The 70,636-nt window shown below is 42.5% G+C and overlaps 3 protein-coding genes and 3 non-coding genes across 7 annotated transcripts; 5 read left to right on the top strand and 1 right to left on the bottom strand.

The window, feature by feature from the left end:
- Window positions 1–24,022: 24,022 nt before the first annotated feature.
- LOC138814144 (U3 small nucleolar RNA-associated protein 14 homolog A-like) lies at window positions 24,023–31,558 on the bottom strand. Its single transcript, XM_070003073.1, has 2 exons — window positions 31,464–31,558; window positions 24,023–30,039 (listed from the first exon to the last, which is right to left on the bottom strand). The coding sequence occupies exon 2, from the start codon at window positions 29,747–29,749 to the stop codon at window positions 27,512–27,514; it is 2,238 nt and encodes a 745-aa protein (XP_069859174.1). The 5' UTR covers window positions 29,750–30,039; window positions 31,464–31,558; the 3' UTR covers window positions 24,023–27,511.
- A 202-nt stretch (window positions 31,559–31,760) lies between these two features.
- Window positions 31,761–34,883, top strand: Rpl21 (ribosomal protein L21). Of its 2 annotated transcripts, none has more exons than XM_070003074.1 (6): window positions 31,761–31,860; window positions 33,219–33,297; window positions 33,554–33,615; window positions 33,981–34,093; window positions 34,514–34,664; window positions 34,756–34,883. In XM_070003074.1, the coding sequence occupies exons 2-6, from the start codon at window positions 33,231–33,233 to the stop codon at window positions 34,843–34,845; spliced, it is 483 nt and encodes a 160-aa protein (XP_069859175.1). In that variant the 5' UTR covers window positions 31,761–31,860; window positions 33,219–33,230; the 3' UTR covers window positions 34,846–34,883. The 2 variants fall into 2 exon arrangements, with proteins under 2 accessions (XP_069859175.1, XP_069859176.1); XM_070003075.1 differs by lacking the exon at window positions 31,761–31,860 and adding an exon at window positions 32,018–32,105.
- LOC138814425 (small nucleolar RNA SNORD102) lies at window positions 33,829–33,899 on the top strand. The gene has a single exon (XR_011368001.1). It is a non-coding gene; the product is annotated as a small nucleolar RNA SNORD102 (small nucleolar RNA).
- LOC138814371 (small nucleolar RNA SNORA27) lies at window positions 34,130–34,256 on the top strand. The gene has a single exon (XR_011367956.1). It is a non-coding gene; the product is annotated as a small nucleolar RNA SNORA27 (small nucleolar RNA).
- Window positions 34,884–53,253: 18,370 nt separating the features above from the next.
- Trnak-uuu (transfer RNA lysine (anticodon UUU)) lies at window positions 53,254–53,326 on the top strand. Its single transcript has one exon. It is a non-coding gene; the product is annotated as a tRNA-Lys (tRNA).
- A 1,716-nt stretch (window positions 53,327–55,042) lies between these two features.
- Rasl11a (RAS like family 11 member A) lies at window positions 55,043–58,605 on the top strand. Its single transcript, XM_070001975.1, has 4 exons — window positions 55,043–55,278; window positions 55,677–55,733; window positions 56,065–56,144; window positions 57,604–58,605. Exons 1-4 carry the CDS (start codon window positions 55,155–55,157, stop codon window positions 58,069–58,071), a joined length of 729 nt encoding a protein of 242 aa, XP_069858076.1. The 5' UTR covers window positions 55,043–55,154; the 3' UTR covers window positions 58,072–58,605.
- The last annotated feature ends 12,031 nt before the right edge of the window (window positions 58,606–70,636 follow it).

Here is a 70,636-nt window from a genome sequence, read left to right as displayed (position 1 = left end):
AGGAATCATGTTGAGCGAGGTAAGCCAAGAACAAAGAGACAAACAGTACATGGTCTCCCTGATAAGTGGATGCTAAATCCAAAATGTTAGGTGATATGACAAAACTAACAGGACTTAAGAAACAAAGAACTCTCATTCATCTGGTTGAACCACTACCAAATATCCCCATGCTGCTGATCACATATATGGTATATAACATGTGAGCACCGTTATATATTACAGACTGTGATAGACAATTTGCTCCAGGAAAGTTAGAATGAACTTGTGACTTTAAATGAGCATCATTATTCCACAATACTGTGAATTTCTGGAAATTATGTAATCACTTAATCACAATCAAAAAAAAAAAAAAGAACCTCGGGGAAGGGAGGGAGGGAGGGGATGGTAGGGGGAAAACAATGGAGGGGGTAACAATGTTCAAGAGGAAGTGTACTCATTACCTCACTCATGTAACTGTAACCCTCTGTATAGTATCTTTACAATAAAAAAATTTTAAAAAAAAGAAAAAAAAAAAAAAAGAAAGAGAGACCAGGGACCAGGTGCTGGTGGCTCACACCTAAATCCTAGATACTCAGGAGGCTGAGATCTGAGGATCATAGTTCAAAGCCAGCTGGCTCAGGAAAGTCTCTAAGTTTCTTATCTCCAATTAACCACCAGAAAAACCAGAAGTGGCAGTGTGGCTCAAAGTAGTAGAGTACTAGCCTTGAGCAGAAGAGCTCAGGAACAGTGCCTGGGCCCTGAAATCAAGCCCCAAGATGAATAGAAAAAAAAAGGAGATGAGGATTTGATAGGGGTATATTGTCTGTGTGGATGAAAATATCACAATACATTCTTTCTTGTACAACTAATACATGCTAGTAAAAATTCTTTTAGTCAAATGCTTGCTAGTTCATGCTTATAATCCTAGTTACTCAGCATGCTGAGGTCTGAGGATCAAAGTTTGAAACTATCCTAGGCAGACTAATCTGAAAAATTCTTATCTTCACTTAAGTCAGCCAAAAAGAAAAAAGAAGTGGATGTGTAGCTCAAGTTTAAAATGCCAGCCTCGAGTAGAAAAGCTAAGCAAGAATAGAGGCTCTGAGTTTAAGGGCCAGTACCAGTACACACACACACACACAAACACACACACACACACACACACACACACACACACACACACACACACACACACACACACACACACACCCCTTTTAGAAGAAAAAAAGGAAATTGTAAAAAAGAATTAAATAGGAATCCACACACACACACACACACACACACACACACACACACCTTTTAGAAGAAAAAAAGGAAATTGTAAAAAAGAATTAAATAGGAATCCTTGAATTGAAAAGTATAACTGAAATGAAAAATTGACTATCGGGTTTCAAAAGGAGATTTGAATAGACAGAAGAAAAACAAAACAGTGAACCTAAGATTATCCAAACAAAAGGAACAAAAGAAAAGAAACAGAGCCGAGGGCTTCAGGCATGCTATCAAGTTCATCAAACTAAACATAGTAAGACCTCTAGAGGGGGAGGAGGAAGAGAAAGGGCCAGGAAGAATCACTGAAGATAGGATTTCCAAAATTTCCCAAATTGAATGAAACACATAAATCCATACAGCAAAGCTCAACAAATCCCAAATAATACAAACTCATAGAAACACATCCTGAGCCGGGCGCTGGTGGCTCACGCCTGTAATCCTAGCTACTCAGGAGGCTGAGATCTGAGGATCGCGGTTCAAAGCCAGCCCGGGCAGGAGAGACCGTGAGACTCCTATCTCCAATAAACCACCAGAAAACCGGAAGTGGCGCTGTAGCTCAAGTGGTAGAGCGCTCGCCTTGAGCTGAAGAGCTGAGGGACAGCGCCCAGGCCCAGAGTTCAAGCCCCACGGCCGACAAAAAAAAAAACAAACAAAAACAAAAAAAAAAAAAAAGAAACACATCCTGAAATACCAATAGCCAAGCTGTCAAAAGACAAAACTGAGGAATAAATCTTATTTTTGTTTGTTTGCCAGTGCTGGGGCTTGAGCTCTGGGCCTGGGCATTGTCCTTGAGCTTCTTTTTGCTCAAAGCTAGCACTCTACCACTTGAGCCACAGCCCTACTGCTGGCTTTTTCTGTTTATGTGGTACTAAGGAATCGAACCCAGAGCTTTATGCTTGCTAGGTGAGCACTCTACCACTAAGCCAAATTCCCAGCCTCAGGAATAAATCTTGAGAGCTTCAAGACACAACTCAAGGATTCTAAATAAAGCTAACAAGTGATTTCTCCTAAGAAACTGAGAAAGCCACAAGCTAGGTAACATACTGAAAATACTAAGATACAAAAATTTCCAGGTGTGTTACACAGCTGTAATCTTAGCATTCAGGAAACTGAAGCAGGAAGAGGATTACAAATTGGTGGACAGCCTGGGCTACATAGAGAGACCCTGACTCAATAACAACACAAAAGAAAAACCCAACTAAGAATTCTTTATCATGAGAAGTGAAAGAAATCAAGGTGCTACCAAATAAGCAATAAACGTGGGAATATGTCATTAGTGTACCAAACCTACAATGCTAACAGGAGTCCTTCATGATGAAAGGAAAGGAAAATTGTAACTGAAAACATATGCAGAAAGAGCATCAATCTAGGTAACTACATAGGTACATGTTTAGGGAAATCCAGTGTTATTGTATCTTTGGTTATACCTTTTTTCCTTACTCTATAATTACAAATCAGGCCAGGGGATGGTGGCTCATGTTTGTAATCCTAGCTACTCAGGGAGCTGAGACCTGAGGATAGAGGTTTGAAGTCAGCCCAGGCAGAAAAGTTTGTGAGACTCTTATCTCCAATTAACCATCAGAAAACTGGAAATGGTAATGTGGCTCAAAGTGGTAAAGTGATAACCTTGAGTGAACTGTCCCTGAGCCTTCAGGGACAGTACACAGGCCCTGAGTTCAAGCCCCATGACTGACAAGAAAGAGAGAGAGAGTGAGAGAGATAGAGAGAGAGAGAGAGAGAGAGAGAGAGAGAAACAAAGAAACAAAGAAAGAAACAAAGAAAGAAAAAGAAAGAAAGAAAGAAACAAAGAAAGAAAAAGAAAGAAAGAAAGAAAGAAAGAAAGAAAGAAAGAGAAAGAAAATAAAATAAAAAGAAAAAGTACAAACAGATGGGCACTGGTGGATCACACCTATAATCCTAAACTACTCAGGAGGCTGAGATCTGAGGATTACGGTTCAAAGCCAGATCAGGCAGGAAAAAAACTGTGAGACTCTTATCTTCACTAAACTACCCCCCCCCAAAAAAAAGAGCCAGAAGTGGTTGAGTGGTAGAGCATTAGCTTTGAGCAAAAGAAGCTCAGGGACAGAGCCCAGGTCCTGAGTTCAAGCCCCAAGACCAGCACAAAAAAATAAACAAATAAACAAAATAAATTTAAAAAATAAAAATGGGCAAAGGCCTTGAGTAGTTATTTCTTCAAATAAGATATTCTAATGGCCAATAAACATGTAAAAGATGCTCTATATCATTTGTCCACAAGAAGGTGTCAACCAAAATCACAATGAGCATTAGAGGTGTGGCTTCAGTGGTAGAGCATCAGCTTTGAGAACTAAGCCAAAGAAGTGGAAAACCTTGAGTTCAAGCTCCAGAACCAGAAAAAAAAGAAAACAAAAACACCTCAACAAGACCTTAACAAGAAAACAAATATTGGCAAGAATATAGAAAATTGGAAATCTTATACGTTGCTGGTAAGACTATAAAATAGTGATTCCTCAAAAAGTTAAACATAGAAGGTGGAGGTATGGTTCAAGTAGTTGAGCATTAGTCTTGAGCAAAAAAACTATGAGGGTAAGGTGCTGAGTTCAAGCCCCAGTACCAACATACACACACAAGTTTATGGCCCAACAATTCCACTCACAGGTGCATACCCCAAAGAATTTAAAATAGGAACTCAATAGACACCTATATGCCAACGTTTGCAGCAGCTTTATCCACAATAGCTAAAAAGTGGAAATAATTCAAATTTTCATCAACAGATGAGTGTACCAATATAAGTACATACCTGTTCAGTGTAATATTGTGCAGCCATGAAAGGAATTGAAATTCTACAGCATGGATGGACCCTAAAGATATTTGGCTACATAAACAAGTCAGTTACAGCACACTTACATGAGGTATCTCAGTCAAACTGGTAAGAGACAGTGGAAGAATGGTTGCCAGGGGCTGAGAGAAGGAGAAAGGAGGAGTGACTTGGAATTACAGTTTGGAAAGATGTAAGTGTTCTAGAAAATGATGGTGGTCCATGTAATTGTAACCCCTCTGTACAGTATGTTCACAATAAAAAATAAAAAATAAAAAAAAAGAAAATGATGGCAGTGATAGTTGCACAGCAGTATGAAGGTACGTGATACCATTAAGTGTACTCCAAAAATGATTTAAATGGTAAATACTGTTATGTATATTGGGTATGTGGATGGGACTGTGTGTATGATGGTCCTGAGGCTTGAACTCAGGGTCTAGGTGTTGAGTTTTTTTGCTCAAAACTAACATTCTATCATTTGAGCCACAGCTCCATTTTGGCTTTATTTTTCAAATAGATTTTATGGGAGTTAAGTCTCATGGATTTTCTTTCCTTCCCTGGAGCTAGCTTAATACAGTGATCTTCAGATCTCAGCCTCCTCAATATGTGGGATTATAGCACTCTATCACTTGAGCCACAGCTCTATTTCTGGCTGATTTGGTGCTTAAGTGGAGATAAGAGTCTCACAGACATTCCTTTCCAGTCTGGCCTCGAACCATAATTCTCAGATCTCAGCCTCCTGAGCAGCTAGGATTACAAGCATGAGCCACTAGTACCCAGCTAGCTACAATTTTTGTGTGTGTGCTAGTCATGGAGCTTGAACTTTGGGCCTAGGCTCTCTCCTGAGCTTTTGTGCCCAAGGCTCATGCTCTACCATTTGAGCCATAGCTCCATTTCTGGTTTGGGGGGCATTGATTGGAGATAAGAATCTCATGGACTTTCCTGCCCAGGCTGGCTTGGAACTGCAATGCTCAGATCTCAGCCTCCTGAGGAGCTAGGATTACAAGAGAAAACCACCAGTACCTGGCTAGCTCTAATATTTTCTGTCAAAAATATTTCAAGAAATGGCACTGCAAAGAAGAGTAAGTACAGTCATAGTATTCAGTATACATATGTAAAGTTAGAACCAGGTAACTTGTAGAGATAAATGGGGTTGGGAGAAATGAAGAAGAAAGATAGAAGAGGTGACATTGATCAAGATCCATTATACTAGACTAGTGCTGATGGCTCACACCTATAATCCTAGATACTCAGCAGGTTGAAATATGAAGATCATGATTCCAAACCACCCAGTGTTATTTCTAATTATAAAGCTAGAAATGGAGGAGTGTCTCAAGTAATAGAACATTAAATTTGATGGAAAAAAAGCCAAATGAGAATAACCTCTTAGTTCAATCCCCAATACCAACACACACACACACACACACACACACACACACACACACACACACACACGAGGCCTTGTGCTCATTGATATATTGAATTGAAACATCTTTGTACAATTAATTAAACATAATTAAAAAATAAATGGGGGTTGGGAAGGTGGCTCAGTGGTAGAGCGCTAGCCTTGCATACATGCTTGAGGCCCTGGGTTTGATTCTTCAGCACTACATAAGCAAAAAGAAAAAAGTCAGAAGTGGTGCTGTGGCTCAAGTGGTCACTAGCCTTCAGCTGAAGAGCTGAGGGACAGCATCCAGGCCCAGAATTCAGGCCCCATGACCAGACCCAAAAATAAATAAAATAAAATAAAATAAATGGCACTGCTGTTAAATGTAGAAAACAAAACTTTAAAAAAGTAAACAGGGCTGGTGGCTTATAACTGTAATCCTACTCAGGAGACTGAGATCTGAAGGTCAGTGTTCAAATCCAGCCCAGACAGGAAAGTCTGTGATATTTTAATCTCAAATTAACCAGCAAAAAGCTAGAAATAGAGCTATGGCTCAAGTGATAGAGTCCTAGTCTTGAGTAAAAAAGCTCAGGGACAGTGCACAAGTCCCAGGATTGGCACCAAAAAATAAATAATAAATAAATAAATAAATAAACTGTATATTTAAATATTTGACTTTTGTAAGTTTATTTTTAAACTAATCCAAATAATATATCCCACAATAAATAAAAAGAAGACTGAAATACTGACATATGCTACAATGTGGACAAACTTGGAAAAACTTATACCAAGATGAACACAAAATTCTACATATTGTATGATTCCATTTATGTAAAATATGCAGAACAAGATGGGCATAGGAGTTGTAATCCCAGCACTCAGAAGGCTGAAGAAATAATAGGAAATGAATAAACTCCTTATGGTCCCACAGGTTGGGAAAGAAGAAAGGGCCTTTCCAAACAAGGGCCTTTTTATTGTTTGGAATTTTCTGCAGAGTTCCAGAGTAGTGCAGGGCATATGATGAGAGAGAACAAGCTTGCCAGAGAGAACATGCTTTTATAACAAAAGCACTCTCTTAATAACCCATTAATCCATTAGCCCATGCAGAGATTACTCCATCCATGAGGACAGAGTCCTCCCAAAGCCCCAATTCAAATGCCATTAACATACGACTTTGAGTATTAAATTTCCAATACATGTATCCTTTGGGACATTCAAAGAATTGCAGTATTTTTGTAGTCTACACATTTATCCACCATCAAACAGAACTCTAGTTAGTACTATCTTTATACCGAAAATGCCTAAAGAAGTATAGTATGGAACTGTAACCCCTCTGTATATCACCTTTACAATTAAAAATATATATTTTCAAAAAAGTATACTGTGCTTATTGTTGAGCAGGAAGAAACTTTTTTTTTTTTGGTCGGTCATGGGGCTTGAACTCTAGGCCTGGGTGCTGTCCCTCAGCTCTTCAGCTCAAGGCAAGCACTCTACCACTTGAGCTACAACACCACTTCTGGTTTTCTAGTGGTTTATTGGAGATAGGAGTCTCATGGTCTTTCCTGCCCGGGCTGGCTTTGAACCTTGATCCTCAGATCTCAGCCTCCTGAGTAGCTAGGATTATAGGCGTGCGCCACCAGCGCCCGGCAAAACATTTTCTTTATCTTGCTCTTCTATATTTCATCTGAAATATAATCAAACATACATATATACATACATAAAAGAGGAATCTGCATATATTAAAAATGTGTTTGGGCTGGGTGCCAGTAGCTCATGCCTATAATCCTAGCTACTCAGGAGGCTGAGATCTGAGGATTGTGGAAAAGTCCATGACACCTTATCTCCAATTAAGCACTAAAAAACAAAAGCTAGAAGTGGAGCTGTGGATCAAGTGGTAGAGTGCTGGCTTTAAGCAAAAAAGCCTAGGAACAGTGCCCAAGGCAAACACACACACACACACACACACACACACACACACACACACACACACACACACACACATACACACACACACACACATACACACACACACACACACACACACACACACATTAAAATACCAAAAACAAGATAAAAAGTGATTGATAGACTACAAAATACTTCACAATAAAACTGAAAAAATTACCATTATTGATACAGAAATTTCTTTTGAGAAATCTGCCTGTCTTACAGAAATTTCTGTATCTTGGGCTGGGAAGGTGGCTCAGTGGTAGAGCGCTTGCCTTGCATGCCTGAGGCCCTGGGTTCGATTCCTCAGCACCACATAAGCAAAAAGAAAAAAGCCGGAAGTGGCGCTGTGGCTCAAGTGGTAGAGTGCTAGCCTTGAGCTGAAGAGCTGAGGGTCAGCACCCAGGCCCAGAGTTCAGGCCCCACGACCGGACCCCCCCCCCCAAAAAAAAAGAAATTTCTGTATCTTTTTCCTGAACCATATATCACCAACAAAAGAAAAATAATTTTTTCCTCAGACAAATGAATATTGCTCATAGATACGAATGTAATCATATAAATCAGACAATGATTTAAAATGTGTTGAACTCACATGCTCTGTGCTGTTCTTTGTATCTGTCTCTCTTTCCCTCCTCTTCTTCATCCTCTCTCCCTCTCCCTCTTTCCCTCCCCCCTCTCTCTTTTCTCTCCCTTCCTCCCTCTCTCCCTCTCAGTTGTGCACCTGTTATCTCAGCTTGGTTAGATACTAGGATAAAGGTCTGAGGCTAAACGGGGCAAAAACTAAAGCAAAAAATATAGCTCAAGAGGTAGAATGATTGCTAAAATAAAGGAAGGAAGGGAGGGAGAGAGGGAGGAAAAAGAAGAAAGGGGGAAAAGGAAAGAAAAAGGAAAGGAAGAGGATGAAAGGGGGAGAGGTAGGAAGGAGGGAGGGAGGGAGGGAAGGAAGGAAGGAAGGAAGGAAGGAAGGAAGGAAGGAAGGAAGGAAGGAAGGAAGGAAGGAAGGAAGGAAGGAAGGAAGGGAGGGAGGGAGGGAGGGAAGGACGGAGGGAGGAATGAAGGAGGGAGGGAGGGAAGGAAGGAAAGAAAGAAAGTCATGGCTACCACAGCCTGAGTGCATTTGAAGGGGTATCTTCTCTGCTATTCTTGTTAGAATATTCTAAGTGTTGTTAGCTCTTGTTCATTCGTAGTCTTAAGCATTCTATAGTCTTTCCAATTTTCTGTCTGAGTTTTAGCCATTATTGAGATTAGGGTGTTGAAGTACCCAGCTATTAATTTTGGACTTTCTATTTCTCCTTTCAGTACATTGTTAATTCTTAACATTAACTCCATTAAGTCAACTGAACTTTAACTAAAGGTTGTCAGGTTTTTTTTTTTCAAAACCTTCTAATGTCTTCCCAGCTAAGAGTGAACATTGAGGTTACCTGCAAAGCCAAACCATTCAACAAATTAAGTCCTGCCCACTGCCTCTAATCTAGCCCACCAATTCTTCCATGATTAAATATGGCCGACACAGCATCTTCAGGGTATCTGTATTTGTTCTTTGCCAGCAGGGCTCCCTTCTTCACTCTCTTCAGTCTTTGTTTGAACATTGCTCTTACTGTAGTCTTCTCTAAATTGCAATGTCTCTTCATTTCTACCTTCTTTTTTTATTTATTTTTATTTTTTGGTCCTCCACAGCCCTTGTCTCCATGTCATGATGTAATGTAATATCTGGGTACTAGTGGTTTATACCTATAATCCTAGCTACTCAGGAGGCTGAGATTTGAGGATCACAGCTTGAAGCTAGCCTGGGAAGAAAATTTTATGATACCCATCTCCAATTTGCCAGCAAAAAAGCCAAAAGTAGAGGTGTGGCTCAAATGGCAGAGTGCTATCCTTGAACAAAAAAGCTAAGGGACAGTTCAAGCCCCAGTAACAGCAAACACCCAAAAAATAGTATATTACTATTTGCCATGTGTATTACTATTTATAATCTGTCTTCCCTCACTAGGATGTAAACTTGAAGAGCACAAGGATTTGTTTTATTTCCATGTGTCTCCAGCACTCATTGTCTGTCACACACTAGGTGACCAATCAGTATAAGCTTCATGAATGAATGAATGAATGAATGGCATGAGCACAGCAGTAGGAACCAGTTGGTTGAACAGAAGACTAAACCAGATTCATTGATTCATTTCACGTGGACTCTATGATATTATTTCTGTCTCTATAAGTCTACAACTTCTGAACAATCATTGTCCATAAATTCTACTATTGCTATTAAATTATCTCTTCCAATATTAATTCAGTGGTGACAGTTTATTATTCCATGTCTACATTTCCCTTTCTCATTTTTTCTTGTTGTGCCAGTAAGTACTGGGGCTTCAACTCAGGATCTCACACTCTTGTTGGCTATTTTGCTCAGGCTGGTACTTTAACACTTGAGGTACATCTCCCCTTCTGGCTTTTTGCTGGTTAATTGGAGTTAAGTGTGTCATGGACTTTACTGCCTCAGCTGATTTCTCACCTTGATCCTCAGGTCTCAGCCTCTGAGTATCCAGAAATACAGACATGAGCCACTAGCACCCAGCTTCATTTCCAATATTTATTGACCACTGCCACATGCTTAGCCTTGGACATAAAGTAATAAGTTACAGTTACAGAATCCCTATATTTAGGAAGCTGCTTACAGTATAATTTTTGAAAATTTTACTTTGCAAAAGTAATCAGATCACTGCTCTTGGGAGTTCTCTATCAAGTTCACTCCCATTTCAAGAACCTTCTAGAATGGACTAAAATATAAGTAGAATGTTAATTTAAATTGAATCTTGACAATCTAATGCACATAAAATCTGCTTTCAGGATATTATAAAAATCAAATTTTCAGCTTCACGGATATTTGAAAATTAGTCGGAGGAAAAGATTTGGCAGTGGAACTGCATCTAAGGAATTTAAGAGCATAGTGCAAATTAGCAGCATGAAACCAAAGACTGCTCTTCACATTCCATTTTATGCTTCAGTTACAATTCCCAGTGCTAAAACTTTTAAAAGCCTTTTGTGTCAATTATTTTGCAGAAATATTTTGATGTCATTGTGGTTCATTATAATGGTTAGTATCCATTTTTCAAAAAACAAAGAACCCTATTTGAGTAATTCCTGGCATAGATGAAACTTTAACCAGAGTAATTTTTCTAATGGCTAAAAAGGTTTTTGACTTTTGTCAGAAAGTATTATAGTCAAAATATTTCTACCACAAATGCTTATTCTGTCAGAGTACAGCCAAGTACCTGAGTATCAGCTTAGAGGCAGAGACAAGATCCTGGGCCAGTCAGCAGGAAGTTTTTAATGTGTCTCTCAGACAGAAAGCAATTGCTCACCTATTTCACTTAACAATTGGAAAGACCATAACAAGAAAACCTTTGTGGACTTTTTAACAATGTCCCTGAGAAACTTTAACAAACATAGCTGAGTGCTGGTTTCCTAGGTCATTTGCCCATAAAATCTGTCTTAGTTGATGTATAAGTAGTTTTACTAGAAGTCTAAGGACAGAACAGAAATAATATCGAAACAAAATTACCAGGACAAAGCAAAGCAAAATCCTAAACCTTCAGTTTGAAGCAGTTCAGCAAAGTTGTACTATGAGTCATCCAAAATTCATAAAAGCAAACAAGAAAGAGTCCCTATTCCTGGGAAACTGCAGAAGCAAGATTATTATTAGAGGCTGGGAATGTGGCTTAGTGGTAGAGTGCTTGCATGAAGCCCTGGGGTCAAGTCTTTAGATCCACACAAACAGAAAAAGCTGGAAGCGGTGCTCTGGCTCAAGTTGTAGAGTGCTTGTCTTGAGCAAAAGCAGCTCAGAGTCAGTGCCCAGACTCTGAGTTCAAGCCCCAAGACTGCCCTCCCCCCAAAAAGATTATTATGAGAGCATGCATGTTTGGGTCCAGGACTCACTCAAACAGTATGTACAAGTCAATTTGGAGAAAAGAGAGAGAGGGTGGGAGGGAAAGACAATGTATCAGGAACTCCAAACCATATTCCTGGCTTTTCTATGGGAAAGTCATGGCAATAGCAGAAGTGGACCAACTCAGTGTTTTTTCATATCTAGATATTTCTTAAAAATTGTTTATCACAGCTGGGTACTGGTGCCTCACACTTGTAATCCTTGATTCTCAGGAGGCTGAGATGTGAGGATCACATTTCAAAGCCAACCCAGACAATGAAGTCCAAGAGACTCTTATCTCCAATTAACAACAAGAAGCTATGGTTCAAGTGATAGAGCACCAGCTTTGAGCAAGAAAAGCTCCAGGACAGCACCCAGGTCCTGGGTTCAAGTCCCAGGAATGGCAACAAACAAAAATTATTCATTTCTTAATTATTGAAAATCAGTGCTGGGAGTTGGTAGCTCAGGCTGGTACTCATGTTGGTGGCTCATGCTTGTAATCCTAGCTACTCAGGAGTCTGACATCTGAGGATCACAAAGCAAAGCCAGCCCAAGCAGGAAAGTCCATGAGACTCTTATCTCTAACCACCAGAAAACATGAAGTGGCACTGTGGCTCAAGTGGTAGAGCACTCGCCTTGAGCTGAAGAGCTCTGGGACAATACCCAGGCCCAGAGTTTAAGCCCCACAACTGACAAAAAAAAAAACCCAAGAATTTTCCAAAATACATATTAGCATATACAAAACTCCTACACATGTTAATAATTTATGCCAGCAATCATGTTTTCCAAAAACAATTGTAACAATAATTTTACAATTAATACCTAGTTCACTTTAATACAGCTGTATACACATATCAGCTTTTTTTTTTGTCCGGTAGTGGGCCTGAACTCTGGGCCTGGGCGCTGTCCCTCAGCTCTTCAGCTCAAGGCTAGCGCTCTACCACCTGAGCCACAGCGCCACTTCCGGCTTTTTTCTTTTTGCTTACGTGGTACTGAGGAATCGAACTCAGGGCCTCAGGCATGCAAGGCAAGTGCTCTACCACTGAGCCACCTTCCCAGCCTTCACATATCAGCTTCTGCATGGAATTTACTGCCATATGTTGTTTGGTTGAAGTCTGGGGAGAAAAATCCAATCTCAAACAGATATGTTATAAAAAGGAAATTTAAATAATCTTTCAGATAACTGTGGCTATTCCTATTTGATACTCTCCCAGCAAGTAATAGGTTTTTCAAAGATCAGTTGTCCTGTGAAATCTGAAACTCTAGCACTGACACTTTTCCAGTTACATTAAAATATGTCAGTCTTATGCCTCAAAGTGATGTGTTCCTATTCATTATTTTTTAATATTATGTACTTACTTAGAAAATATGATTTTGTTATATCATCATCCAAATATTGACACATTTTATATGCAATATAAAATAAACCACATTTGTTAATATCAGCACCGATCTTATCAGAAAACTATCTAAATCTGGAGTAGCTGTCAACTTGTAGAAACAAGTTTTCCATCATTCTGATTTTCAATTAAAAGCTCAAAATTTTAGCTGGGTGTGGTGGCTCACACTTGTAATCCCGACTACTCAGGAAGGAAAGTATCTGGACTCTTGTCGCCAATATCTCTAGCAAAAAGCCGTAAGTGGAGCTGTGCCTCAAGTGTGTCACCTGAGGCACGTAGGCCCTAAATTCAAGGCAATAAAATAAAACTATACTCTTTTTTTTTTTTTTTTTTTTTTTTGTCGGTCGTGGGGCTTCAACTCTGGGCCTGGGCGCTGTCCCTCAGCTCTTCAGCTCAAGGCGAGCGCTCTACCACTTGAGCTACAGTGCCACTTCCGGTTTTTTCTGGTGATTTATTGGAGATAGGAGTCTCATGGTCTCTCCTGCCCGGGCTGGCTTTGAACCGCGATCCTCAGATCTCAGCCTCCTGAGTAGCTAGGATTACAGGCGTGAGCCACCAGCGCCCGGCTTAAAACTATACTCTTACCTGACTCATGTAACTGTAACCCCTTTCTACATCAACTTTATAATAGCAACAAAAAAGTTAAAAATAAAATAATACATTTTTATTGATAACCAACAATATCAGTTGTTTTCATTAAGTAATAGATATGTTTACTTTATATTTTCAGAAATAGCTGGCAAATACTGTATCCAAATCTAAATAAGCACAGCTTGTCAGTCAGGAAAAAAGTGTTCATGGGAATAAAATAGTGAAGTAGGAGAGGGTCAGGTGTAGTTCAGTTCTCAATTCAAACTATTAACAAAGTAGTTTGTCTAGTAGTTCTCTAGACAAACATCATCCTGGTTAGGTAGCACAAATGTATTTGACGTTCTATTTTGTCTAACCTGTTCATAAAAGAGGTATGTATATGAGTATACAGAATAAAGGGTAATCATGTATTGAAATTATTATGAAAAACTGTGTGTGTGTGTGTGTGATGCTGGGGATTGAACCCAGGGCCTCATACAAATTCCACATGTGCTCTACCACTTAGCTATACTTCCAAGCTTCCTAAAAAAAAGTTTGGACTTCAAAGATCCTTTGCAAGGGTTTCAGAGCCGTCCAGAGCTTCCCAGACCAGTCTTTGAAAACCTGCACTAGGTAAAGCAAATATATGAAGGATGGAAATGTCAGGATTTTACCTCAGTGTCAGCTTCTGTACAAAATTAGAAAGGATTATTACATTTATTCACTATTATTTCTTTATTTAGTTTTGTGACAGTACTAGGGCTTGACCTAAGTTTTTTTTCAATAGTACTGCAATTTGAACTCAGGGCCTTTTGCTTCCTAAGCAAATGCTTGTTAACCACTTCAGCCATCATCCCAGATGGTGCCAGGGTTTGAACTCAGAACCTTGCATGCTCACTTGACTTCAACTCAAGACACTTGAGCCACAGCTCCACTTCCCACAGGCTTTTTTTTTTTTTTTTTGTCTCAGATGGATTCAAATTTTGATCCTCAGATCTTGGCCTCCAGGGTATCTAGGATCACAGATGTGAACCACCATCTCCCAGTGTGTACCGCATTTCTCATGTGGTATTATAAATCCAGGATCTTGTTAAATAAGTTATTGTGCTTTCACTAAGAAACAAGGTCTTAAAACAAATGTACAAGGACTTACCTTGAAAATGAACTTCACAACATGTGGGTGGGGATGGGAGAAACTGGGAGTAAGGTAAGGCATGACATTGTCAAAAAAGAAATGTAAGGGCTGGGAAGGTGGCTCAGTGGTAGAGCGCTTGCCTTGCATGCATGAGGCCCTGGGTTCGATTCCTCAGCACCACATAAGCAAAAAGAAAAAAGCCGGAAGTGGCGCTGTGCCTCAGGTGATAGAGCACTAGCCTTGAGCTGAAGAGCTGAGGGACAGTGCCCAGGCCCAGAGTTCAGGCCCCACAACTGAACCCCCCCCCCCCAAAAAAAAAGAAATGTAAGCTGGGCACTGATGGCTCACACCTGTGATCCTAGCTACTCAGGAGGCTGAGATCTGAGGATCATGGTTCAAAGCCAGCCTGGGCAGGAAAGTCCGTGAGACTCTTATCTCCAATAAACCACTAGAAAACCAGAAGTGGTGCTGTGGCTCAAGCAGTAGGGTGCTTGCCTTTACCTGAAGAGCACAAGGACAGCACCCAAGCCCAGAGTTCAAGCCCCACAACCAAACAAAAAAAAAAAATATGTACTCTTTCCCTGACTTATGTAACTGTAACTCCTCTGTGCATCACCTTTATAATAATTTTTTTTGGGGGGGTCCAGTCGTGGGGCCTGAACTCTGGGCCTGGGCGCTGTCCTTCAGCTCTTCAGCTCAAGGCTAGCGCTCTAACACTTGAGCCATAGCGCCACTTCCGGCTTTTTTCTTTTTGCTTATGTGGTGCTGAGGAATCAAATCCAGGGCCTCAGGCATGCAAGGCAAGCGCTCTACCACTGAGCCACCTTCCCAGCCCCTATAACAATTTTTTAAAATCTCCAAGACAGAAAAGGAAACAGTGACTTATAAGAAGTGATAGAACCAAGTTGAGACCTTATCTGTCTGACTCCAGAACTCCATAGTAAAGAGATACCTTCTAACTAACTTGGATATAGACAACAATCTCTGCCCAATGTCCCTATATAAGCCCTAACCTCTCTGGCCCTCTAGCCTGTTTCTATTTAAGTACAGACCTTTGACTCATTTTTCATCAAATTACTTGATTTGAAGCAAATAGTTTCTACTACCAGTTGAATTGACAAAATTATGTCCCATCAAAGTGATTTACTCCTCAGTGAGCTCCCATCAACTATCTGTAATCTATTATTTATTGAGCCTGGAATTAATCTCTGAATCTTCTCAACTCAGGTTCATGTTGCCATCATCAATATCCATTAATCAATCAGGAATAAGGACAGAACAAAAATGTGTCTGCCCCAATCAGAATCATTATGAAGAATCATGAATGTGTTGGAAAAGAGGGAGAGCAGGGCTGGGGAGGTGGTTCAGTGGTAGAGAGCTTGCCTTGCATGCATGAGGCCCTGGGTTCGATTCCTCAGCACCACATAAGCAAAAAGAAAAAACCCGGAAGTAGTGCTGTGGCTCAAGTGGTAGAACACTAGCCTTGAGCTGAAGAGCTGAGGGACAGCGCCCAGGCCCAGAGTTCAGGCCCACAACCGGACCCCCCCCCAAAAAAAAAAAAAAAAGAAAGAAAGAAAAGAGGGAGAGCCTCTTCTTAAAAACAAAGAGTAACCACCATAGCATAGCTCAAGTAATGGTGTTACCTAGGAAAATAAGCAAAATCATGAGAAGTGTAGAGTATCAATGACTACAACTAGTGAACATGTTGAATTTATTACAAGACTACAAGTTAGTCTAAATTTCAAAATTCCAATATCATGTTCATTCTCCACATTTTTTTTTTTTTTGTCATGGGGCCTGAACTCTGGGCCTGGGCACTATCTCTCAGCTTTTCAACTCAAGGATAGTGCTCTACCACTTGAGCCACAGCACCACTTCCAGATTTTTTCTGGTTGTGTGGTGCTGAGGAATCAAACCCAGGGCCTCAAGCATGCAAGGCAAGCACTCTACCACTGGGCCACCTTCCCAACCCCTCATTCTCCACATTCTGAGATTGTGTTTGCCTCACTAAACATTACCAAAAGGGCTCCCCTTGAGCTGAAGAGCTAAGGGACAGCGCCCAGGCCCAGAGTTCAAGCCCACAACCGACAAAAAAAAAAAAAAAAAAAAAAAAAAAAAAAAAAAAAAAAAAACATTACCAAAAGGAATAGCTTCCTCCACTCTCCTATTCACTACCATATATTTCCTGTATTATACATCTGATCATTTGATGGGGTTCTAACTTCTCCGTTCTCCACTTAAGAGTCTCAGGTAAAGATAATTTCTTTTTTTCTTTTTCTTTTTTGTCAGTTATGGGGCTTGAACTTTGGGCTTGGGTGCTGTCCTTCAGCTCTTCAGATCCAGGTGAGCGCTCTACTGCTTGAGCCACAGCAGCACTTCCGGTTTTCTGGTAGTTTACTGGAGATATGAGTCTCTCGAATGTTCCTGCCTGGGCTGGCTTTGACTATGATCCTCAGATCTCAGCCTCTTGAGTAGCTAAGATTACAGGCGTGAGCCACCAGTGCCCAGCCAAAAAGGTATTTTTGAAGCTACAATGAAAGACAGAATTCAGGGACAGAAAAATCTGGATGAATTCCTGGACAATGAAGTTCTTCCTTGGAATTGTTCTACCAATAATCTACCAGGACAAAGGGCAAATCACAAATGAGAAGGGAGATAATCAGTCAGCCCAACTAGAGCCATGTTTACTCCAGGTTGGAAATTTGGTCTTCAGAGTTAAATGGCCAGTGTCTTCTGAAAATCAAAATGGAATGAAACACATATTTTGATTAAACAAAAACATAGCCAGGTGCTGGTGCTCACGCCTAGCTACTCAGGAGGCTGAATTCTGAGGATCCAGGTTCGAAGCTAGCCCTGGTAGGAACGTCCATGAGACTCTTATCTCCAATTTACCACCAGAAAACCAGAAGTGGGGCTGTAGCTTAAAGTGGTAGAATACTAGCTTTTTTTGGTTGGGGAGGATGGAAGCTCAGGGACAGTGCCCAGACCCTAAGTTCAAGCTCCATGACTACTACCACCACCATCAACAACAACAAAAAACTACCACAGAACAGATGGGCACCCACTGCTCATGCCTATAATCCTAGCTACTCGAGAGGCTGAGATCTGAGGACAGGGGTTCAAAGCTAGCCTGGACAGGAAAGTCTGTGAGACTCTTATCTGCAATTCACCAGCAAAAAGTGTGGAGTTATGACTCATGTGGTATAGCACTAGAATTGAGTAAAAATGCTCAGAGACAGCACCCAGGCCTGTAGTCAAGCACCAGGATTGGCACAAAAAACAAACAAGAACAAAATAATTTCACAGGAGAAATAGCAGAGAGAGAGAGAGAGAGAGAGAGAGAGAGACAGAGACAGAGACAGAGACAGAGAGACAGAGAGAGACAGACAGACAGACAGACAGACAGAGACAGAGACAGAGACAGAGACAGACAGACAGACAGAGCGATGGGGGCGGGGGGGGGGGGGGAAGAAATCTGTAGAGGTGAGAATTTAGCTTCATGACCAAAATTTGTGTTTTGTTTAGTATTTCACTTAAATCTAGGGCTTAAACACATGGCCTGAGTGCTGTCCTTGAGCTTTTTTTGCTTCAGGCTAGCACTCTACCACTTGAGCCACACCTCCATTTCTTTTGGCTGTTTATTGAAGAGTATCATAGACTTTCCTGCCTGGGATGGCTTTGAACCACAATCCTCAGATCTGTCTCCTGAGTAGCTAGAATTACGAATCATGAGACACCAGTGCCAACAAGTTTCCCTCATTTTTACAAACCACATTCCTGTTCATTTGTGGACCTCATTTCCTGTAACCTTTAGACCACCTTTATTTCTCTGAGTTCTTCAAAGTTGTTATCTATCTCTCTGCCTCAACATAACATATTCCACTTGTCTGAAATACCTTTGCTACTTGTTTTTTTGGTCAAAGTTAGAACTTCTCTGTGAAGCAAACCTCTTCTGTCCAGGGTTCTCTTCTCTTACCTTTCTTCCTATTAAGAGCCAAAGGCTTCCTCCACAGAGCCCCCATAGCCCTCCTGCTCAATCTTTTATTACTCCATTAGAATGCTGTCATGGACTGGCCATTCTTTTTCACCAGACTCTTTGTAGGTTCCTTGAAGGTCAAGCAACATGTTTTATTCATGTTTATAGTCTTATCACTTAGTACAGTGCCTGACTTAATCTAGATACTCATAAATGATGAATGAGCAGTGAATTTTCAGCTTTCCTACTTTATACATTTAATTTACTACCTGTTTCATGTTAAATATCAACACAACCAGGTGCTGGTGGCTCACACTATAAATTCTAGCTACTCAGGAGGCTGAGATCTGAGGGTTTCAGTTTGAAACCAGCTCAGGCAGGAAATTTTATGAGACTTTTATCTTCAATCAGCCAACAAAAAGCAAGAAGTGGAGATGTGGGTCACATGGTAAAGCACCAGCCTTGAGAGTAAAAGCTAAGTAATAGCTCCCAGGTTCTGAGTTCAAGTGCACAAATAAATAAATAAAATGAAATATCAGTCAGGCATGGGTAGCTTACACCTGTAATTCTAGTTACTCAGGAGGTTGAGATCTGCGGATCATGGTTTGAAGACAGCCCAAGAAGTAAAGCCCAGGAGACTCTTATCTCCAATTAACAACCAGAAAACCAGAAGTGATACTGTGACTCAAAAGAGCACTAGCCTTGAGCAAAATAGGTCAGGGACAGTGCCCAGGCCCTGAGTACAAGCCCCATCACTGACAAAAAAAATAATTTTTAAAAATTAATGTTTTTTATTCTATGTACATTAAGCACCTCAAATTAGACAAACTGACCATTACAAAGTCAGGAAACAACTTTGGTTTTAAGATCTATATAATGGGGGCTGGGAAGGTGGCTCAGTGGTAGAGCGCTTGCCTTGCATGCATGAGGCCCTGGGTTCGATTCCCCAGCACCACATAAGCAAAAAGGAAAAAAGCCGGAAGTGGCACTGTGGCTCAAGTGGTAGAGCACTAGCCTTGAGCTGAAGAGCTGAGGGACAGCACCAGAGCTCAGGCCCAGGACCGGACCCCAAAAAAAAAAAAAAAAAAGATCTATATAATGGAGCTAGTGACACTAATATATTAGGGCTAGATATACATCAGTGACAGAGTACTTACCTAGCTTGACTGAGGCTTTGAGTTTACCAGCAAAATAAAATGAAATATAAAATATAAAAAATAAACCTGAGCTGGGTGCTCAGGAGGCTGAGATCTGAGGATCACAGTTCAAGGCCAACCTGGGCAGGAAAGTACTTGAGACTCTTATCTCCAATAAACCACTAGAAAACAGGAAGTGCTGCTGTGGCTCAAGCAGTAGAGCGCCTGCCTGGATCTGAAGAGCTGAAGGACAGTGCCCAAGCCCAGAGTTCAAGCCCCACAACTAACAAAAAAAAACAAAAACAAAAACCACCTGAGTGCTATGGCTCATGCTTGTAATCCTAGCTACTCAGGAAACTGTGGATCATGCTTCAAAGACAGCTGAGACAGGGAAATCCATGAACTCTTATCTCAAATTAACCATTATTAAAAAAAAAAAAAGCCAAAAGTAGTGCTGTGGCTCAAGTGGCAAAGTGCTAGCCTTGAGCAAAAGCAGCTCAGGGACAGTGCCCAGGCCCTGAGTTCAAGTCCTAGGACACACACACACACACACACACACACACACACACACACACACACACACACACACACACACACACACACACACACACACACACACACACACACACACACACACACACACACACACACACACACACGGTATAGTACTAGCCTTAAGCAAAAAAAGCTCTGAGAACCAGCACACACACACACACACACACACACACACACACACACACACGGTATAGTACTAGCCTTAAGCAAAAAAAGCTCTGAGAACCAGCACAAGTAAATAAAGTTGATATAGTATAGCAAGTGGCAAAGTGCTAGCCTTGAGCAAAAGCAGCTCAGGGACAGTGCCCAGGCCCTGAGTTCAAGTCCTAGGACTGACACACACACACACACACACACACACACACACACACACACACACACACACACACACACACACAGTTGGTATAGTACTAGCCTTAAGCAAAAAAAGCTCTGAGAACCAGCACAAGTAAATAAAGTTGGTATAGTATAGTATAGTACAGTAAAGTTGATATAGTACTAGCCTTGAGCAAAAAAAGCCCTGAGGACCAGCACAAGTAAATAAAGAAAAGAAACTTGTAGTGAAGATACATGCCTAGCCTGGTGAGATGATGTTTGCCTATAGTTTCAGCATTTGGGGGTCTAAAGCAATAGGACCCTTTGAGTTTAAGACTTCAAAGACTATGCTGGGTAGGCTGGGAAGGTGGCTCAGTGGTAGAGTACTTGCCTTGAATGCACGAGACCCTGGGTTCAATTCCTCAGTACCACATAAGCAGAAAAAGCGGGAAGTGGTGCTGTAGCTCAAATGGTAGAGCACTAGCCTTGAGCTGAAAAACTGAGGGACAGTCAATGCCCAGGCCCAGAGTTCAGGCCCCATGACCAACCAAAAAAAAAAAAAAAAGACTATGCTGAATATCAGCTTGTGACTCTATATCATAAAAATGAATAATGATGATGTCTTATATTTCTAGAGGAAAACGCTAAATAAATTAAACTGGAAAATTACCTAGCAGTATTTTATGAAGTTAGACATATACCTATTTTATAATAATTAGTGAATAAATAACATCTAGATATTTACTGGAAAAAAATGTTAGTGTTCACAAAAAAATCTATTCAAAATAAAAAAGTGAACAATTCAAATTTCCATCAAGAAACTTTTAACAAGGGGGAGAAAAGGAATGAGGGAGAGTGACAGAAAGAATGACTTGTGTATGTTGTATGAGTATGGATATGTGTGTGTGTGAGCATGTTGGTAGTGAGGTTTGAACCTGGGCCTCATACTTTTGCTCACAGCTGGACTTGTGCCACACTCCTAACTTTTAGTTCTTTACTGACTGAGGAGCAGTCTTGGGTTTATCTGCGCAGGCTAGCTTCACACCTCAGTCTTGAGATCTCAGCCTCCTGAATAGCTAGGATTATAGACATGAACCACCAACTCCTGGCAAGGGGATGAATTTGATCAGATATATTTTATGTACATATGGAAATATCACAATGAACCCTCACTTGTATAATTAATATAGGCTAATAAAGATGTAAACAAAAATTCCACCAAGAGAAAAATAAATTGTGTATATTAAAAAAGTGGAAGGTGGCTCAGCGGTAGAGCACTTGCCTTGCATGCATGAGGCCCTGGGTTCGATTCCTCAGCACCACATAAGCAAAAAAGAAAAAAAGCCGGAAGTGGCACTGTGGCTCACGTGGTAGAGTGCTAGCCTTGAGCTGAAGAGCTGAGGGACAGCGCACAGGCCCAGAGTTCGGGCCCACGACTGGACCCCCCTAACCCCCCCAAAAAAGTGGAATACTAATTACTAATGAAAAGAATTGAACTAGCTAGGATTATGGCCAAACCTATTCTCTAGCTACTGGGAATTAGAGGCAGGGGAATGATAAGTTTGAGGCTAGCACCAGGGAATTGAGTAAAAACCTATCTCAAAAACAAAATGCAGGGCTGGGAAGTTGGCTCAGTGGTAGAGCGCTTGCCTTGCATGCATGAGGCCCTGGGTTCGATTCCTCAGCACCACATAAGCAAAAAAAGAAAAAAGCCGGAAGTGGCCTTGTGGCTCAAGTGGTAGAGCGCTAGCCTTGAGCTGAAGAGCTGAGGGACAGCGCCCAGGCCCAGAGTTCAGACCCCACGACCGGACCCCCCCCCCAAAAAAAAATGCGAACCGAGGAGATGGGGATGTAGCTCGAGTGATAAAATGCTTTGCCCAGCAACTATGAGACCTGGGTTCAATTCTCAACATTAAAATACAAACAAAAAACCCCAAAACAAAAACCTCTATGAGTACAAACAACATGGTTGGATCTTAAAAACACTAAGTAGAACAAAGACAAAAGAAAAAAGAGGACATGGTCCTATTTATACAAAATTCAAGAAGAGACAAAATGAACAGAAATCAAAACATTTGGGGCTGAGGTTTTAGCCAAGAGTAGTGTTTGCCTAGCATGCTCAAGGCTCTTGGTTCAATTATAAAACACTGAAAAGAAAATAAAAATCAGAATAATATATGATTTTAGTGGAAGAATAGATTAAGGGGCTGGGAAGTTGGCTCAGTGGTAGAGTGCTTGCCTTGCATGCCTGAGGCCCTGGGTTCGATTCCTCAGCACCACATAAGCAAAAAGAAAAAAGCCAGAAGTGGCGCTGTGACTCAAGTGGTAGAGCGCTAGCCTTGAGCTGAAGAGCTGAAGGACAGCGCCCAGGCCCAGAGTTCAGACCCCACGACCATACCCCCCCCCCCCCAAAAAAAAAGGATAGATTAAAAGGAAAGGATTAAGGAAAAGAATCCCCGAGAACTTTCCAGGAGAAATGACAATATTCTAATCCTTTTTTTTGGAGGGGGGGGTCTGATCATGGGGCCTGAACTCTGGGCCTGGGTGCTGTCCCTCAGCTCTTCAGCTCAAGGCTAGCACTCTACCACTTGAGCCACAATGCCACTTCTGGCTTTTTTAAAATTTCTGCTTATGTGGTGCTGGGGAATTGAACCCAGGGCCTCATGCATGCAAGGCAAGCGCTCTACTACTGAGCCACCTTCCCAGTCCACAATATTCTAATTCTTTAGTCCTTCCCCTCCACCCCGCCCCAAATACTTGGGTTTTTTGAACTCAGGACCTAAAACTTGCTAAGCTGGCACTCTACCATGAGTCACGCTCCTAAACTGTATGGCCTAATTGTGTATCTTGATGGGACTGTTGATTATAAGATTACATACATTATTGTAAAAAAAGTCATCCAGCTACTCTTAGGAGTGAAACTCAAGAGTGAACTCAGGAAATAGAAAAGTTTTTTTTTCTTTATTGCTGTTTTTGTTTTCTTTTCTTTTTGTCTTATTTGTTAATTTATCTGTCTTTGGGAAGGTAAGAGGGCACAGAAATGGAGGAACAAAGGTGAACAAATGCAGCAGTGGTACTCACTGGACACTAGGTTGAAAATCAACCATACAATTTGTGGGTGGAGATGGGAAGGAAAAACTGGGAGCGAGGAAAGGGGTGTCACTGTCCAAAAGGAAATGTATTCTTTACCTGACTTATGTAACTGTAACCCCTCTGTACATCACCTTTGTAACAGGAAAAAAAATAAAAAATAAACTTAAAAAAACTATCCAGTTGAGTATCTGTGGCTCAGGCCTGTAATTCTAACTACTCAGGAGGCTGAGATCTGGGGATGGAAGTTCAAAGCCAGTCCAGGAAGGAAATACTGTGAGATTCTTATCTCTAACAACCAGAAGTGGAGCTGTGGCAAGTGGCAGAACATTAGCCTAGAGCAAAAAATCTCAGGGGTGGTACTCAGGTCTAATTTCAAGCCCCAGGGCCAGCATACACACACAAATCCAATTGTACACTTAGGACTCATGCATTTTGGTAGGTTTTAAAAAGTATTTTTCAACCTTAATATATAGATATAGACGTACATGCCTTCATACTCGATTAGTGTATAGACACAGACATACATGCCTACATAAACACTATATTCATTTATATATACTAGGAAAACAAGTACAATATGCAAAATGGTGCACACATTTCATTAAGACATTTTTTAGCATATTATTTTTATTTCTGAATTTATGAGGCTTTTTTTTGGGGAGAGGGGCGCGGGTGGTACTGGGGCTTGAATTCATAGCCCAGGCACTTTCCCTGAACTGTTTTTAGTCAAGGCTAGAACGCCACCATTGAGCCAGAACTCTTACTTCCAGCTTTTATGGTTGTTAATTGGAAATAAAGAGTCTCACAGATTTTTCTTGAACTGTGATCCTTAGATTGTAGCCTCCTGAGTTGCTAAGATTATAGATAGGAGCTACTGGTGCCCAGCTTAATTATTCTTTTCTTAAATAATATTAATATTACTATTATTGATTACACACAGACAAGATTGAGAGAATTAAATAACATGTTAAGAAATAAAACACAAAAACTGCCTTGGAATTAAAACTGTTTTATGACAAAGATAAAAATTTAAGTAGAATAAAAATAAGCTTACCCACTACTTTGAAAAATCAGAAATTGAGAGCAGAAGCTAAAAATCTAAAACTTAAAACAACTATAGGGACCAAAGAGAAAATGACTGAAGCAGGATGGGTAGTCAAGGAACTCAAAAAATACATATCCAAACTAAATGGAAAACAGCAAAGACTGTCAGATGTATATTGCCAGATCTCCTGCTTTTTCAAGAGAAGTTTTTTTTTTTTTTTTTTGGGTCCGGTCGTGGGGCCTTGAACTCTGGGCCTGGGCGCTGTCCCTGAGCTCTTCAGCTCAAGGCTAGCGCTCTACCACTTGAGCCACAGCGCCACTTCCGGCTTTTTCTTTTTGCTTACGTGGTGCTGAGGAATTGAACCCAGGGCCTTGAGCATGCAAGGCAAGCGCTCTACCACTGAGCCACCTTCCCAGCCCTCAAGAGAAGTTTTAAATATTCTTTCTCTCTCTCTTTTATTGGGGGGTGGGGAGGGCACACAGTTCTAGGGCTTGAACTCAGGGCCTAGGCCTTGTCCCTAGCCTTCTTTTACTCAAGGCTAGCACTCTGCTCATGAGCTACAGTGCCACTTCTGGCCTTTTTCTGAAGGATTTATTGGAGATAAGAATCTCATGGACTTTCCTGCCTGGACTGCCTTGAACCACAATCCTCAGATCTCAGCCTCCTGAGTAGTTAGGATTATAGGTGTGATCCATCAGCAGACTAGCTTGATTTCTTAATGTAATATATTTTAAGATATTATGTAGACTGAATAAAACAAGTCTACATGCAAACACACAGCCCAAGGGTAACATGTTTGCGACTTACAGTTTTTTGTTTGTTTGTTTGTTTGTTTGTTTTTTGGGTCCGGTTGTGGGGCCTGAACTCTGGGCCTGGGCGCTGTCCCTCAGCTCTTCAGCTCAAGGCTAGTGCTCTACCACTTGAGCCACAGCACCACTTCTGGCTTTTTTGTTTTTGCTTATGTGGTGCTGAGGAATCAAACCCAGGGCCTCAGGCATGCAAGGCAAGCGCTCTACCACTGAGCCACCTTCCCAGCCGGACTTACAGTTTTAATAGTAATCCTGATTACAAAACTTTCTTCAATAATGTTCAGCTGTAGAATTACTGTCATGGAGAAGAGAACTGATTACTTATCAAAGGTTGTATATTTGCTAAGGAAAAGACATAAAAGAGTTAACTTATAATACCTGAAATAATGAACAGAAAATTAAACCCAAAAATGGGTCTAGAAGGTAAAAGTCAACATATCAAAGGGACTGAAAAATACTGAATCCTATCCTCAAGTTCCTGAGCAGTTACTAAAGGATGGGAATTGTAGTCACAGAATACATACATTCAAAAACTTCCAACTGATGCAGTTTATTTTTGAAATTACACATTCTAGATTCACTCAGGAAGTCTGTGAAAAAAGCACATATTCCAAAAACAATGTAATAACATTATTTATATTCAATCAGATAAGGTTTTTAGGTTACTTAACTGATTTTTAAAAAGTGCATCCTACACATACCTAAAATCATTTTCAAAAACCAGGCAAAAAAAAAATCAGGCAAATTCTAATAGTAGGGTATCCTGCAAAACTGACCAAGTTATCAAAAATAAGGAAAATTAAGAAACCTCCACAGCCAAAGGCACCTAGAGAAACATGATAATGAGTATGAGATCCTGAAACAGAAAAAAGATTTCAAATAAAAACCAAGGAAGTATAAACTATGAATTTTCATCAGTAACAATATTGGTTCAAAAGTGTACTAATCAATGTGAGATGCAAATTATAGGGAAAACTGGATGCTGACTGGGGACATGGGAAATCGCTGTACTAGTTTTTCAATTTTTTTAATTACAAAGCTAAAGCAGTACTGAGATAAACTCTGTTAAGAAAACAACGTATAAAAAGTCAAGGTAGGGGCTGGGAAGGTGGCTCAGTGCTTGCCTTGCATGCACAAAGCCCTGGGTTCGATTCCTAAGCATCACACAAGCAGAAAAAGCCAGATGTGGCTCAAGTGGCAGGGCGCTAGTCTTGAGCTGAAGAAATAAGGGACAGCACCCAGGCCTAGTATTCAGGCCCCACGACCGACCAAAAACAAAACAAAAAAAGAAAAAAAAAAGTCAAGCTAGTTCAATTTTTCCCCTAGGTAACAAAATTATATATAACAAAAACAACTCCATGGAAAATATACCAAAATTTGTCAGACTTCACAACTGTATTGCAACTTTGACACATGAAAATATCTAACTACCCATGAATATCTCTCATCTGTCTTCAAGTGATTGCTTCCACATAGATGGATATAGCTATATATCTAGACATAGATATATACATAAAATCATTTATTTTTCCTTTGGTCTGAGACTGGGACATGAATTTGGTACCAAACGCTTTTGCTCATTGGCTAGTACTCTACCAACTGAGCCATGCCTCCAACTTTTTTCCTACTTTTAGTTTAGAACTCAACACCTCATGCTAGGCAGGTGTTCTACCACTTCAGAAACATCTCTAGTCTTCTTATATTAGTTATTTTAAAAAGATAAAAATATCTTTATTGCTGGCACTGGTGGCTCACACCTGTAATTCTAGAAATTCAGGAAGCTGAGATCTGAGGATCACAGTTCAAAGCCAGCCCAATCAGGATAGTCCATGAGATTCTCATCTCCAATAAACCACCAAAAGCTGGAAGAGAAGTTGTGGCTTATGTGGTAGAGTACTAGCCTAAGCACAAAAGCTCAGGGATAGTGCCCAGACCCTGAGTTCAAGCTCCAGGATCAACACCCACACTTGCACGCTCACTAACACACACACACACACACACACGTGCACACATACACATCTTTATTTTTTAGATATGGAGGAACTATACCAGTGTGCTAAGCTACTTTTAGAACTGACCCTTCAGCAAGGAACAACCAAAGGAGGTGCAGGAGCAGATAGAGCTCCCAGTTATGAGTCCCAAGATGTCACTCTTCTAGCAAATCACTCCAGTTTTCCTTCAGCTATTTCTGGTGATGTCTAGAGAGTTGTTTTGTACTATTTTGTATGACAGATAGGTCAGACCGTGAAGAGCAGTAGCCCACATCTGCTGCCTTTATGGGCTTTATGACATGGCCTGGCTTGGTGACAACCTTGGGAGTGGTCAGCTTTTGGAATGCCCTCTGTGTGTTCCACATAGATCCTACAGGGTTCTGAATAGTCTGTTCAAATTGCTGGTGGTGGGTGAATGGATATGGAAGTACTCGAACCTGATGAGCTGTAGCATGGATGTTGTGCTTCTCAGCGATAATTGCATTTGGCAAATTCTTGTCTTTTCTTGGAGGATCTTCAGGAGCTTTAATAAGAAACTGACGTCTTTTCTTGGCACTAGGTTTCAGGCCCACACCACTCCACTCACCCCAGCCAGGCAATGTCAGATCTATGTCCCTTGGCTTATTTGCCTCTGCCGTTTCCTCCTTCTCTTTTAAGAACTCCCTGATGACATCATCTCCAGCAAAAGCTTCCTTTATCATCTGCTTTTGGTTTCTCTCCACTTCATCTTCCAACTCTTCTATAGCTGTGGGAACTGCCAAAGACTTTACATAAGGAGATTTTGTAGTTAGGAGGTTCTGTAGATCAATCATTTGCTCCTTCTTTTTCTTCCCCTTGGAGACAGACTTATTACATAGGTTCCTTTCCATGTGTTCCCTTTCTAGCACAGGTCTGAGAGGCTCCTCATTTTGAGAGCATTCTTCTTTGCCCAGCTGTTCCTGAGTCTGCATTCTCTTTGACCTCTGTAGCAATAGTGGCTCCTCTTCCCCTGGGGTAGGTTCCTCTCTCTGGACCTGTAGAACAGTCCCCACTAAATTCACTTTTTGCTTTCTGGAGTGATAGCTTTCCTTGTTGCATTTCTGAGATAATACCCTCAATTCAGATAATACCTCCTGGCAGTTAGACTCTTTTATTTCTTGGCTGCCCATAGGCGCACCATTGTGGTTGAGCTCAGATGCTTCTTTAAGGGAGTGCTTTTCCTCAAAGTCTCTCAACAAAATTTCTTCCTCAGCCAATGGTCTTTCATTTTCTTTGACTTCAGAAAACTTGTGGATTTCATTCTCTTTTGTATCACTGTTGCACCTCCTGAACATCCAGGGATTTGTTACATCCCCATTCATCTGTATTTCATTCACATCAGAGACAAGGGGCTCTTCTTCTACATTTCCTTCCTCTTCCTCACTCTCTGAAATTACTTGGAATTTCTGTGTCAGTTCTTTGTTCTTAGCCAATTGCTCTTGCATAGCTTGGCGAGCCTCTAGGTCATATTTGGCCATAATTGCCTTTGACTTGGCCCATTTCCCATTGTTCTGGTGCTTAAGGCTCATTCGTTCCATCACTCTGGCCTTCTCAATTTTTTCCAGTTCTTCCAATGCAGCACTTGGATTGACCTTCCACAGATGCTCAAACTCTTTCAGAGCTTTCTTGGCTTTTCCTTTCTTCACAATTTTGTGATATTTTTTACTTTTGATTTTTTTCTCTCTTCGAGCCCTGGCTTCATAGTAGGACTGCAGAGCTCGGGCTCTCTTAAGTTCAGATTGGCGCATCTTAGCCTCTTCTAGACTCATGGCTTTGAGGGAAGCTTTTTCCACAGGAGTCAGTACGGGGTCTGTCATTGGCTGCTTATTCTTATGAAGGAGGTTAAAAACTTCCTGCTCCAGGGGTGTTGTTGCCTTCCAGCCACTGAACACATATTCAATGGGAGCATAAGCTGATGGCTCCTTCACCACTGGGAAAACCAGCTGCTCTGCCTGCCGATTCTTCAGAACAATAGGATCCCATTTGGAAAGGGTCTGTGATGTTTGATTGAATGCTATTTCTCTATGGATACATTTAACCTCTTCTTTGTTGAGGGGTAATCCCAGAATCTTCTTTGACTTGACTCTATACAGTTGTTTTTTCATAGCATCCAATGAGGAGGAAGTTTTAGCAGGCTCAAGCAGATCTGAAAGGACCAGCTTTTCTCCTGACCCTCCAGAACTGACATTGAATTCAGATACCTTCAGACTAGCTTCAGATCTCTCACTCAATTTCCACCTACTAGTTCCATTAAGGGAACTGATTGCTTTCAGAAGTTTTTGGTGCTTTCTCTCTCCATCACTGTCCAACTCATCTTCACTGGCACTCACAGGGTGGTTGTTGGGCAAATCCACTAATGCTTCCTGCTGGCTCAAAGCCAGAAGGTCCTCTGCAGCCCAGGTTGTGTTCATCACAGCAGACTGCTTCTCCCACGTGGGCAAAGGATGGATGGAAGCCAAAAGGAAAGTTATTTTTCAAGTAGGAACTCACATTTTTTGTCCAGGTGAACTGAGATCAGCATCCTCCTACTTATGCTTTCCTTGAAGTTAGGATGACAGGAGCTTGTTGCCCAGGCTGGCATAAAATTGTGATCCTTTTGATTTCTGCCTCCTAAACAGCTGGGATTACAGATATGAGCCACTGTGCCTGGCTCAAGCTGCATTCCTTATTGTTTACAAGTCTGGTAGTTCAAACTTCAAAACTGTTTGGTTTTTTTTTGTATATATTAATGAACCATGTTGGGAGGAAAAAAGAAAAATATTTTTAAAGGTGTATGAGGAAAAAAAACACATATATTAACACCCTGCTTAATGGTTAATTCAGCTACAACCTCCCTTACTGTCCTCTTCCTGCAGACATAATCACTTTTCTAATTTGATTTTTTCTTTTTTCTTTTGCCAGTCATGGTACCTGAACTCTGGGCCTGGGCACTGTCCCTCAGCTCTTCAGCTCAAGGCTAGTGCTCTACCACTTGAGCCACAGCACCACTTCCAGCTTTTTCTGCTTATGTGGTGCTGAGGAATCGAACCCAGGGCCTCATGCATGCAAGGGCAAGCACTCCACCACTGAGCTACCTTCCCAGCCCCTGATTTTTTTCATTTTTTAATTTCCTACTTCCCTAGATACACATACACGTAAGCAATATTTAACATATTCTACATGTCTTTTTTTTCTTTCCCAGTACTACAGATTGAACTGAGGACCTTGCACATCCTAGGCAGCCAATACACCATTTGAGCCACTCCAGCCCTTATAAATCTTCAAATTGGGGCTGGGAAGGTGGCTCAGTGGTAGACCACTTGCCTTGCATGCATGAGGCCCTGGGTTCGATTCCTCAGCACCACATAAGCAAAAAGAAAAAAGCCGGAACTGGCGCTGTGGCTCAAGTGGTAGAGAGCTAGCCTTGAGCTGAAGAGCTGAGGGGCAGCGCCCAGGCAGCGCCCAGGCCCCACAACCGGGCCCCCTCCCCCCAAAAAATCTTCAAACTGAGTTGAAGAGTTCTTTCTTTCCTTCCCTCCTCCTTGCTTTTCTATTTTTACTAGCTTAGTTTGTAAAAGGGGAATTTCATTGTTACATTTCCACACTTTTACAATATATTCCAAATCAAGCTCAACTCCTCTACCACGCAAAAATTTCCCTCCTACCCCAAACAATTCCACTAGGTTTTATTGTTCTACTTTCATAATTGCAAACAATCTGCGTCTACCGTATACATCCTCCTTGTTAGCTCAATCCCCTCCTCTCCGTCATCCCCCTATTACCAACAGCTTTGAGAACTAGTTCTTCTACATTTTCCTCTCTGGCCTCTGCCTGTTTCCGAGGTCAATCTTGTTTTGCTTTTTTTTAAGCAGCACATAACATTCCATGCTGGTAATAACTCGTCCGTATATCTCTTACCCTCCATGCTATTATGAATTTCCTTGTCTACATCAAATTTCCCTAAGTGGAATATTGGCTTTCGCACTCAATCTGTCCCTTTTATCTGTTCAAAATGGCTTTAATCTATCAGCAGGTGCGTTTAGACGCGTAGGGGAGAAACCTGGAAATACATGGAATTTAGACATTTCTACTTCTCCATAGTTTGCCTTTTATGCTCACACAATCAAGTGAATAAACAGCAGCTACCGGCAGTCTCGAAGCTCCAACACCGCAGGACCTGAACAGTCTCTGGACAGCCTCTTGGAAGCCGGACGAAACTCGCTTCCGCGTAGGCGCGGCGTGGCGCGGTGATGACGTCAAACGCCAGAGACGTCGGCCTCCTACTTGGCGTCCTTGAAGGCCCCTTTCCGGGCTGTCTGACACGATCGGGTGTCGAATTTTGTTGGGCCATTGCTTGTTTGTTGGCAGCAGAGGAAAACATCGTCACAGAATTTCTTGGTCCTCAAGGACCACCTCTTTCCCTAGGACACCTGCTTTCGGCCGGCGTTCCCTTCAGGCAGTGTCACGGGCAGCCCGAAGGCCCTTGTAAGGCGCGCGCCGTGGCCCCGCCCCCCTCCTTTTGGCCGGAGCCGCCATCTTCCAGGTAGGGCCTGCGCGTGGCTCCCGGCGCCCGGCGTTCTACGGGCTCTATTTGTAAGCTTTGTGGCCGCCGAGGCGTGCGGTTGCCTCGTAGAGAAACTCTTTGTCCTAGCCAGAGCCCGTTAGCTACTGTGCGTGGTTGGGCTGTGGTCTGTCAGGTCTCGATCAGCGGGGCCGGGCGGGGGGCCGAGTGCCGGGCTGCGGCGGCGCGGCCCTGTCGGGAGACGAGACCAGGTTTACCGGGTGAAGGTGAGGCCCTGGGGTTAATCTAGCAAGAACTCGGCCTTGTGGGCTCCATGGCTTCGGCCCCGGATGCCGGGCGCTCGCCGGGGACGGCGCGGCCTGCGGCCTTTCCAGTGCCTTTGCCGTGTGCCGTCCCTTCCCCCGGCCGGCGGCAGAGCTCGGCAGGGCTGTCTCGAGTTCGGGGTCGCAGGAGTGGGAATAAAGCGGGGCATCGGCTTTGGTTTCCGGTGATGCCTAGGTGGGGCTGCGCCACTAAGGTCGATCTGAGTAATAAACTCCGGGTCTCTGTAGGTTAGTGGATTCACATCCCTTTGCTTACGAAGCAGTTGGGGGGCTGGGAAGTGTGGCCCCAGCGGTCGAATTGGAGCAGGCGCGAGCCTTGTTCAAACCCATGTACCATAAAAAGGAAAAAAAAAAGTTTGGGCCTCTGTGGAGGAAGGGAAAATTACCTTAAGAGTGCCATGCTGGTAAGAGGGGGAGGTATCATTAAAGAGCACAGGATGTGTTAAAGGGACTGAGAGATGCCGCCCTAAAGAAGTTTGGAGGAAGAGATCCTTATTTTAATATACAATTCACTGATCTAAGCCTCATTGATTGGCACGGTGAATATTGCTTCCGGAAAAAAAGTGTTGGGTGTACATGTAAAGTAGGCTTCTGGGTGGGTGTCTGATAGAGGAGCATGGACTCTGGGGTCAGGAAAGATTTAATGGGTTTTTAGGATTGTTAGTGACCGTTATCTTAGGTTGCTGTCAAGGTAGACCTAACTGCTATACTTTGCCTTGTGGAATGAGTGATTGCAACTAATAGCATTTCTCCTGCTGAATGATTAGTCAAAACCATGTGTGGAAATAAGGCAGTGGTTCTGTTTTAAAAAGTTACAGGTGGATTTTTAGATAATGATCTATTTAGTTGCCATTTACTGTTGAGTATCTGCCTGTACCATGTTTCCTTGTAAACAAACGAGCAGATAATATTGATGTGAGTTTTGAAAATCTGGTAGTGAAATAAATTGTGTATGTAACACAACTAGGTGTTTAAGGGGGGGGCGGAGTAGAGCTTTAGGATTTTCTTTATTAAAAGTATAAATGTCAACTTGATTTACTATACTTGTGTTTTTAGTAATTTGCCAAAATGACGAACACAAAGGGAAAGAGGAGAGGTACTCGGTACATGTTCTCTAGACCCTTCCGGAAACATGGTAAGTAGTTTGACCTTGAGCAAGCAAAGTGTTGCAGTTTATATAACTAATAAGCATGTGCTTGGGATGTGTATGGTACGTTTTCAATATAAGAAAATGAGGCTCATTTTAACTACTAATTGATAAATTTTGGGGAGGTTAAATGTAGATTGGTTTTGTTATGTTAGAAATTGTCCATTAGTAAGATGTAAAATCACATGTATTTTTTACTCTAAAATTTGTCTTAATACTGACAACCAAATTTTTATTTTTGTAGGAGTTGTTCCTTTGGCCACGTACATGAGAATCTACAAGAAGGGTGATATTGTAGACATCAAGGTAAACCACTTAAATTTGAGGAAGCATCACTAGAAATTGGATTTAATCCAGTGTAGGAATTTAAGTACCAGTGAATATTGCTTTTATTATTGGATCTTTTAAAGATTAAGGGAATCTGCTTAGTCAAAGTTCATAGAATCACTACTGTTTATAAAAACCCCAGTAGAAGCTGTTCTGTTGTAATCAGTATTTAATTGTATCCTGGCACTCCAGAACTTAATGATGATTGTCTTTTTGATTGCTTGAAGCAATATGAAAAACACATTTCACCGGCTCTGAGAGTTCTTGAGTTGCCATTAAAGGAAATTATGGTTTGAAAGGAAAGGGAAATTGTTAGATTAATGTTTGTCTTTTTTCTAAACCAGGGAATGGGTACTGTTCAAAAAGGAATGCCCCACAAATGTTATCATGGCAAAACTGGAAGAGTCTATAATGTTACCCAGCATGCTGTTGGCATTGTTGTGAACAAGCAAGTTAAGTAAGTAACAGTTCTTGATGGCTGCTATTCCTATAAATACCCCCTTTCACTTTGCCAGTGAGACTTATGTCTTCATTGGTCATTCAAGTGGGGCAAAGGAAATATCCTTTTAAAACTCATACAAACTGAGTGTTTGTTTTGTAACCTGTCAGAGGAAACAAAATTAACTTAGAGTAACATTTCTATCAGCATCCTGGTTCCGGCTAAATTGCTAATTCAGGCTGCCATTTTATTCCTGCTACAGTAGTGATGTTCAAGGTCTCTTAGAGACTAATTGATTGTAAAGAAACCACATCTTTGTCTTAGGAGTTTAACCCAGAAAGGAAAGAGCTCATTTATTTTAATGGAGCTGCTAAAACCATTTTTTGCATTTCTGTGGTATTTTTGATGAAGCTCTTAGAAGAGTTTGTGTTCTCCTAGGGGCAAGATCCTTGCCAAGAGGATTAATGTGCGAATTGAGCATATTAAACACTCTAAGAGCCGAGATAGCTTCCTGAAACGAGTGAAAGAAAATGACCAGAAAAAGAAGGAAGCCAAAGAGAAAGGAACTTGGGTTCAACTGAAGCGCCAGGTGAGAACTTTGGTATTTCCAAATAAGAATTGAACATATCTTAAGACTTTGAGACTAAATTTTTGTTGTTTTACATGTTCTTTTTTAATAGCCTGCTCCACCCAGAGAAGCACATTTTGTGAGAACCAACGGAAAGGAGCCTGAGCTATTGGAACCTATTCCCTATGAATTCATGGCCTAAAAGATGTTAAAAAATAAAAGACTGCTGGACTATAAAAATGACCTTGAGTAAAAGTGTGGCATATCTTCCCAAAGAAATCTGTAAAGCAAACTTTATCTCTCAGTTCATTTTATTATATCTGCCATTTTTCTTGAAAATAAAAAAGATGAGAAGTTTAGAGTACAATAGGTAATGTTATTGGTTTGGAAACCACCAGATACTTAAAATATTCATGTAAATTTAGAAATAGTCTCTCAAGTCATCATTGGAAGATGTGTAGAAGTAAATAGAGAAAGTTCCCTAAATCGATGGAGTATACGGGGCAGGAATTTGCCTTTGAAGCATACTGCCTAAAAATAGATGGGTTTAGGTATCCCATTCTGTTTAGTATAAACCATAAAAAATATTCATGTTTCCAGTGTCTTGAAAGTCCCAAGATCAAGGCTTGGTGTCTTGAAGACTTTGTCCTTCCTTTCAAGGTGATACCTTGTTTATCTCCTCCCAACACACCTTATGTGTTACTATTTATTTTCTGACTATATATATATATATATATATACACACACACACATACATGGTTGGTTTTTTTTTTTTTTTTTTTTTTTGGTAGCTATGTGTTTTTTCCCCTAAGTGAATAGCTAGAGAAAGCCTTTTTTTTTTTTTTTTTTTTTTGGTTGGTTGTGGGGCTTGAACTCTGGGCTTGGGCACTGTCCCTCAGCTCTTCAGCTCAAGGCAAGCACTCTACCAGTTGAGCCACAACGCCACTTCCAGTTTTCTGGTGGTTTTTTGGAGGTAAGAGTCTCATGGACTTTCCTGCCGGGGCTGGCTTTGAACTATGATCCTCAGATCTCAGCCTCCTGAGTAGCTAGGATTACAGGCATGAGCCACTGGTGCCCGGTGAGAAAGCCTAATCTTGAATGGCCTGTGTCACCCATCAGGAATTAACATTTATACAAGACAGTGTAGATTTCTCATGCCAGTTCCTTCTCTTTGATCATACTTCTCTGGTTATTCTCAGTATATTACTGGTTGTTTAGCCAATCTAACTTGGTTTCCCTACTTGAAAAGGTAGTAATAAGAGCAAGACTTGATGGCATGATCCAGCAACTTCCAGCTTTTCTTTTCATAATACTTCCTAATGAACTTCAATTTATCTTCACAAGGAAAACTGCTTGGAGCAATAATTTGGAAGTCTAAAATGATGATTCCAGCATGTGGAACTTGTAAATTAGAGTTAAAGATAATGTAAACTTTTTTGTGTATTCTCAACTAGCTATGTGATTAAGCACTACATGGAGTTGAATTTTTTTTTTTTTTGAGGAGCCTTTAACCTGTTCTGTACATAGTAAATTATTAAGTCAGGAACAGAACCTTAAGTATACTAGGGCACTTAACTAGCATTCACAGAGGAAAAAATTTAGTCTCCACTTTGCCATGTTTACTTTGGCAGCCACATGTTTGGTGTTCCAGAATTTTTTTCCTCCTAGGGGCCACTCACATTAGAAATCTGTATGTCTCTTTGGAGTGACATCTAGTACACACCTTACCATACCATCTGTCAGTGTTGTATTCTTCGAAGGTTTCTCAACAGGTGCTCAGTGCTGGTTTCTGTTAACTTATTTAGAAGCCAGTATTTGGAATGTAAACTAGGGAAACTTCATTTTCTAAGAATGAAGTACCTAAATCTAAACTTTGTAATTCTGGTTCTCAACTGACATCTTCAGTTTAGAGGTAGAGGCACTAAAACATTGCACTAAGCAATATGATATGGCTAAAAAACATGGTTTAGGGAATGAAATAACTTAAATATTAGAATTTTAAGTCTTTGGTCATGGTATTTCGGGGTTTACATGGACTTTTTGGGGGGGCAGGGGGCGGTGGTTGTGGTGTTTGAACTCAGCCTGGACACTGTCCCTCAACTCTTGAGCTCAAGGCTGGTGCTCTACCACTTGAACCACGGTGCCACTTCTAGTTTTCTGGTGATTTATTGGGAGATGAGTCTTATGGACTTTGCTGCCCTGGCTGGCTTTGAACAGCCATCCTCAGATCTCAGCCTCCTGAGTAAGATTACAGGTGTGAGCCACCAGTGCCTGATACTTTTATTTTTTTATGGTAAAGGTATACGAGTGGTAAAAGTTACATAAATGGGGTAGAGTGCATTTCTTTTTGTACAGTGTCACCCCTTCAATCCCAATTTTTTTCCTTTTATCCCCACCTAAAAGTTGAGTAGTTCATTTGCAACACGTCTAGTAAGTAGCATTGCTGACTTGGTTCACCCCCTTGTCCCTTCATTTCTATGCTGCCACTTCCAAAGACAAGACAAAAATGACAGAAGTGCCAGTGTATTTCCTGTTAACAGCAGGTTGAGTTCAAATGTGACTTACACAGCTCAGCCACCAAGCAAGATTAGCAGCTAGCTAACCAGTAGCATATAGGTGGGCAGCTCTAGGCAGACCAGGACCAGCATTCTACTGGTCGTATCACAACTTATCTGGCTGAGTTGTGGGGAGTTTTTTTTTTTTTTTTTTTTTTTTTGTCTTTTGGTTGATGGGACTTGAACTCAGCCTGGGCGCTGTCCCTGAGCCCTTGCTCAAGTGTGGCACTCTACCACTTAAAGAGTCATGATGCCACTTGCAGTTTTCTGGTGGTTAATTGGAGATAAAAATCTCATGGACTCCTGCCTGGGCAGGCTTTGAACTATGATGCTAGGATCTCTGCCTCCTGAGAAGCTAGGATTACAGGCATGAGCCTGTAATCAACCTGACCTTGCTTCTGTCAGCTATGTTTGACCATCATTAGTGAATTAGTACCATTAGTACCATAACATTTGTCTCAGCCTCTTGCTCTATCAAGGATATGCTATTTAAGTGTGAGAAAAATTAAGAAGGAAAAGCTACAATAGTCACTGCAAGAAGCTTGAACCTATGTTCCTCATGCGAACTGTTCCCTTAACCATTGCCTAAGTAACAGGTAGAAACTTGGTGCTGATAGGTAGTAGAGGAGATTAGATAGTCTTCACAGCTTTGTTGAGATCCAATAATGCAAATTGATGACTTTGAACAGATGTAAAAACCCTGATAATAACAGGGCTATAATCTGACCCTTTGTAATCTAGATTTTCTAAATTGTTACCCCTTTAATTTTGTTACTGATTTTGTCTACTTTATTTTCCAGCTATTCAGGGAGGGAAAGTGTCCAGTTCCTTTGCTCATAAACTTAAGTCAATGGAAGTCCTGCTTTTGTCCTTCAAGATTTTAAAGTGTTATCTCATTTATTAACTTACCTGATGTGAATAAGGAGAGGAATTTAAAAAAAAAAAAAAAAGGCTTGGAGATTACTTCTAAAATTCCTTCAGCATCTCCCCCATGACAGACATGCTTGCTTCTGTGATAATACTTGAACATTTTCCCCCAATACCTGGACTTGACCTCAGGGCCTTGTGCTCTCACCTAGCTCTGTGTGTGTGTGAGACAGAGACAGTGACAGAGACGGAGAGCGCACACGAACCAGTGCGAGCGCACACGAACCAGTGCACATACATGTGAGTACTGGAACTTGGAATGGGTTAGCACTCCTTTAGCTTTTTCAATCAGGGCTAATGATCTACCATTTGAACTACACTTCTACTTTCGGCTTTTTGCTAGTGATGAGAGTCAGACTTTTGCCAGGGCTGCCTTCAAACCACAATATACAGATCTCAGCCTCAGTAGCCAGCATTATAGGAACAAGCCCCTAGCAACCAGCTCTCAGTGCTTTTTTTGCTTACCGGTATTGGCTGGTGCTTTACTACTTCCTCCCTCCAACCCAGCTTTTTACTGGTTAATTGGAGATGGGAATCTGGTCACCTTTTCTGCCCTGGTTGGCTTCAAACCACAATCCTCTAGGCCCTAGTCCCAGAGTAATGGATCACAGATGTGAGTCACTGGTACTAAGCTTGTTTTAACTTTTTAAACTTCTGTTATCCCTACAGTCTGGCTCAGCCTTCAACTTCATGTTCCTGGTTGCTAGGAGACAGTGCACTAAGATGATCAATGAAAAAGCATCACTCTTTAAAAAGAAAAAAAAAGACATCTGCAATCTGTGTGTGTGTTCAGTCTTAACTAGCTAGTGCTAGAGAAACACTTCAGTGTTTTAATTTTGCCCAAGGCTAGCACTCTACCACTTGAGCCACAGCACCACTTTTTCTGTTCATGTGGTATTGAGGAATTGAACCTAAGGGCTTCATGCATGTTAGACAAGCACTGTACCACTAAGCCACATTCCCACTTCTGGCAAGTCTTTAACTCTGACTTGTTGCTTGATCAGTAATATGAAGATAGGAGACTAGAACATATGACTCCAGTAGGTCCTTTGTGCTATTAAGACATCTGATTTTGTTTTACCACAGCCTGGTAAAAGCATTAACTGTGATTTGTCCCAAAGAAAATGGGGGCACAAGGTAACTATTTCAGGAAGGCTGGTGAAGCTGGACATTGAAAAGAAAAAAAACAAGTAGTTTAAAGGAACTTTTTTTTTGTTGCTGTCTTGGGGATTAAACTCAGGACCTGGGCACTGTCCCTGAGCCTCTTTGTGCTCAAGGCTAGCACCCTACCACTTGAGCCACAGTGCCACTTCAGCTTTTGGGGTAGTTTATTGGAGATAAGAGTCTCATGGACTTTCCTGCCCAGGCTAGCTTCAAACTGCAATCCTCAGATCTCAGCGACCTGAGTAGCTAGGATTATAGGCATGAGCCACCTGTGTTTTTTAAAACTTTTTAAAATACATTCAGCCAACAACTTTTCATTTGGTGTATAGCAGAGTCATTTTCAAGAAAATCATCACTGGTAATGCTATGAGTATGCACAGTCTTTAAAGAAGTCTTAAAAGCACAGTTCTGAGTTAATGAAGCTGCACACATGTCCTCTTAACTCCTGAGAGGCTGAGATCTCAGGATTACAATTTGAGGCCAGTCTGGGCAGGAAAGCCCATGAGACTCTTACCTCCAATTAACAACCAAAATCTGGAAGTGGAGCTGTGGCTTAAAGTGGTAAGAGTGCCAGCCCTGATTGAGCAAAGAAATGAGGGGATAGTGCCAGATCCTGAGTTCATGCCCCAGTACTGGTGTACACACACACACACACACACACACACACACACACACACACACACACACACGAAAATATATGTTCCAGATTCTTTTAAGATACTACGTTTTTAAAAGGTAGATATATTAACATAATTCACCCACATAAAACTTACCCACTTAAAAGTGTACAACTAGTGAATTATGTACCTATCTATTCATAGATAGGTACAATTGTTAATCTGACTTTTCATTGTTGTAACAACTGCCTGGGAGAAACTAAAGGAGGAAGGTTCATTTTGGAGGTTTCAGTGTAAGGTCATGGGGTCCATTGCTGTCGGTCTGTGTCAAGATTGAGGTAAAGGGTTCAGCTCCTCCCTGCCTGCTTGAGGCTAGAATAGTCTGGGCCAGATTCTTGATTCATTTTGATAAATTGATTTTTTTTTTTTTTTTTTTTTTTTTGGTCAGTTGTGGAGCTTGAACTCTAGGCCTGGGCGCTATCCTCAGCTCCTCAGCTCAAGGCAAGAGTTCTACCACTTGAGCTACCATGCCACTTCCGGTTTTCTGTGGTTAATTGGAGATAACAGTCTCATGGACTTTCCTGGCCCAGCTGGCTTTGAATCATATCTCAGCTTCCTAAGTAGCTAGCTAGGATTCCAGGTGTGAGCCACTGTTTCCCTGCCTAATAAATTGATTTATTATTTTTATTTTTTATTTTTTTGTCAGTCGTGGGGCCTGAACTCTGGGCCTGGGTGCTGTCCCTCAGCTCTTCAGCTCAAGGCTAGTGCTCTACCACTTGAGCCACTGCACCACTTCTGGCTTTTTCCGCTTATGTGGTGCTGAGGAATCGAACCCAGGGCCTCATTCATGCAAGGCAAGCACTCTACCACTGAGCCACCTTCCCAGCCTGATAAATTGATTTTTAAAAGATTTGCACCAGTTACCACTCCAACCTAGAATGATGAAAATACTTGCTTTAAGTAGTAATAATTGTTATAGTATAAAAAGCTTTGTTAATTTGGTGGGAGAAAATGTTAAATTTCTTTATTGTTGAGTTTGGTTTCATATTCTGAACATTTCTCTGATTTTCTTTTATCTCCTTTGAAGCTTTTGTGGGATCTTTCTGTCTTTCTGACCTCTCAATGTTGAAGTCCCTTTACACTCCAGGTGATATATTATCTCCTGGTGTTAAGTATCATTTATATCTGACAATGACCCTTGCCTACAAAACCCTCCATCATCTAGGCTGTGGCTACTTTTTTGACTTCTGCTTGTACCATTTCCAGCCCCAAAGTTGGGTTGATTATACTTGGCCTCCTTGCTGTAACTTTGATATGTCAAACACACACTTGCTTCAGAGTTTTTGTGCTTGATGTTTCCTCTGAACATTTACAGAAACGTTCTCCATGGTCTTTTTTTTTTTTTAATATTCAAACTCTCTTCAGAGTGTGTCAAGACTGTCTCTTAGCTGGTGCTGGTGGCTCACACCTATAATCTTAGCTATTCAGGGATCTAAGATCTGAGGATTCAGGTTTGAAGTCAGCCCAGACAGAAAAGTCCATGAGACTTATTTCCAGTTAAGCAGCAAAAACTTGGAGGTGTGGTTCAAGCACACACACATGTGCATGCACACAAATGGTAATATCTTGTAAAAAAAAAAAAACACACAACTATCTGGTGGGGGAAGGATGGGAAGGAGTTAAAAGACCCAAATACACAAAATAAGACTAAAGATTTCAAGGTACTTAAAGGCGTGCAAAGGGAGACTCTGGTTGACAGGGCTCTTGTTTCCTGTCACCTTTTTCTTTTTGTGTGTTGATTTTGAGGTTCGAACTCAGGATCTCAGGCTCTTACTCAGCTTTTTTGCAAACAGCTGGTACTCTACTGCTTGAGCCACACTCCTAGTCTGACATTTTTTGTTAATTGAAGATGGAATCTTGAATTTTTTTCTGCCCAGGCTGGCTTTGAAACACAATCCTCAGATCTCAGCCTCCTGAGTAGCTAGGATTACTAGCATGAACCATAGCAACAACCTCTGTCTTTTTTTTTTTTTTTTTTTGTCCATCATGGGTCTTGAACCCTGGGCCTGGGTGCTGCCTCTGAGTTCTTCAGCTCAAGGCTAGAGCTCTACCAGTTGAGCCATAGTGACACTTTCAGCTTTTTTCTGAGTAGTTTATTGGAGATAAGTCTCACAGACTTTCTGCCTGGGCTGGCTTTGAACCAAGATCCTCATATCTCAGCCTCCTGAGTAGTTAGGGTTACAGGAGTGAGCCACCAGCACCTGCTTGTCATTTTCTTGACACATTGATTATTTTTGGTCTATCTAGTGTCCTGGCCCAATTTTCCACTTGCCACTTCCTTAACTACAGACTTGGAAAACTTAACAAATTAACCAGCCTTTTTTCCTGGTCTCTTTTCATACATAAATTTCCCGGTCGCCCACTGCAAATCTGGCTTCCGCCTCCACCACACTGATGCAACTCTATACTCAAAGGTTTCCAAAAAGCTTGCTATTTAACAGATTTAAAGGCCTCTTTCCAATTTAATATTTTTCTCCCTAATATTTGTCAGGGCCATCCAATTTTCTTCTCTCCCAGAAGCTGCTGCCATCTTTACTAAGATTATTTTACCTGCCAGGCTCTTTGTTGATGTCCCAGATTTGTGCTTTCTTTTTTTGCTAAATTCTTCTGAGTGATCCAAGCAAGCAATTCTCCTCCTCTTCCTCCTCCTCCTCCTATCCTGGGACTTAAACTGGGGTCCTGGGCTCTGTCCCTGAGCCTCTGTACTCAAGTCTACTGCTCTACCACTGAGTCACAGTGCTACTTCTGGCTTTTTTCTGTATATGCAGTACTGAGGAATGAACTCAGGGTTTCACGCACACTAGGCAAGCACTCTACCACTAAGCTCCATTCCCAGCTCAGCACTTCTTTTTTTTTTTTTTTTTAAATTGTGAAAATGCTGTACAATGAGTACATTTCTTATCAAGCATTGTAGCCTCCTCCTTTGTTTCCCCTTCCCATCCCATCTTCCTCCCTGCCTCCCCACCAACCCTCCTCCCCCCCCCCCGACCAAAGTTGTAAAGTTCGTTTTTCCACATAATGACTTGTATATCTCATTGTTGCAATGGGTCCACCTGAATCCCTATTTAAACGATTTGTTTTCCCCTTCCCCTCCACAAATTATACCAACATCAAATACAGTGAAAGCAGGGGTTATACCGTGGGGGAGGGACATACAAAGCAACAAAGAAATAATCTTATAAATGTGTTAGAAACAATCGCATGAAAGAAAAAAAAATTGAATACATATCTTAGGGTTCATTTCCCTAACATCAACTTATTTGACCATTTCTGCTTGACTCAGACATATAGTAGTTAATGCAAATAAGGGAAAACATGGGACCTATGTTTCTTTGGGCCTGGCTTACTTCACTTAATATAATTTTTCCAAGTCTTTTCATTTCCTAATAAATGGGGCAATGTCATTCTTTCTGATGGAGGCATAGAATTCCATTGTGTATATATACCACATTTTCTTGATCCATTCATCTACTGAGGGGCATCTGGGTTGGTTCCATATCTTAGCAATGGTAAATAAGGCTGCAATAAACATGGTCGTGCTGATAGCTTTAATGTGGTCTTGTTTGTGAACTTTTGGGTAAATGCCCAGAAGTGGGATTGCTGGGTCATAGGGGGAGTTCTATGTGGAGTCTTTTGAGGAACCTCCGTACTACTTTCCAACGTGGTTGAACAAGTTTACACTCCCACCGACAATGCAATAAGGTTCCCTTCTGTCCACATCCCCTCCAGCATCTGTTGTTATTAGAGTTCTTGATTTTTGCCATTCTAACTGGGATGAGGTGGTATCTCAATGTTGTTTTGATTTGCATTTCTTTTATGGCTAGAGAGGTTGAGCAATTCTTCATGTGTCTATTGGCCATCCTTCTTTCCTCTTCAGAGAAGTTTCTCTTTAAGTCTTTAGCCCACTTATTTATTGGGCAGTTGTTTCTTTGAAGATTTGTTGTTGGGGGATTTAATTTTTTGAGTTCCAGGTATATTTTAGATATGAGACCCTTGTCTGTTGTATGGCTAGTGAAGATCTTTTCCCAATCCGCCAGCTCAGCACTTCTTAAAGTATGGTCCCCTAACTACCAACATCAGTAGACTCTTGGAACTTAGTAAAAAAGCAGACCTACTGAATTTGAAATCCTAGAGTTAGGACTCAGTGCTATATTTAGTAGGCTCTGGGTAGGTAAGGTGCATGCTCCAGTTTAAGAACCTCTGGTCTTTAGCCTCTAGTACACTAGAGACTTGAATTGCAAAGCTCACATTCTCTGAAGTTCCAGATATGTATTTCAGATTCCCTTTTGGGAAGCTCCACATAGATGTCTTGCAAATACACAGATTAATTTAGAAGGTTATATAGGAGGAGAGATAAATTAAATGGAAACAGCTGAACTTTGAGCTCTGTGTGTGTGTGTGTGTGTGTGTGTGTGTGCTGCCTTGAAATGTAGGTTCTTTAAGATAATGAGCAACCACTTCATTTGTGAATTTATAAATTTCTCTTTCCATATAATAACCTTTTCTTAAACTGTTCAGTGAATATGAAGAAGAATATTCTAACGAAAACTTTCCATCCTAGCCAGGTGCCCTAGCTCATGCCTATAATACTAGCTATTCCAGGAGGCTGAGATCTGAGACTCTTATCTCCAATTAAGCACCAGAAAAGCCAGTAGTGGAGCTATGGATCAAATAGTAGACTATAACAAAAAATTGAACAAAATAAAAGGACAGGACCTAGGTCCTGAGTTCTAGCCCAAGACCACAAGCCCCAAAACTTTCCATCCTGTTTTTATTCCAGTACTGGGGACTGAACTCAGAGCCTGAGTGTTACTCTGGGCTTTTTCACTCAAGACTGGCATTATACCACTTGAGCTACACCTTTATTTCTGGCATTCTGCTGGGTAATTGAAGTTAAGAGTCCCATGGTATTTCCTGCTTGAGCTGGCTTTGAACTGAAATCCTCAGATCTCAGCCTCCTGAGTAGGTAGGATTTGGAGTATGAAACACCAGCACCTGGCCTCCACCCATCTTTTTGTAAGAGCTATGGCTTTGAGATTACGTGATTTGTTAGACATTGAATTAGCTCTTCTGATAAAGACAGAATTTTTGTAAGGCCTTTTGTCTTTGTTCACTTAACTCAATCCCAAAATCTTACTTTTTTTTTTTTTTTGCTAGTCCTGGGGCTTGAACTCAGGTCCTGGGCTTCTTTTGTGCTCAAGGCTAGTACTCTTAACATTTGAGCCACAGTGCCACTTCCAGCCTTTTCTGTTTATGTTGTACTAAGGAATTGATTTCAGGGCTTCATGCATGCTAGGCAAGCACTCTACCACTAAGCTACATTCCCAGCCCATCATACTGTTTTTTGTTTTGTTTTGTTTTGTTTTTTGGGTCCAGTCGTTAGGCCTGAACTCTGGGCCTGGGCGCTATCCCTCAGCTCTTCAGCTCAAGGCTAGCGCTCTATCACTTGAGCCACAGCGCCAGTTCCGGCTTTTTTCTTTTTGCTTATGTGGTGCTGAGGAATCGAACCCAGGGCCTCAGGCATGCAAGGCAAGCGCTCTACCATTGAGCCACCTTCCCAGCCCCATCATACTGTTTTTGAAAACTTCCTCTGAAGATGTTAGCAAAAAAAGAAAAAAGGAAAAAAAAGAACAAAGAAACCATTCAAGTTCATGTATCATCCATGTACACACCCTACTTTCTATTAGTGTATATACTTAGAATTTTTTCTCTACTAGGATAGAAACAAGTGCTAATGTATCATAAATACAAGCAATAAAGTGGATAGACTATAAACAAAGTAGATTTACAATATAGTTTTTTTTCTAAGGACAAGAGAAATCATTAGGATCTGAATGTGATTTACTTGGAACATAAGTGTTTGTATCATATTTCTTCATGCACAGCCCCACTTAAAGGAGAGAAATAGTATTATGCATGCAGAGAACCCAGAATCTGCTGGACAGGTTGCTCAGTTATGAAGAGGGATGGAAAGGCAACATTTGTAGCTGTTCTGCTGAGCTGGAACATGTACAGAGGAGTGAATCCACAGCCAGCTGAAGTCTGCATTGTGATTCTTTCCAAACAGCCAAGAGTGTGGTGAGGGAGTACCTGACAGGCCATCTCATCCACAGAGCTGCCAGCGGAAGAGGGATAGAATTGTTCTCACGCATGCTCTTCCAGCAACATTGGAATTTATGGGAAATATTTAGCTTGGGAAACAAGTCCAGTGGGAGCTCTTCAGTGGCTGTAAAATGAGGTGATTACTCAAGGGAAGATACAAATGGATTTTAATTCCTGCTCTTTCCTGAGAAGGGAGAGAGACTTGCTTTGGAGAGGTGAATAAAAAAAACAGTTCATAAGATTCTTGAGAGTAAAGACCATATCCTGCTTTTTGTGTGTGTGCTGATACTGAAGCTTGAACGCAGCCTGAGCGCTGTCCCTTAGCTTGTTTGCTCAAGGCCAGCACTCTATCACTTGAGCCCCAGATCCACTTCTAGCTTTTTGGTGTTTAATTGGAGATAAGAGTCCCTTGGACTTTTTGTCTGGGCTGGCTTCAAATAACAATCCTCAGATCTCAGTCTCCTCAGTCGCTAGGATGACAATCATAAGCCACAAGCACTCCACTTTGTTCCCTTCACTTCTTAGTCCTTTTCCCATGTTTTCTTTCCTAACTCCTCGGGATTCCAACTATTTTTTTTTCTTTTCTTTTTTTTGTCCGGTCGTGGGGCCTGAACTCTGGATCTGGGCTCTGTCCCTCAGCTTTTCAGCTCAAGGCTAGCGCTCTACCACTTGAGCCATAGCGCCACTTCCGGCTTTTTTCTTTTTGCTTATGTGGTGCTGAGGAATCGAACCCAGGGCCTCATGCATGCAAGGCAAGCGCTCTACCACTGAGCCACCTTCCCAACCCAGGATTCCAACTATTAAATGCTCCTCAGAACTAGCACATTCCTCCATATAGATTTCTCTGAGAACATCTCCTTCCTGTTGTAGTTCCACTACCTCACACTGCCTTTGCTTTGTCCTTGTTTATCTGGCCAGAGTGTTCATCCTGTTCCCCACACTGCTGGAAAGGTTTGCAATCTGCAATCTCTACTACTAAATAGCTGTGTGACTTTGGATAAGTTACTATGTCTGTATAAACCTTAATTCAGATGTTTTCTACATGCTTCACAGAGTTAATAAAGATGTAACCATTAAGAATTAAATAAGATAGGGCTAGGAATGTAGCTCAGTATTAGAACACTATAAAAGACAAAACAAAAACAAAAAAGAAAAAATTCCAAGATAACATTGAAGAATCTTTCTTTCTTTTTCTTTTTTTTTTTTTTTTTGCCAGTCATGGGGCCTGAACTCTGGGCCTGGGCGCTGTCCCTCAGCTCTTCAGCTCAAGGCTAGCACTCTACCACTGGAGCCACAGCACTTCTTCTGGCTTTTTCTGCTTATGTGGTGCTGAGGAATCGAACCCAGGGCCTCGTGCATGCAAGGCAAGCATTCTACCACTGAGCCACCTTCCCAACCCCTGAAGAATATTTCTTAGTAAACTCAGGAGTGCAATTTATATTTGCACGGGGTACTGATGGCTCCTGCCTATAATCTTAGCTACTCAAGAGGCTGAGTTGTGAGGATCAAAATACTATCTCATAGCAGAAAAGTCAGTGAGACTCTTACCTCCCATTAACCAGGAAAAACCAGGAAGTGGAGGTGTGGCTCAAGTGATAGAGTGCCAGTCTTGAGCAAAAAGCCAAGAGAAATCACAAAGTCCTGAGTTTAAGCCCTACCACTGATACACAAAAAAATTGTAAAATTTATAGTTGATAATGGATTTCATTAGTTCTGCCACTATGGAATGTCTGGGAAGGCATGCAGAACCATCTGATACTCTGTTTTCTCAATAAATGTTTGATAATACAAAATTAGCTGTTTTTTGTGTCTGTACCAGCACTTATCAAAGAGCCATATGTAGAGTGTATTTGTATTTTCATTATTTTGACTGTCAAGTTGAAATAATGTAGTGAGTTTATAGACAGCAGAAGCATGATTTTTTTTTAATTTTTAGCCAGTCCTGGGACTTGAACTCATAGCCTGAGCACTGTCCCTGAGCTTCTTTTGCTCAAGGTTAGCACTCTACAACTTGAGCCACAGTGCCAATTCTGGCTTATTCTGTTTATGTGGTACTCAGGAATTGAACCCAGGGCTTCATGCATACAGGGCAAGCACTTTACCACTAAACCACATTCCCAGCCCCTATTTTTATTTTTTTGTTGCTGGTCTTGGGGCTTGAACTGAGGGTCTGGATGCTGTCCCTGAGCTTTTGTGCTCAAGGGTAGCACTCTACCACATGAGCCACAGTTCAATTTATAGCTTTCTGATGGTGCATTGGAGGTTAGAATCTCACAGACCTTCCTGCTAAGACTGGCTTCTAACCTCAATCCTCAGATCTCAGCCTCATAAGTAGTTAGGATTACAGGTGTGAGCCACTGGTGCCTGATGAGCAGCATGATTCTTATTCTGATAGAATACTTTAAAGAGAGTCTCAGAGGACCCAGTAAACATAGTGTTTAAGAACTTAGAATGGCCAAGTGTCACTGGCTCATGCCTGAAATCCTACCTAATCAGGAGGCTGAGATTTGAGGACTGCAAACTCAAAGCCAGCCTGGGCAGGAAAGTCCTTGAAACTCATCTCCAATTAACCACCAAAAAGGTGAAGTACAGCTGTGGCTCAAGTGGTAAAGCACCAGCATGGAGCAAATTAAAGCTAAGGAACAGTGAGTGCCCAAATCCTGAACTCAAATCCTAGTAATGGGGTGTGGAGGTGGGGGGTTACAAAAAAAGACTAAGAGTATATAGTAAAAAAAAAAAAAAGACAGATGACACAGTTATGAATGATGGGTAGAGGAGCTGTTCATGAACTACAGGAGGATCTTTGGTAAATTCTTTCTGAGGGCTAGAATTCTTATTTGGCCAGTAAAGAGTTAATGTCCCCATGTCTGCTGTTATTTGCTTTTACCAAATCCTGCCCTTCACACTCATTCCAAACACCCACAGATTTGTATATCTGTATCTATGCCTACGCATTTCTATTATCTTCTTGAAACCATTTCAGTATGCCTCTGTTATAATGGTTGCACCACAGGTTTTTTTTTTATAATCCTGGACACAAAGAAATCTAAAATAAAATAGCAGAACATAAGCAGCAACAATTTAGGCAAGGCTATTTATAATTTATAATTTCAGTGGCTCATTGTCTTCACTAAAAGGTCACTGATTATCTTGTATATTTGCAAATGCAACAGACCTTTCCAAGGAGAATGGAATAAATTTTTGAGCTCTTCTAAGCAAGGTACAATGTAAATGCAAAATGGAACATAATTATTACTGGAAGATAACTTTCTTACAACTTGGATGGCCTTAAATGAAATGATCTTACTCAACTCACAGGGAGTGAGCTGAAGAAATAGGCTCAAGATTCAGCCAAGAAAAGTGTTATTTCCCCACAAGCAAGTGAAGGAAGTATGGCAGATCCCATTGGCTCCTGACCAGCATCCATTCTCCCCTCTATTTCAGATTTTGTCCAAAGGCAGCACTGTGTCCAACCCCCCAGGGAGGAGCCATGATCATCTAAACAAGTCCTGGCCATCCCAAGGCCATGCTAGCACCTGGGATCATCTCTCCCTTTCTTTAGCTTCTCTGTTCTGGATAGTAAGTTACAAAGGGAAAAGACTTGAATTTTTGAGAGGATCCACTTATTTCCTAATAAAAGAGGCAACATGCCTGGCACTGGTGCTCACGCCTATAATCCTAGCTACTCAGGAGGCTGAGATTTAAGGATCTGGGCTCAAAGCCAGCCTGGGCAGAAAAATCTCTGAGACTCTTATCTCCAATAATCCACCAAAAACCTGGAAATGGCACTGTGGCTCAAGTGGTAGAGTGCTACCTTTAGCTGAAGAGCTGAGGGACAGTGCCCAGGCCCAGGGTTCAAGCCCCATGATCGACCAAAAACATAAAATAAAATAAAAGAGGAGGGGCTGGGAAGGTGGCTCAGTGGTAGAGTGCTTGCCTTGCATGTGTGTGGTCCTGGGTTCGATTCCTCAGCACCACATAAGCAAAAAGAAAAAAGCCGGAAGTGGTGTTGTGGCTCAAGTGGTACAGCGCTAGCCTTGAGCTGAAGAGCTGAGGGACAGTGCTCAGGCCCAGAGTTCAGGCCTCAGGACCAGACCCAAAAAATTAAAAATAAAAATAAAAATAAAAGAGGACACAATAAAGTCTTTCCCTTCCTTCCTGTTTGAAGAACTTGATGCTTCCAAAGCTATCTTGTATCCATCAAGGAGAGGCCAAGAGAATTTCAGAGACAACAGTTCATATGTCCATTATGGAGCTACTCAACAACCTCTGGAATCTAACAGTTTTATGGTGGCTCCATAAACAGTCTCTGTTTCTATGAGGCTTTTTCACCTGTCAGAGAGGAAGGGACCTGCTCCAAGTCTCCAGGTCAATTGAAGTTTAATGGAACCTTGTGAACAGCCAAAAGTCAGTACAGCTTAAAACATGACAGTTCATTTCAGGGCATCTCTTACACATCCTCCTGAGAATAGGCTCCTTTCATAGCCAAAGCATTGGGATAACAGTCATAAACAGGACTTCTGTCTCTTCCAGTTCATATAAGGAAGCCACCGTTCATTTATATTGAGGATGTCAGCCAATTCATTACAAACATTAAGGGCCCTGCAAGTTCCAATATTGAGATAGACAGATAGTACTCAATCTGTGGTTGCCAAGGCCACTAGCAAGACTGGCCATAGCACCATTAGTAAGCCTGCCCCTTCCTAAGAAATGCCCTCCCCACCAAATTAAAGATGCCATAATGTCTTGGTAAAACTTTTATGGCCTGTCTAACTGGAGTCACATCCTTATAACCAAGATGTTTGTCTACAAAAGTATAGCCCTCACCAGGTGTGCATGCACAAAGGATAAAGGATTATACCATGATTCCAAAGATCCCAGTTTGAGACTGCTCTCTCTATATAAGGACTGCATTCCCAACAAATGCCAACATTGAGCTAAAACCATCTGTTGCGGATCAACCTGTCTATCAGAGTTCACATTAAAGGAAGGCTGCAACTCTACCCAATGATCCACCCACTCTTCCTGCTTCCTCTCCACATACTCATACATGAAAGGAGTGTCACCTCAAGGCTCAAGAACTGTCATTCAACCAGCTTCAGTACTCTCTCATGGGCCTACTTTCACTTTGTATAAACCTGGGTTTCACTTTATCTGCTTATTCTTTGTTGGGGATGCAGAGGATTTGGAATCAATACCTGGGTAGGAGGTCATTATCCTTGAGACCTTCACTTAGTCACATTGTCTACTGAAGAGGAAAAATATAAGCTAGGGGTACTGCCTTCTGCAAATAAACATGAAACAAATATTCCAGCAAGAATTAATGATATTTGAGATCAATGCTGAGAGCCTGTAACTAACTGCAAGCTAGAAGTAGCTAGGTATCATACAGTGAAGTGAAAAAGCTTCTCCAAGAACGGAACAAGTAAGCTGAGTTGCCATCTATTCTGTTGACTTTAAGATTATTTGGGATCCTGGGGCTGGGAAGGTGGCTCAGTGGTAGAGTATTTGCCTTGCATGCCAGAGGCCCTGGGTTCAATTCCTCAGCTCACATAAGCAAAAAGAAAAAAGCCAGAAGTGACGCTGTGGCTCAAGTGGTAGAGCGCTAGCCTTGAGCTGAAGAGCTGAGGGACAGCGCCCAGGCCCAGAGTTCAGGCTCCACGACCGGACCCAAAAAAAAGAAAAGAAAAGAAAAAGAAAAAAAAAGATTATTTGGGATCCTTTAAAACAGTAAAAGAGCAGTAGGGGACAGACAAGAGATATCGGAAATGTAGGCATTGGAAATAATAAATCTTGCTGAGTATCAATGGCTTATGCTTATAACACTCTAGCTATCCAGGAGGCTGAGGTCTGAGGATCAGGGCTCCAAGCTAGCCTGAGGAAAGTCTGTGAGATTCTTATCTCCAATTAACCAGCAAAATGATGGAAGTAGAGCTGTGGCTCAAGTGGGATAACAGCAGCCTTGAAATAAAAAGTTAGGGGATAGTGTTCAGACTCAGAGTTCAAGTCCCAGTACAGGAAGGAAGGAAGGCAGGAAGGAAGGAAGGCAGGAAGGAAGGAAGGCAGGAAGGAAGGAAGGAAGGAAGGAAGGAAGGAAGGAAGGAAGGAAGGAAGGAAGGCAGGAAGGAAGGAAGGAAGGAAGGCAGGAAGGAAGGAAGGAGGGAGGGAGGGTGAGAGGAAAGGAGGGAGGGAGAGAAGGAACGAAAGAAAGAAGGAAAAATCTTGAAGGAAAAGCTGGATGCTGGTGGCTCATGCCTGTAATCCTAGCTACTCAGGAGGCTGAGATCTGAGAATCGTGATTCAAAGCCAGCCAGGCAGAAAAGTCCCCACGAGACTCTTATGACCAAGTAACCACTCAAAACCCAGAAATGGTGCTATGGCCCAAAGTGGTAGAGTGCTAGCCTTAAGCAAAAGAGCTCAGGGACAGACAGTGCCCAGGTCCTGAGTTCAAGCCCCGTGGCCAAAAGAAAAAAAAGACTGAAAAAGAAAAAAGAAAGGGACATAGAACCTGGCAATTAACCAATAACATGAGGGAGATATTGGGGGGTCAATAAAAACTCACAGGGCCTTACTTAGACTATTTGGTGAATGGGGACACATCATCAGTGTTGGTACAAAACAGACCCCCATTTCTACCACTTTCTGCATCCTAGGCCTTCCAAATGTGATTTTACTGGATCTTCCTCTTAGGGTTGGAATGTCCTTCCCTACTTCCTGAATTTAGCCTGGCCTTACAACTTGCTCCAGCCAACAGAAGGAAGCAGGTCCAAAGCCTTGAAGCCTAGATCTCAAAGCTTTGTTCATTTCTGCTCTCCTGGACTACTGCTTAGCCACCATGAATAAAAGTCCAGCCAGCCTGCTGAATTAACTATCAATCAGTGGCCAGAACTAACCTTCCCCCAGAAGCTATCTGATCCAGCTAGTTCAACAAAAAAGTTCACCCAAGATCACTGGAGCCTAGCCTAGATTAAGATAACATTTCCACTGAACCAGAGACAAGTGGATAACTACAAGTGATTGTTACACTTGTAACATGAAGTATTACATGATTTATCTTGAAGCAAAAGCTGATAAAACCAGAACAGAGAAAAGAAAGTGAACAAGGGCAGAGCTATCTAATAGGAAATTGGACAGGTAAGCTGGAATACAGGAGGCCAAGAGTATGAATAAAATTATGAAGGTAGCACCCAGCTAGCTCAATCAGTAGAGCATGAAACTTTTAATCTCAGGGTTGTGGGTTCAAGCCCCACATTGGGCACAGAAGTTCATCTTCGAAACTGAGGGAAGAAAGAAATATACTCCAAAAAGAAATTACTCATTACCTGATATGTAACTGTAACCCCTGTGCACATCACCTTCATAATAACAATAAAAAATTTCTCTTAAAATCCCAAGGCTTCTTCCTAACTACTGAGGGTTCAGGAAATCAACCATATTTCTCATATGTATCTTCTTCCTTCCTCTCCTTCACCTCCACCCTAAATTCCACCATGCATCTAGAAGTAAATGCTTGAATTATCAGGCACAGGTGACTCACACTTATAATCCTAGTTACTCAGAAGGCTGAGAGCTGAGTACCCCTACTAGAAGCCAGCTTGGACAGAGAAGACTCTTAAAGTCTTTTTTTTTTTTTTTTTTTGGTCCGGTCGTGGGGCCTGAACTCTGGGCCTGGGCGCTGTCCCTCAGCTCTTCAGCTCAAGGCTAGCCGCTCTACCACTTGAGCCACAGCTCCACTTGCGGCTTTTTTCTTATGTGGTGCTGAGGAATCAAACCCAGGGCCTCAGGCATGCAAGGCAAGCGGTCTACCACTGAGCCACTTTCCCAGCCCGACCCTTAAAGTCTTATCCCCAATTAACCAAAGAAAACTGCAAGTAGGGGGCTGGGAAGGTGGCTCAGTGGTAGAGTGCTTGCCTTGCATGCATGAGGACCTGGGTTCGATTCCTCAGCACCACATAAGCAAAAAGAAAAAAGCTGGAAGTGATGCTGTGGCTCAAGTGGTAGAGCGCTAGCCTTGAGCTGAAGAGCTGAGGGACTGTGCCCAGGCCCAGAGTTCAGGCCCCCTCGACCGGACCCCCCCCCACCAAAAAAAAAACAAACCACAAACAAACAAAACACACACACACACACACACACACACACACACACACACACACACAGAGTTTGAATAAGGAACTGAGTTCAAGCCCCCAGTATAGGGGCGCGCGCGCGCTCACACACACACACACACACACACACACACACACACACACACACACACACACACACACACACACAGGGTTTGAATAATGAACTGAGTGCATGACTTGAGTCCATCAGCAATCTTGAATTTGTCAAATAATGACTGCCCCCAAGGGGACTGACCGTGTAAGTAAACTCGCCCGGTTACCGAATTCAAAGCTCTTGCCACCGCCCTCTTTTCCCCCCCACCTTTTTCTTTTCTTTTCTTTTTAGTATCTTGGGGCTTGAACTCAGGGTCTGGACGCTGATTCTGATTTTTGTGCTGGTTCTCTCTCTACCATTTAGTCTCCACTTCCAGCGTCCAGCGTCCTGACTGGCTTCGCACCGCGCTCCTCGGATCTCAGCCTCACGAGAGCCTAGGATTACGGGCGTGAGCCACCGGCGCCTTCCATCAGCTCAACCTCAGGCTCTCCCCAGCACTAGGCGGGCTGACTAGGCGGGCTGACTGCTGCAGAGTTGGGTTGGCAAAGGCGGAGCCGAGTCCTCCGGGGCGGCCGCTGGTCCCTAGCCGTTTCTCTGGGCTCCGTGGGCCGGGGAGCCGCGTAGATGGCCTGGCGGAGCGCGTCAGCAGCGAGGCGACGCGCACGGCCCCGGTGACTGTCCCCGCCACCCCACCCCCGGCTCCCCGCACTCCCCCCACCCCGCTCCGAAAAGGGGCGGGGAATAGGAGGAGCTGGAGGCGGTCCCCGGGCTCCGCGGCGCCGGGCGATCTTTAAAAGCCGCGGGTTTTGACAGCGGTCCCCAGGCTGCCGCCGCAGTCCGGCTCCGCGCGCCCCGCGCCCCCGGCTCGCCCGCACTGCGGCGAGGTCCCGACCGCTCGGCCAACGCTCCAGCGCGGGGCGCGCTCCATGCGGCCGCCCAACATGTCCGGGCACTTTCTGCTCGCTCCCATTCCCGAGTCTTCCTCCGACTACCTCCTGCCCAGGGACATCAAGCTGGCGGTGCTCGGCGCCGGCCGCGTGGGCAAGAGCGGTAAGTGCGGCGGGGACCCGGCCGTGCACCTGCCAGGGGCCCGGGGAGACCCCGAGCTGCTTCGGCAGAGGCGGGAAGGCCAAGGACCCGAGGACACTGGCGGTTCGGGCGCCGGGAGGACCCCCTTCCCCTCCTCCCGTTCCCCCGATGGGTGAGGGGCGTCCACTCCTGGAATCTCGCGTGGGGGTGGCACCTGTTGGGGGATCTGGGGTTGCAGGAGGGTGTGCCCGCCCGTCGGTAGGTGACAAGCCCCGCTGGACTTGGTCCGTGTCCCCGATGCGGGCAGCGCGCGGTTCGGCGCGGGGTGGGCATGGCTCCCCCCAGTGACCCCCACTCCGCAGAGCCCGGGACTGATGGCTGTCTGAAGCCTTCCGTTCATTTTCCAATTTCCTTTTCAGCAATGATTGTGCGCTTCCTGACCAAAAGATTCATTGGCGACTATGAACCCAATACAGGTTAGGATCGCTTCCTGATTTTGTGCATGTATGTTTCTTTTTGCTGATTCCAGTATAGGAATGAGGAGGGACGGGGGTGGGAGGGGGTGGTGCTTGAACTCGGAAACTGGGAGCTTTCCCTTAGCTTTTTCTACCACTTGGTGGTTGGTTGTAAGTAAGAGTCTTAACAGACTTTCCTGCTTTGGTTGGCTTTGAACTGTGATTTTCAGATCTCAACCTCATGAGTAATTAGGATTACAGGCTGAACCACCGGGCTCTGCTCAGTGTGGAAATCTTTCTTTCTTCATTTTTTTTCCTTCCTTCCTTTAAAGCTAACTCCCCTTCTTTACAGGCAAGCTGTATTCCCGGCTAGTCTTTGTGGAGGGGGACCAGCTATCAATACAGATCCAGGATACTCCTGGGGCAATCCAGGTAAGGACTAAAAGGAGCAAATCACTTTCCCCACCATGCCACTCCTGTAGGGGTGTCTAAACACTTAAAGCACGTGTTTAAATGAGAAGTGGGGGGCTAACTCTAAGAGGGGCAGCTTCCCCCCCCCCACTCTCTCTCAGTGCTTGTCCTAGGTTTTAAACCCTGGTCTCAAGCTCTTTTGTTCAAAGTTGGCACTCCACCACTTGAGCCGCACCTCTACTTACAGCTCTTTTGCTGGTTCATTGGAGATAATCTCACGCTGCTGGGCTGATTTTGAACAGCCATCCTCGTATCTCAGCTTCCTGAGTAAACTAGGATTACAGATATGAGCCAGCAGCCTCTGTTAAGCCTCTTGACTCAAACTTTACAGCTCTTCTGGGACATCACTACCTGGACGACTTAGGCAATTACCACTTTCAGAGCTCAAAGACCAAAAACTTAACAAAACAACAACAAAAATGACAAACTGTAATCTAGGGTATCACTCAGTGGTTAAGTGTATGCCTGGTACAAAAGTTGTCCTGGGTCCAATCCTTAGCACCACAGTATGAAAACAAAATATAGGTGGATTTTGGTGGAAAAGGGTCTTTGCTCCTGACAATGTTGCCTCACATAAGTAATTGCAATCAGATTACCCTTGGCCAGTGGCATGGAATGCAATTTAACTAACAAGTTACTAATTGCTAAGCTCTACTAGGGAGGAAAGGGCTTGTGGAGGAACTCAAAGAAAGGAATTTGTTTCTGTAACATTCTCAAGAAGTTGCCTGCTAAAAATATTTTTATGGGTTTGGGAATAGATATTTATCTTGGCTTATTTTCAAAGTTTTGTTTATTATGAATTAGTTCCCTAAAACTCTGAGCCATTCTAGTCTGAAGTCATTGTTCAAGTCATCCAGGGTTCACCAGAGAGGGCCTCTCAAGCGGGAGGCGAGGGGCTATGGGGGGGGGGGGCGGGTTGAAAATAATCTATGGATAAAAAGTTTATAAAATAATCTAGACTGGGAGCTTGAGAATTTCACTTTGCCTCCCAGAAAGCTCTATTTGCTGAAGCTAGCAAGATCCTGAAAACTATCCTGACTCTCTGTGTGTGTGTGTGTGTGTGTGTGTGTGTGTGTGTGTGTGTGTGTGTGTGTGTGTGTACCCATACTAGGGCTTGAACTCAGAGCCTGATCTCTATCTCCTGGCTTTTTCATTCAATGCTAGTGATCTATTACTTAATCACAGTTTCATTTCCAGTTTAATTGGAGATAAGAGTCTCATAGACTTTTCTGCCCAGGCTGGCTTCCAATCATGAATCCCAGATCTCAGTCTCTGGAGTATCTAGGATTAAAGCATGAGCAGCTAGCACCTGGTTCATAATTTCTTTTTGCCATGGTCCTTCATGAGTTACTTTGGGGTCATATTTGTGCTTGTCTCATTGGGGGCTGCTTTGACCTGGTGTCATTTTGATCTTTCTCAGGCCCAAGACAACCTCAGTCAGGCAATGGATTCTCTATCCAAGTGTGTCCAGTGGGCTGATGGCTTTCTGCTGGTCTACTCCATCACAGACTATGACAGCTACCAGTCCATCCGGCCCCTTTATCAACACATCCGGAAGGTCCACCCTGACTCCAAAGTCCCTGTCATTATCGTGGGTAACAAGGGGGATCTCCTGCATGCCCGGCAAGTGCAAACACATGATGGTGTTCAGCTAGCCAATGAACTGGGAAGCCTGTTCCTGGAAATTTCCACCAGTGAAAACTATGAAGATGTCTATGATGTGTTTCAACATCTCTGCAAAGAAGTGAGCAAGGTGCACAGCCTTGGTGGCGAGCGGAGAAGGGCCTCCATCATCCCCCGGCCCCGTTCTCCTAACATGCAAGACCTGAAAAGGCGCTTCAAGCAGGCTCTGTCTTCTAAAGTAAAATCTACCTCCGCATTGGGGTGACCGCTCTCAGAGACACTGATGTCTTTTTCAATGTATAATGCAGCTACAAAGACTGAATTTCCAGCTGGGCTTCAGTGGCTCATACCTATAAATCCTAGCTACTAAAGAGGTTGAGATCTGAGGATCAGAGTTCAAAGTCAGCCCAAGCAGGAGAGTCCATGAGATTCTTATCTCCTGCTATCCACCAAAAAGCTGGATGTAGAGCTTTAGCCCAAAATAGTAGAACATCAGCCTTGAGTAAAAAAGCTAAGGGACAGTATCCAGGCCCTGAGTTGAAGCCCCAGTACTAGCACACACACACACACACACACACACACACACACACACACACACACACACACACACAAAACCAGGTTTTCTCCCATTTTAATCACCCATTCAGAGTTTATTTTTCTAAAGACTTTATTGGTTTTCAAGTGTAAGTGTATTCCTAAAATGTCAGTGATTACCTAGAAGTTGTACAGATTTTTTTAAATAAAATAACTTTTTTTTTAAACTGTAACTACTAGCCACTTTTCCATTAAAGGCAAAATGGCAACATTGCTCTGTTTTCTAAATGTCTATTTATAGAAATTGTTCTTGCACCAGAGCCCAGAAGTGCTCAATGCTTTCCCCAAATCTGAACTCTGATTGGTGTCTTGCAGTAGGGAATGGGTCACGGAGCGGGAGGTTGATGTGGGAGGAAGGGAAATATGTGGAGGAGGAAATGGAACGGAATAACTGCATGATATCTTTAATTGGGGCACTTGGCCAACAGTCATGAAATTGACACTGATTTTCAAGAAGAGAGATACATTATGAACTGATGCTTAAAAGATAGAGATCCTGAATATTATGATTTATTAGTACAAATCAAAGTGTAGCCTCTCATATTTAAAAGAAGAAAAACTCCAGTTGGGTGCTGATAGCTCACACCTGCAATCCTAGCTACTCAAGAAGCTGAGATCTGATTGTAGTTCAAAGCCAGCCCAGGCAGAAAATTCCATGAGATACCTATCCCCAATTAACTGGCAAAAAGCCAGGAATAGAGGTGTTGTTCAAGTAGCAGAGTACCAAACTTGGTTGGAAAAAAAAACAGGCAAGAGTGTGAGACCCTGAGTTCAAGCCCAGATAACAGAAAAAGAAAAGAAAAACTGCTTTGTATTTTTTCCAGGATTTTTTTTTTGGTTGGTTGTGGGGACTGAACTCCGGGCCTGGGTGCCGTCCCTGCGCTCTTCAGCTCAAGGTAGGCACTCTACCTCTTGAGCCACAGCACCACTTCCAGTTTTCTAGTGGTTTATTGGAGATAAGAGTCTCATGGACTTTCCTGCCCAGGCTGGCTTTGAATCATGATCCTCAGATCTCAGCCTCCTGAGTAGCTAGGATTACAGGCATGAAGCCACCGGCGCCCAGCTCCAGGATTTAAAAAAAAAATTTCAGTAATACATTTTGTCCTCCATAATTCTTCCCTTCTTGTCTTCCCTGAGCTTCTATTGCCTATAGTGGTCATTGGGAGATGATGAAAGTATGATTTTATGAGGGGGCTGGGGGTTTAGCTCAGCGGAAGAGTGCCTGCCTGGTGAGTGCAAGGCCCTGAGTTCGGTCCTCAGCTCTGGAAAAAATAAAAAAGCTGTAAAAGACCAAAAACAAACAAAACAAACCCAAGGCAACTGCACATGAGTGGCATTTTAGCATCAAAAGAGAAGTTTTTTTAGGTTTACAATACTTAAAGATGGGAAGAATATCATAAACAAATTTCACAGAGAAAACACTCCATATATGAGGTACATTAATCACTTTAGTGAATGAGTTCCAGAATTGTTTAAGTCCTCGAAGCTCAATTAGAATGGAAATAGATCTCTGTGGAAAAGAAAGTAAGCATAGTATAAGTAAGAATGTAGACCAGGTACAGTGGCTCACACCTGCAATCCCATTTACTTAGAGGTACAGCGCATAAAAATAGGAGAATTGCAGTACCAGACCAGCCTGGAGAAAAAGTTAGACCCTATTTCAAAAGCAATCCAGGTGTGGTGGCATACTCTGTGCTCTGAGCAATGTGGGAGAGGGGGGTGGGAGGATTACAGAGGCTACCACAGTGAAAGTGGGTGACTCTATGCAAAGCAAACTAAAAGCAAAAGGACTGGGGCATTGGCTCAAGTGGTTGAGTACCTGCCTGAAAAAAAAAAAGTGTTTGGGGGATAGAGTGCTAGGAATTGAACTCGTGACTTCCTATTCTACCACTGGATTCCCCAAACCCTGGCATATTTGTAAGTGCTGTCTGGAGAGAGGTAGTAGAATAAGACCATGAGAACCCTCAGAGAGACAAGACACAGGTGTTGGCTGGCAAAGTATTGGTGATTGGCCCAAAGCTAGTGTCACCCTGTTGTAGCTGAACTATAGATCTTCAGAGAAGCAGCTTGCTTGTATGTAGCCCTGCTGTGGCTGAGCCTCTCAAGGTACCTGTCAAACTCTTGAGTTTCTGTGTGTTTTGAAGTTCAGTAGTTGAGGTCAGTAGCTAGGATAGTAACCACAAACAGAGTCCAGTAAGGTTGGGTGTTAACATTCCTGAGGGGAAAGCAACATCTCTTCAAGTTCTCACACATGGGGTCTGGCTGGATATTGTACACTGAACGGAAGGATATGCTACAAAACAGACCTCTCCAACAGCAAGCTGTGTATATGTTTGGAATCATTTCAAACCTACATACCACCCTCATGTCCTCTAGGGCCTCAGATCTGTCAGTGCTTGCTCCTGTTCCCCCCCCCCCCCCACAAGCCTCTCTCTGCCCAAATCCAGGCTTTCAGAATTCTTGTCTAGAGGGACAGAGCAAGAATCTAAGAAACATGCTTAGGGGCTCATGTCTGTAACCCTGGCTACTGAGGAGGCTGAGATCTGAGAATCATGATCGGAAGCTACTTTAAACAGGAAAGTCCATGAGACTCTTATCTCCAATTAATCAGCACAAGTCTGGAAATGGAGGTATGGCTCAAGAGGTAGAGCACCAGCCTTGAGTCAAAAGGCTAAGGGACAGCACCCAGGCTTTGAGTTGAAGTTCCAAGTACAGAAAGAAGAAATAAAGAATGAAGAATTCCACTTGATCAACTTAATTCCTTTTCTTTTATCCTCCCTCCCTTGTTCCCCTTCCCTCCCACCCTCTTTTCTGAGCTGTTTTGCTTTGCAATATGTTACTGGTAATGAGTTGCAAGATAATGCAATCTTGTTTTCTTCTAAATATTTAAGTTCAAAACTCCTGTATCTAAAGAAATACGGTTGGGGTCATTAATAAAGAAAATCTTTCTATCTTAAAAAAAAAAGAAGAAACAAACAAAGAAAGAAAGAAACAAAGAAAGAAAGAAAACGAAAAAAAGAAAGAAAGAAAGGGAGGAAGGAAGGAAGGAAGGAAGGAGAGAGAAAGAGAAAGAGAGAGAGAGAAAGAAAGAAAGAAAGAAAGAAAGAAAGAAAGAAAGAAAGAAAGAAAAAGAAAGAAAGACAGACACTAAGAATCTAAGCAAGTCTAGTTTCTGAGCCTCTAGAACAACATCTCTCCAATTTTCTTCACACAAGAACAACTTTACTAACACCAGCCTTCATCATTTGATTTCCTTTCCTTTTCTTTTAGGTCTGAGACCAGGACTCAAACTTGGTACCTGCGGCCACTTTTGCTCATTGGATAACATTCTACCAGTTGAGCCACACCTCCAATCACTATCATTTGATTTTCATGGTTGAATAAGACATGGAATTAAGATTATTTTTTCTTTCCGTGCACTATTATCTTAGCATCTTTGTTTTTATTTTTGCCAGTCCTGGGACTTGAATTCAGGGCCTGGGCTTTGTCACTGAGCCTCTTTGTGCTCAAGGCTAGCTCAGCCACAGACACGACCAATTCTGAGTAGTTTATTGGAGATAAGAGTTTCATGGATTCTTTTGCCTGGGTTGGCTTTGAACCATGATCTTCAGATCTTAGCCTCCTGAATAACTAGGGTTACTGGCGCCTGACTAGTAAAAGTTTACTTTATTGTTATTATAAATGTGATATACAGAGGGATTACAATTACATGAGTCAGATAATGTGTACATTTCCTTTGACCTCTGTGGTTGTAACATCCCTTCCCTGCAAACTTCCCATGCCCAGAGCCCAGCCAATAGTTCATCCTAACAACTGCCTTTCTCAGTGGCCTTCAGGCTCTGCTGCCTTTCCTGCCTTGGCACTAACTATCCCTTGGTACCAAATACTTTCTCCTATCTCTGTATACCTAAGGGCTCACTAACTCATCTTCTAAGATGCTAGATGCAGCTGGGGGATTTCTTCTCTGAGTCTTCCTCTAGCCACCTAGGTTTTGTGTCATACCCCAACAGTGTCATGTATTTTTCACCCACATTGAAAGGAGCACCCCACAGGGCAATAACTGCTTTTATGATTCTAGTCCAATGCTTTCCTATATAGTGCCAGCTTTCAGTACACATGTGATGAATGACAGAATGTAATATTTTCGGGGCCAGAGTGTAGTAATGGGAAATTACAGTAGAACAAGTGATTATTTCTGCACAATGAACAGAGGGAGTTTGTTTACAGTCACTTTATTATTTTTTTCTGCAGTGCTAAAGATTGAGTCCAGGGCCTGGAGCATATAGGGAAACATTCTACTACTGAATTCTATTTCCAGCCCTGGGAAGTCTTTTTTTGTTTTGTCTTGTTTTTTTGGTTTTTTGGGTTTTTTTTTTGGGGGGTCCCGTTGTGGGGCCTGAACTCTGGGCCTGGGAGCTGTCCCTCAGCTCAAGGCTAGCACTCTATCACTTCAGCCACAGCTCTACTTCTGGCTTTTTTTTCCTGCTTATGTGGTGTTGAGGAATCGAACCCAGGGCCTCATGCATGCAAGGCAAGCGCTCTACCACTGAGTCACTTTCCCAGCCCCTTTTGTTTGTTTTTATCTTCCCCACATCACCTTACTGGTGTTTGAATTCAGAGCCTTGAAACTGCCAGGCAAACCATGCCTCTAGTCCTTTTCCTTTTAGTTTCTTTTTCAGTTAGGGTCTCACTGTTTTGTTGGGAGAGGGGCCAGACTCCAATGGAGATCTTCCTACCTTTACCTCCTGAGCCTCCTGAGAATCTGGAAATAAATGCATAAGTGACCCAGAGTTGCTTTAAGGAAAATTTCTTCTGATGAAGACTGCATTGGACAAAATTCCTGAGATAATCAAATTAAAAGGAGAAAAGTGCTGGGTGCAAGTGGTTCGTACTTGTACTCCTAGCTATTCTACAGGCTGAGATCTGAAGGTTTCAGCTTGACCTCAGTTTAGGAAGAAAAGTTTGTGAGACTCATATTTTAAATTAGCTAGTAAAGTCAGTTGGAGGCATGGTTCATGTGGTGGAGTACCAGCCTTGAGTAAAAAAGTCAATTACCAATCAAAAGCATGAGGCCCTAACCAGGCATTGGTGGCTCATGCCTATAATCCTAGCTACTGAGGATTAAGGCTCAAAGCCAGCCCAGGAAGGAATGTCAGTGAGACTTTTATCTCCAATTAACCACCAGGAAACTGGAAGTGACACTGTGGGTCAAGTGGTAGAGCACTCACTTTGAGCTCAGGGACAGCACTCAGGCCCAGAGTTCAAGCCCCATGACTAACAAAAAAAAAAAAAAAAAAAAAGTGCATGAGGCTTTAAATTCAAGTCCTAGTACAATGTGTGTGTGTGTGTGTGTGTGTGTGTGTCTGTGTCTGTGTCTGTGTGTATATGAGAGAGAGAGAGAAAGAAAGAAAGAAAGAAAGAAAGAAAGAAAGAAAGAAAGAAAGAAAGAAAGAAAGAAAGAAAGAAAAAAGAAAAGAAAAAGATACAAAGAGACAGAGCCTGAGAGACAGAGGGTTCTGGAGGTCTCAGTCCATGGTTGCTTTGCCCCACCATTTTGGGTCTGCGGGAAGTGGGGCTGCGGGAAGTGGGGCTGCGGGAAGTGGGGCTGCGGGAAGTGGCGCTGTGGCTCAAGTGGTAGAGTGCTTGCCTTGAGCTGAAGAGCCCAGGGACAGCACCCAAGTCCAGAGTTCAAGTCCCATGACTGAATAAAAAACATCCCATTTTGGGGCTGTGGTGACACAGAACATCATGGCAGGGAGCCAACACCTGGTGGAGCACAGCTGTTCACCTCATGATGGCCAGGAAGCAGAGAGGAAGAGAGGAAGAGGCTAGGGCCCTCATATCCCCTTCAATGGCACTCCCTTAGGTGACCTAAATTCTTCCAACTAAGCCGACCTACTAAAATTTCTGCTACTTGCCAATAGTGCCACAGGCTGGCCACCAATCCTTTGACACATGAGACTTAGAGGGTATTCTGGAGCCAAACAATAACACAGACCATTACCCTTCCATCCAAGGCCAACTCTGGACAAACTTGGAATATTGAGGAACATCCCCCTGCATGAAATAGCACAAAGGATTAGGAAAATTAAATAATGCATTTCTAAAGAAGTGTCCAGAGAGCTGGGCGCCAGTGGTTCACGTCTGTTATCCTATCTACTCAGGAGGTTGAGGTCTGAGGATTACAGTTCAAAGCCAGCCAGGGCAGGAAAGTCTGTGAGACTCTTATCTCCAATTAACCACCAGAAAACCAAAAAGTGGAGCTGTGGCACAAAATGGTAGAACACTAGCCTTGAGCACAACAGTTCAGGAACAGTGCCCAGGCACTGAGTTCAAGCCCTCTCTCTCTCTGTCTCTGTCTCTCTGTCTGTCTGTCTGTCTCTTGCTCTCTCTCACACACACAGATTGCCCTAATTTTTTCTATGACTACCGTGTATTCAAATTACCAACTACTCCCAGAGTCTCCTTTGTTCTCAAAGATCTTAGTCATCTGAAATTGAACATCTCATGAGAAATTCTAAATCATAATGAAAAAACTAAACAACAGGCTATGAGCCAGAGGGGTCAAAAGATGAGTCCCAGGGGCAGTTTCAAAGGGAATCATAGCTCCTATGGGCATTGACAATTTGATGGGCAATGTAGAAAGCACACTATCTTTGCCCAAGACCTCATGTCTTCCTTTACTTTCTGTTCTGCAGAACTGGCCCAGCACAGAAGCTGGCTATCTGGTCTGGCAGAGAGCTCAATGCTTGTGGTCTCTCTTTCCAGCCTAGTGCTGATTGGTGGTGGAGTCTCCAGAGGCTCATGATGTTTAGTAAACATCTGGAAGGCTCCTGGAATGGTTGCCTTGGAGATGAAAACTGGAGAGTTGTCAGAAAGTGCCTAGGGCAGGAAACTGCTGGGTTTGTGTGTCAGAAGCGGAATCTGAAGACCTGTGTTACAGTAGGTCGTAAGGAAGCTCTTCAAGAGGAAAGTGGAGTTCTAAATCAACCTCAAAATGGGGAGAGAAGATCTAGGTATCATTATTTTCTGGTAGACTAGAATCCCCGAAGCACTGAAGAGAAACACTGGCCAAACCTTAACAAGTTGGATGGAAGTGGGTGGTTCACACCTGCAGTCAGGAGGCTGCGATTTGGTGATTACAATTTGAGCCAGAGAGCCGGGCGCTGGTGGCTCACGCCTGTAATCCTAGCTACACAGGAGGCTGAGATCTGAGGATCGCGGTTCACAGCCAGCCCGGGCAGGAAAGACCGTGAGACTCCTATCTCCAATAAACCACCAGCAAACCGGAAGTGGCGCTGTAGCTCAAGTGGTAGAGCGCTCGCCTTGAGCTGAAGAGCTGAGGGACAGTGCCCAGGCCCAGAGTTCAAGCCCCACGACCGACAAACAAAACAAAACAAAACAAAACAAAACAAAACAATTTGAGCCAGACCAGGCAGGAAACTCCCTGAGATGTGTGTGTGTGTGTGTGTGTGTGTGTGTGTATGTGTGTGTGTGTATGTGTGTGTGTGTGTGTATGCATGCTGGTCCTAAGGGCCTAGATGCTACCTCTGAGTTCAAGACTAGTGCTCTACCCATGAAACACAGATCCGAGTTCTGGCTTTTTAAACATTTACTTTATTGTTATTATAAAGGTGCTATACAGAGGGATTATACTTACGTGAGTCAGGTAATAAGTACATTTCCTTTCGTGCAATGTCTTCCTTCCCTCACTCCCAGTCCCTTCCAGCTTTGGGGCAGTTGATTGGAGATAAGAGCCTCACACAGTTTCCTGCTAGAGCTGGCTTCAAACCATAATCTTCCAAAGCTCAGCCTCCTGAGTATGATTACAAACATAAACCACTAGCACTAAGTTTTATGAGATGCTTATCTTTACATAACCAACAAAAAGCTGGAAGTGGAGCGATAGCTCAAGTGGTAGAGCTCCAGACTTGAGCAAAATAGCGAAGGGACTGTAATGTGCATAAGCCCTGAGCATAAGCCCCAGGACCAACACACACACAAAAATTCTCATAGATTTGTCTGCTTGGGCTGGCTCTAAACCAGGGCTCTCATATCTCAACCTCTGGAGTAGCTGGGATTACAGGCCTGAGACATCAGTGCTTGGCTGGGTATTTATTGTAATAATGAAATGTGATTAACAGAATCTTTTCACCCCTCCCCTTCCTTGTTTCAGTCATATATCTATATATAACTATCTAACTATCTATAATATATATTACTTTTACCTTGTGATACTAGGGATGGAAACCAGGGTTTACACACACTAAGCAAGCATTTTACCACTGAGCTACATTTCCAATCCCCAAGATCTAACTCTAAAATCCTGTCCATCATCTATCCTTCTCTGGTCAAGGCTTTGCTGCTAATGTTGCTCTGAAACTCTGGAATGATTTAAATAATGTTGTGATCAGTAGTCCTAAAGAAATGGATAGAATCCAAATGGCCAAATTGTACATCCTGAAAACATTCTGTTCTTCACATGCAACTCATGAAAAGCAAACTATAATAATGGAAAAAATAAGCCAATTTGAACAGAAGAAAATTGATATTGTTTGTGTGGAGGTGAAGAACACAATAGAAGTGCTGGAGTTTATTTATTAATATCTGTTTAGGAAATGAATTAAATAAATGTCTATGGAAGGTGGCAATAAACGACAGAATAGGGAAGAAAAGAGGACTGATTAGTCATTAATTTTCAGTTCCAGTAGCTAATTTGCTCTCTGGCTATGTTGAGACTTGAATTCCTACCATGCAAAAGCAACAAGTCAAATTTACAAAGCAAGGATGTTTCTTGTAATAAACAAGCTACCCTTACCATTTGATCTCTCTCTCTTTAAAAGGTAGAATATTTTTGAAAGGCTTGGTTAAAATTAGTCTCAAGCTACTTTGAAAGATGTTATTATTAGAACAGAGAAAAATATTTTTGCCTAAGTGTGGTGAAGTTAGTTAAGGCTATAGAAAGAATGGCATGATGTAAGTGATGATTTGGTTACAATAGCAGAACAGCTTTCAGATTAATAAAGCAAGAATTGGCATATTGCGGTTAGCTCTCCAGTCTGGAGGCCCTCAAGCCCTCTTACCTAGTTGGGTCTGCCCTCCATCAGGACAGATTGGTATTCTTATTCATCTTATTCATCTTTGGCCACGAGGCACCAGTTGGAGTATCAAATACCTAGCAGAACTTCATTTTTTCTTTTGTGCCAGTATTGGGACTTGAACTCAGGGCTGTGGCATTATTCCTTAGCTTTTTACCTCAAGGATGATTTTTGAACTATGCCTCCACTTCTGGCTCTTTGGTGGTTAATTGGGGTTAAGAGTCTCATGGGCTTTCCTGTCTAGAATGTTTTTGAGCCTATACTCCTCAGATCTCAGCTTCCTGAGTAGCTAGGATTACAGATGTGAGCCACTAGTACTTGTCTTTTCTTATAAGGCCACATGGCCTTACCTTATAAAGACCTAGGGCCTCATTTAATTTTAAATATCTACCAAAAGTCCCAATTCCAAATACACAATCAATTAAGTCTCCATTCTCTTACTACCTCCCAGTAGGGATTAAATTTTTATGGCGTTTAGTGGGGACATTTTGACCATAACAACATGGCACTTTGATTTTCTCAATCATCTATTGAGGGCAACCTATTATCATGCCTATATCTCAGCTGAGGAATTGAGACTCATAGAAATCAAGCAATGACCTCATAAATGCAGATGCCCACAGGTTTTGGGGAACTTATTAAAAAGCAATTCTGTTGGGTCACTGATGGCTTACATCTACAATCCTAGCTACTAAGAAGGCTAAGATTTGAAGATTCTAGTTGAAAGTCATCTCAGGCACGAAAGTCTGTGAAACTCTTATCTCCAGTTAACCAGCAAAAAGCCAAAAGAAAGAGAAAAGAGGAAGAGGGGAGACAGGGAGACATGGAGACAGGGAGACAGGGAGGAAGAAAGGAAGGAAGAAAGAAAGGAAGGAAGGAAGGAAGGAAGGAAGGAAGGAAGGAAGAAAGAAAGAAAGAAAGAAAGAAAAGAAAGAAAGAAAAAAAGAGAAAGAGAAAGAGAGAGAAAAATAATTGCTTGATTCTTGAGTTTGAATTAGGGAGGGCTTTACCTGATGTGAAATCTACAGCATTCATATGTGGTTTCTTCCATACCTGCTGTTCAGGCTGGGCTCTGGTCTCTATTGTAAGGTTTTCAGGGACATAGTTTCCACTCTGCTTCCCATATCCTCATTCCAGACAGATAGAAGGGTCTGGGCAAGGGGAGGCCAGCTCCTTTCCTTTCAGGCTGTGATCCTGAAGTTGAGCACATTCCATCGCATGACCTGACAATGTTGTCTTTAGTTGTGCAGCTTGTTCCCCACTGAAAATTCTACGATTACTATTTATGTAAGAAGACAAGACCATCATGGCAGAATTCCCTGGGTTTTACAGGCTGGTAGGGACTGAAAAAGGGTGTTTTTCCTTGAAGTTTAGTTGTGGAAGGAAGGGGCAATTTGCTCACAAAAAGCTCTGCCCTATATCCTTTCAGTAGCTTCTCTGTTCCTGGTGCCTGGAGATTCAGGATGCCTGTCTCCTGTCTCAAATCCTCCAGGATCACCCACACAAATCACAACAATGTCCCCTGCTTGGCTGCATGTGGGCAGACTGGAGAACAAGTTTGATAGTCACAATCATCCTTATTAGCGAACTTGAGAAGTTTGGGAGGGAGGCAATGAAAGAAGATTCATAGATTTTGGTCTTCCAGAAGCCGACGTGAAAGGAGTTGAATCTGATGGCCAAAGCTGAGTTTCCTATCTACCAGTTCCATGGGTCTGGTCTCATTCAAAAGAAACCCCACTTGCCATTTGGCATCCCACTTGGGCCTATTCAAACTGGAGAATAATTACCCATAGACTTGACAATGGATTATTCAAGTTCTTGATAAGTTTGGACTGCATCTGTGTTTCCCAGAATCCAATGTATGGTGGGATTGGCACAATGCTGGTTTAAAATGCAGACTCCTTAACTGGGAGCTGGTGGTTCACATCTATAATCCTAGCTACTCAGGATGCTGAGATCTAAGGGACCCAGTTTGAAGCCAGTCTAGGCAGAAATGTCTTATCTTCAATTAACTAGCAAAGTGTATGAAACAGAGGTAGGCTCAAGCAGTAGAGCATCAGCCTTGAAGAGAAAAGCCAAGGAAGAATGAAAAGCCCTAGGTTCAAGCCCCAGAACCAGCACTAATCAATCAATTAATTACCATGCAGACTCCTGGGGCCCACCCTGACACAGCAGTACTAGGTTGGTACCACAGCTAACAGACTTCTCCCAGGCCGTACAGTCAGATCCAAGGCCAGTGACCGTGAAAGTGCTCATCATGCGTTCTTAGCTACTGCTTGAATAAGAGCTCATCACCAATAAGCCAGCCATGTTGTCAGATGCACAGGTTAGCAGCTACTTTCTGGGAATCTACATTGTAGTACAGGAGCAAAGATTACAGAATATAGGACAGGTGCTTAGAAGATGCCAAAAAGGGCTGAGTCATAGGCCCTCAGCAGAGTGGGCAGTTGGTGAGGGATTTCCAGTCTTTAGAACATGAGCATCCCAAAGCAGGAGGCAGAGGAGACAGGGACTTCTAGCTTGAGGGTGTGGTCTGGGCAGTGTAGCAGGTGCTCATGAATCTTCCCCAAGGAGTAGGTCTTGTCCAGCCATTGTGTGGGGGCAGTTCTGAGAGGTGGGACCAGCTCCAGCCACGGGTGGCTCAGGTCTATTATTCTATCTACTCAGGAGGCTGAGATCTGAGGATCATGATAAGACAGCCTGAGCAGATAAATCCAACAGACTCTAACCAGAAAAAAGCCAGAGTGGAGGGATGGCTAACGTGGTAGAATGCCAGCACTGAATGAAAAAAGCCAAGTGAGAGCACAGGTATGAGTTTAAGCCCTAGTACTGACATGCATACACACACAAACACACACACACACACACACACACACACACACACACACACACACACACACACACACACACCGATTTTATGTAAAATACTTTTTTTATTCCAGAAGCATTATGAAAATAGAACATGCAATCTTGTCTTCATTGTATATAGCTATGGTGCATTTGTGCTAACACTATCATCACGTTCCTTTTCTGTAGCTGCCATGACAAATGACCACAAACTTGGCTTCAGACAACACAGATATATCATCTCATCACTCTGCAAGTTAGAAGTCCAAAATAGATCTGAGCAGGCTCGAA

The sequence above is a fragment of the Dipodomys merriami genome, unplaced genomic scaffold (assembly GCF_024711535.1).
Source record: "Dipodomys merriami isolate MVZ:Mamm:240054 unplaced genomic scaffold, mDipMer1.0.p SCAF_6, whole genome shotgun sequence".
Lineage (NCBI taxonomy): Eukaryota > Metazoa > Chordata > Mammalia > Rodentia > Heteromyidae > Dipodomys > Dipodomys merriami.
This window is presented reverse-complemented; position numbering and strand designations above follow the sequence as displayed.

Bases quoted from the DNA above. Each gene is read 5' to 3' on its own strand.
- LOC138814144 (XM_070003073.1), bottom strand. From the start codon at position 29,749: ATGAACACAACCTGGGCTGCAGAGGACCTTCTGGCTTTGAGCCAGCAG.
- Rpl21 (XM_070003074.1), top strand. From the start codon at position 33,231: ATGACGAACACAAAGGGAAAGAGGAGAGGTACTCGGTACATGTTCTCT. The intron at 34,094-34,513 runs GTAAGTAACAGT...GTGTTCTCCTAG, and splicing joins GTTGTGAACAAGCAAGTTAA to GGGCAAGATCCTTGCCAAGA. The intron at 34,665-34,755 runs GTGAGAACTTTG...CTTTTTTAATAG, and splicing joins GGGTTCAACTGAAGCGCCAG to CCTGCTCCACCCAGAGAAGC.
- Rasl11a (XM_070001975.1), top strand. From the start codon at position 55,155: ATGCGGCCGCCCAACATGTCCGGGCACTTTCTGCTCGCTCCCATTCCC. The intron at 55,279-55,676 runs GTAAGTGCGGCG...TTTCCTTTTCAG, and splicing joins CGGCCGCGTGGGCAAGAGCG to CAATGATTGTGCGCTTCCTG. The intron at 55,734-56,064 runs GTTAGGATCGCT...CCTTCTTTACAG, and splicing joins CGACTATGAACCCAATACAG to GCAAGCTGTATTCCCGGCTA.